Source organism: Colossoma macropomum, unplaced genomic scaffold, assembly GCF_904425465.1.
Source record: "Colossoma macropomum unplaced genomic scaffold, Colossoma_macropomum, whole genome shotgun sequence".
NCBI classification, from domain to species: domain Eukaryota; kingdom Metazoa; phylum Chordata; class Actinopteri; order Characiformes; family Serrasalmidae; genus Colossoma; species Colossoma macropomum.
In genome coordinates this window covers 13,295,308-13,367,396 of record NW_023494800.1, presented here as the reverse complement: position 1 = coordinate 13,367,396, position 72,089 = coordinate 13,295,308, and the positions used below count along the sequence as shown (strand labels likewise).

Genomic DNA, 72,089 nt, shown 5'->3' with positions numbered 1-72,089 from the left:
AGGGATGAGTGTATGCACCAAATTATATGAAACAATAAAAAGACATTAAAATATGACAGCCAAAAGTTTTTAAAAAACAATGGTAACAGGCCCCTAGACACATCTTTTATGAAACTTAACCATTATCTAATGAGTTGTTAATAATTGTTAATGATGATGTAACTGTTAATTGCACATTCATAAGTGCTACCATTTCAATTACTTACTATTTACTTAGTGACATACATACAACTAATTAAAGCACTGTAAATGTTTTTCAAAGTAGTATTATATTTAAGTGCAATCAGTAATCGAATATATCTTTCTAAATACATTACAAAGTCCCAACGTTTTAATAGGGGATCCAACAAATGATTATTAATGTTTACAAAAGTATATACACTGATGTGCCAAAAGTCATTGAATAGCAGTATGTAAATTGATTATGAATTGGTGTTACCACAGGGGACATCTTGGGAATGCCCACACCTGTATAAGTTGTGAGGTGTTATCTTGTGTGTGAGATTGAACACTGGCCAGCGGGTTCATGGCAAGGCGACATGAATCATCGGAGTTCAAACGAGGCATTATAGTGGGTGCCAGACGGATGGGACATTCCATTTCCGAAGCTGTGCGGGCAATTATTATTCCTCGATCCACAGTGTCACGTGTGTTCTGGGAATAGACAGAAGGCATTACCACCCAGTGGTAAAGATCGGGACTAGCTGTGTCTCACTAGAATTGTCAGTGCGAACAGACAAGTGACTCTGGCACAAATCACATACACATTCAATGCCAGAGGCTCCCACATGCATATCCCACAGGTCAGTGCAGCATTCATTAACTTCCATGGGATATGGGAGCAGAAGGCCCACCAGAGTGCCATGACACTGGACACAGAGCCTCACCTGGGCTTGTGCGGTTACTAACAGGACCCTAGAGCGCTGGCAACATGTGGCACAGTCCGATGAGTCATAGTACTAATTGTTTCGGGCTGATGGTAGGGTTTGTGTGTGGTGAAGACCACATGAAGCCATGGACCCCAGTTGTCAACAAGGCACTGTGCAGGCTGGTGGTGGTTCCATACTGGTGTGGGGTGTGTTCTCATGGCATGGTTGGGTCCACTGGTCCACCTAAACGAGACATTGACCGGTGACCGCTCTGTTTCACTGCTTGGTGACCATTTGCAGCCCCATGAACCCCCACAATGATGGGATACTCCAGCAGGATAAGGCACCATGCCATCGGGCCAAAGTTGTCCAGAATTGGTTTGAAGACCATTCTGGAGAGTTCCGACAAATGGTGTGGACTGCATGTTCGCCCGACATGAGCCCATTCGGGCATTTATGGGATGTGGTGGGGAGGTTCATTTACACCTAAGATCCTGCACCTACAAATACCACGCAGCTGCGGGTGGCTACCCAGACAGCATGGCTCAACATCCCTCCAGACATCTTCCGTCCACTTGTGGAATCAATGCCACGTCAAGTTGCTGCACTTTGCTGGGCTAAAAGGGGGTACAACATGATACTAATCCATGTCCCATGACTTTTGGCAAATCAATATATTAACTGCCTAATAATGTATAACTGAACATTAAGGAAGAGTTTGTGCATCACAGAGTAATAGTAAAAAAAAAATAAATAAAAATACTGTATCATTTAAAACTAGATCTGGACAGTTCAGCTATAATGATTATGAATTGTTGTAAATTGTTTTTTTTGCTTGTTTTACAACTAAGCAAATACTTAATATTTCAAGTTGTACAATTTATGATTTATGAGTATCAGATAGCCAAATCACTATTAGCAATCTATAATTAATGATTAGGTTTCTACAGTTCAAAATAATCTCCAAAATGGCAACTTTACAGGAAAAGGAAAAAACCTACTTTAGTTTTAATGTAAGTCAATGGAACCAGACTTTTTTTTCCAAGTAGTTCTGGGCTGTCTTTTGGTCCATTCATCATGAAATTTACGCACAATGTCAAGGCCAACAGGCATTTTCAAATAATGTAAAAAACTGAAAAATGACAAAAAAATGGTATATGAGGTTTTGTTCCGATATATATATATATATATATATATATATATATATATATATATATATATATATTAGAGTTTCCTCCATAAGACACAACCTAAAAAAGAAGTGAACATCTGTGGCATAAAAGTCCACTCCACCTGATGTTTTATTGAGGATGTTCATCTTGACCTTATACATTATATGTAATGTGACATTGTTATTATATTTTGAAAAATTACAACTTCCAACTTGACTCTTTGCCATCATGTGTTTCATTATGTAGGCAGAATGGTTGAGAAGAGGTGCGAGAAGCCCAGGTGAGATGACTGTTCGTGTAAAAGTTTAGTTTTGTGCTTAAAAATATTTCATTCTTCAACTCCGGAGTCAGTGATAGATATTTTGTTAAGTCTCAGTGCTCCGCTGTGATAGTTATTCCCGTTCTCCATACGCGCTGTTTCCAAATTTTATGAGGTGATGCATCTTGCGGCTCTCATATATTGCGTTACTCCTTTTCCCTCAACAGTTGAGCAATGCAAGCTTCCTTGTTAGACACTCTAAAGCCAAAATTCCAAAATAAACAAAATCCAAGTTCAATCCCCAGCAACCGACCATGAAGAGTCAGGACAGTATCATCAAATAAACGTAACATTCCGATAATTGTTTATATGTCGGGGTCTCCGTGATGAGTCAGGGGCTGAATGCGCAGCAGGGAAACACTGCTGTGTTTATACTTGTGGCCTCTTAGGATCCAGGGCTGGGTCTGCCTGCTACTGCTCAAGGTCCTGAGCAGATAAAAGATGCATTTGAGATGCATTAGAGGTACATTAAGACATCACTCCAGTGTTAAGAGGATTACCAGATGGCTGTCGTTGTTGACATTGACTGCTGGTCAGCGTATCTGACGGATTAGCTTTAGTTCTGTCTGACAGCCCACGTTTGCCAGCAGTGGAATCAGAGCAAGATGTATTTTTTTATGTGTATTGTATCGTTGCTGTCATGAGAAAACATTGTAGATGCAAATTATTAACTTTGTAGAAGAAGGAAAAATCATTCCTAACTTTAGTGGACATGTGCAAGCAGTTTTTCTCTTCTACTGGTCGATTCTTTCAGTGTGCATTTTCAAATGGTGTAGAATATAATCAAAACAATAGAATTACAAGGTTTTAAAATGAAAGCAATGATAAACACTTTATTGGATGGCATAAATGATGAGCAGACTTGGGTAGTAACAGAATACGCATAACACACACACACACACACACACACATCATCTAAACCGCTTATCCTTCTGGGTCGCGGTGGGGTGCTGGAGCCTATCCCAGCTGTCATTGGGCGGAAGGCAGGATACATCCTGGACAGGTCGCCAGTCCATCGCAGGGCAGAATACACATAACAGCATTACATAATTACAATACAAAAACAATTAACTGTATTCAGTTACAGAAAAAATACAGTCATCAAATTACAAATACATTAAACAGGTTGATTACCAGTATGATTACCTTAAAAACTGTTACATAGGTCTCCATGACCCACATTTTCACTTTGTAAGTATCCTTTTTTTATCTGTCTTTCACTGATGAAATTAGTGCTAATTTCTCCTCACACCTTTATGGGATCTGCCATATTATGTTAGCACTTACCTAACAATATTAGATGCTCTAGGTTTACAACTTAAGCAGCAATGGCTTAAATACAGACATTTGAAGCTTGTAAGACATTCAAGTAGCCTAATCTTTACTTTGTTTGTTGTGGCTTTACTGTGAATCCTTCAGTAAATATTAGAACTTAAAGCCTACCTTTATGGAGGAAGCCAGTTTCCTCTCTTTCAGTAATTCACACAAAATCTACTTTTGTTCAATATACTTCCAGTAGACCTACAGAACGATAACTTAATTATTATTAAGATTTACTTCTTTTATTATTCTAAATTACACATGCCTCATCGGAATGTCTGAATGACATTTTCAAATCAGGTGTCTGTCAAATTTCTTACAGACTAACTTTTTGACCTTGGTATGTTAGGCAATACATTTTTTAAAAAATAAGTCTAAATACATGGAAAGTAGTACAGTGACTTGTATTGGCATACTTGTTAAATTCAATGAACTGAATCGTTTTGTAGTAATTAGTTGTTTCTCTGTGATATATTCTTAATGTGCACCAGAATACCCTATTCATGTTAAAATTACTAAAAGTTTCTCCTGGCCCCCCCAAGCTTCCAAACTGCCCTGGTTGGTTTCTGAACTTGTCTTCCCTTTCACCTTTTTCACCATGTCTGCTATTCAGGCCCTGAACAGAAACAATGGCCACATTATGGCCTCACCTATACCGTTGATATGTAACCTATATCACTTTGTTTCATACAAAGTTACAGTTTTTTCTCCAAGTGTTGGCTAATCTTTACTAGGATACATTTTTCAAGTAACCCTCCCAACCTTGAACATGTGACGCAGTGGAATCTTTTAATACATAAAGTATTTCCCAATACCCAGTTGAGCGTGATCCAAAGTGAAACTGATGACGGAGGCCTTGAATGAGTCATGAGATCTGATGAGTTTGAAGTATTGAATGCACGTTTAGAGTTATGCACGCTCTTAAACAGGTTGCTCGAGACATTTCCAGTTTCCCCCGGTTTGAGGGTCTGTGGAAAAAATGTCCTACATGTTAACATTCTCAGATTTGTCCTGCGCTCGCTAGTTCTCAGAGCTCAGAGCCTATTATAAATATTTAAGGGAAACTGTTGACATGAAGATAACACTGACAAATTGATCTGTGTGCGGGAAGAAAGGACTTAAAACCCATAATAAGTCCACGATTGCAGCTAGGACCTACTCCGTTTATATTTTTCATCACTGGTGTTTGTTGTAGGATGATATCAATCATTTTTATAATCCGATATCAAAGTTTTTGGAAGACATTAAGTTTGGGATGATAGGGTCTGTATAAAAGTTCAGATCTGGCTGTTTTGAGAATTTTGAAGCCAAAGTGGTGGACATCAAGCTTGCTGCTCAATAGCACAGAACACATTCGGTCAGTGCAGCCAACCATGTTTACAGCACAAAGGCCTGGAAGCAGCAGCGAGAAACTCGAAGTACAGTGTCAGATTGATTTGAGAGATCAATAATCGGTCATTTAAATAGAGTATCAGCTTTCAGAACAGTCCTTCATATGGTCATCCCTCCACTTTTACTAAATGTAATGACTATTCATGTATGCGGACCTGACAAATAGTCCTGCCTTTAAATGACCAGCTGTGTTATTAATGCACGATGGGCTATTCCCCGAAGGGTTTGTTTGGAATCTTCAGCATATTTAATCACATTTGTGAACGCCTAAATGTTGGGGTTAGAGTTAGCTTAACACTTTGCTGTAAACCCTCGGGAGTTCTCTTGGACTCGCTTTTTAAGCAAGTTTAGTAACAAGACAGAGGAGAAATCCATCTAAGCTTCTCGCTGCTGAGCCAAACATTGCAGAATACACCTTTTTCCATCATGAACTCAATGAACTGTTCTGCTAAACTGCGTCAGCACTCCAACATTGCGCAGGTCCAGAGGTGCAGAGGATTGCTGGGCGTTATTCCTGTGATCAATAGCGCTGGTATACTAGAGAGAAAGGCCTCAGTGAGCTCATAGCTGTATTCATGTGTTGGCAGTGCAGTGCTGCTCTCAGCCAAAACAGTGATGAGTCTCATCTCACCGGGGCACTGGAAGTCTGACCATTGATCTGAGGTCAGCTGATCATACTGTAATTTAATCTACTCTTAGTCTGCAGCACTTTACATTGCCAAGTTATGCCTAAACTGGTCTGCGTTGATAGACACACACACACTATATGGACAACAGTATTGGGACACCTGCACATTACACCTACAGGAGCCTTTATGAAATAAAATAGTAAGATAAATCATAATAAAAGAAATCCATAGGCATTAAAATGGAGTTAGTCCCTCTTTGCAGCTTTAACAACTTCCCTCTTCTGGGAAGCTTTCTACAAGATTTTGGAGTGTGTTTGTGGGAATTTTTGCCCAGACGCTAATGTTGGCGAGAGGGCCTGGCTCGCAATCTCTGTTCTAGTTCATTCCGAAGGTGTTTGATGGTGTTGAGGTCAGGGCTCTGTGTGAGCCAGTCAAGTTCATCCACACCAAACTCACCCAGACAAACTCAATCCAAACTATTCCCACAAAGTTGGAAGCATACAATTGTCCAAAATGTCTTGGTCTGTTGAAACATTAAGATTTCCCTTCACTGGAATTAAGGGGCCTCGGCCAAGCCCTGAAAAACAACCCCATAGCATTATCCCTCCTCCACCAAACTCCACCAAACTACAGTTGGCACAATGCAGACAAGCAGGTAATGTTTTCCTGGTATTCGCCAAACCCAGACTCATCCATCAGACTGTCAGATAGAGACACTATATTATACTATGCTATACCAATAAGAGTCCTTGGGCAAGACTCCTAATACTACCTTCACCTGCCTGTGTAAAATGATCAAATTGCTCTGGATAAGCGCATCTACCAAATGCTGTAAAAATGTAAATGCAAAGCATCAGTACTATCACATGTGTAAAGCAAAGAGAAGGCAAAGCGGTAGAACAGAAAACAATAAAAAGACCAATAACGAAGCACAGCTTCAACAACAAGAAACCAAAGGAAAAAAACAGTGTGCATTATAACATTATTTGAAAATCAACTTTGCCTATTTATCTCTTGCTGTAATTCTCCTAAAGGAAATTAGCCATATATTTGATATTGTAAAATGAAGAACTGTTTCCTGATTGCCCTCTTCTAGGAGTTTACACAGAGGCGCTTCATTTGGGTTTTGAGCAGTAAGACTACACTGCCAATTCTAGCTCCCCTATCAGTTGCCCATTTGAATTTTTGCAATTAAATTCAAATGACCGAATCATTAAAGGGAATAAAGCAAAAGAAATGGCTTCAGTAGAAAGTTTCAGTTGAATTTTTATTGATTCTCCCCATCCTGTAAAACATCTGACACAGCAAGCTGGAAACACTGTTTCTGTAGTTCACAACTTGAGGAGCTGAAGAATAAACAGTACAGAATGCTCTCCCAAGAACGGTTACCTTGGAAGAAATCCTACATGAACTCATCTTTGGCTCTAAACCAGTTGACTTTTATTTTAAGAACCTTTCAAGCACTTACAGTAAGTCCAGCACATTCTTAAACCACTGCAGACACCTGCTTTCTTATCCATGACTTAATCACTAGAATAGATTTCTGCTTTGAGACGTCGACCCCCATCCCCTCAATCCCCCCTACATACTCACCTGCTGTGTGCGCTCTCTATCTATTCTCTTTAGTCTGTGCTTTTCTCTTTAATCATTCTGTCTAAAGTAGTTTGGCTTTTGGCCACATGTGAGGAGTCCTTTGCTTTGGTAGGTCATCTTCAACACAGTGTTAGATATGAACAACTCTTTCCTCTGAGGACTGGAAAAAATGTATATTATTGTTGTTTATTGTGACTGGATAATAGAATTAAAGTGTCATTTAAAGGGCCCATGTTATGAAAAAACATTTTTTTATAGTTAAGCCCTGCCTTTTCGCACTAAAGTTGTAAGGAGTGCTTCAGGCCTCGTGCGTTTCAGAGCTCATTTACTATACTGTGCATAAGTAAGAGCCCAGCTTACAGAACATGAGTCCCTTTAAAGTTATTAACCTGACAGATACAGGACTTCTGGTTCAATGAGATTCAAACTCAAGCTCATAAAAATGGTATGTACAGAAATGTTCACTGTCACAGATACGGAAGAGGCAGCTGTCACTTGTGGCTTATTCCTCGTGCAGGTCCAGCTTAAAGTGCATGTGTACAGTGTGTATGTGTGAGTTCATGCGTTAGTGTCTGATCTGGTCAAGGTATAGGCTAAGTGAGTCATAAACCCACAGCTGCTGGCCAGATGATTGCGGCCACCTGCTTCCTTCATCATTTACACGTTCCACGAATATACAAACAACAGCAAATTAAAGTCCAGCAGCCTTGATTCTCCCCGCCAGTTCTCCAGACCACTTTAGGAACCTGGCAATGGGAATTGATGTCAAGCACTAACTCTGTTTTTGTCTCTGTGTGTGCTTGTAGAGTGATGTGTGTACTGAAAACAGAATTTGCATGTGGGTTTTCAGTACACATAGTGCTGGGCAGTTCAAGGTAGAACCTTCAAGGGCAGTAATATTTTTTGCATGTGTTTGCAAGGGCAAAGCTTGATGGATGGAAAAGAGCATCTGGTGCAATCATATTCCTATGTGAAAAAGACCTGTAGTTAAACTACAGGAATTTCTACAGAATTCTTATAATAGCAGTACAGTAAATTCAGACAATTATTTTAATTTGCTGCCAGGGATGGATTACTGACCAGGCAACTGGGGCCAGTGTGTGGGGATCTATGACTGCCAGGGGGCTCAAAGTCACTCAATCACTAGGATAATCCACTGTAGATGCAAACATTAGATGAACAAGTAGTCCTTGAATATGTGACTAAATAAATGAAATAAATGAAATAAATAATGTTTCTGTTTCAGTTCTGTTTTCTGTTTTCAAATAGTGTTGACTCATGGGTTATCATTGCCATTCAAATTGGATGTTAGCATTTATCCTTCTTATAGGGCTTTTTACATTAAGACTTGATTTGGCTTGAAAGAAAGAGAGAAGAAACCTTGATGTAAATCTTACATAAAAATCTTGCGACACAAAAAGATTTTTCCCAAAGGCTAATTATATTTATTTTACCTAAGGTAAAGTTATTTTTTAATTATGCATTATTGTGAGAATGCACAGGGCCTTCAATGACTCCAAAGACTCTTGTGCCTCACAAGACTATGATCTTAATGAAGTATTATAGATTACAGTAAACAGTGGCCTGTCTAGAGAGGCCTGGGGTGACTTTGGCACCCTCAGTAATTTGATAGGCCACCATGGGTGCCACCTCCACTGAAGCTTATAGTTGACTGGTTATTAGGCTGTCAGTCCAAGATAAGGTTGAGTATTGTCCAGCGTTTAAGTAGTAAGTAGTTCTATTCTACTGGCGATTCCGCATTTCAGTTACTCAAAGCTGCTGCCCAGCTGCATGACTGCATGACTGCACAACTTTTAGTTAAGCGTTTAGTTTAGAGAAGCAGTGCAACATGGTCTGCAAGGTGCAACGTTACTGCAGCGTTGTGTTTCCATGAATAGAAGTCCTGGGAGCGTTTTAAGTGATTCTGTTTTTTGTCAAAATAAATATTAATTATATTGATTAAATGAAATATCTTACCTAAAGCTTACTTACAGCTGAAGACACTGTATCTAGTAAATGAAATATCTTACCTGTAGCTTTCCCATAGCACAAAGAGTGAGAAAGCCTCTTTAAGCCAAAGCTCTTTAATGCAGCCAGATTTCTGCAAGAGAGCAGAAATATTTGTAAATTTATCACATATAAAGGTTATTTAATAATACCATTTGCCATAAATATTTTCCTATTAAGTGCCATGAACACAGTTTTAGCTCTTTAAGTTTATAAAACAATTTTTAGTTAATTAAAACAATGCACTGCAGATGTAAACATCAGATGAATTAATAGCCTTTGGATATGCACAAATGACCAAATAAATGAAACAAATGAAAAAGTAATCTGTTCTGTTATCGACTCATGGGATTCCGTTTGTTGCCATTCATAATGGTAAAAACAAAACATTTCCAACATTGTACATTAATATGAAATATTTCTTAATTTCATGTCATGTTTTTTTTTTTTTCTCATGTGCCCAGGGGTCTTATAAGACCATGATCCGTTCCTGTACAAGACAGCACCACAGATATATTTCAGGAGATGAACGTATTATAGATTACTATAGAAAGATTAAACAGCACTGTAGAAATCTTATATTATCTTTTTTTAAGGGATTTTTACCTTTAGTAAGAATTTTGAGCCTTTCATTCAGTTATGAAATTCAGTCATGGAAATATGTGCAAAAATGATGGAGCTAAATGATTTTTGGGAGAGCTTAAAAGCTGAACTGAGGTGTAGTGGGTTTAAACTGGCATTTCCAAATGAGGTGTTTTTATTATGGCTGGTTGTGGGAGGGACAGGTTATGGCCCTGTTCAAGGTAGGAGGCAATGGCTTGGTTCAGAGGACCAAAGGAAACAGGGGGATAAATTAAGGCTAAGGATTTGGCTAATTTCTCCCCGCCTTATTGGAGACAGAAATCAAAACAAATTTAGGATATAATCTGAGCCCCTGGTTCCTTTTCTTTTGCTCCAGATAATTACCCAATGTGCCACGGTGCTTCCATTACCAAGCGCCCAGCTCTAAACCCCCCCCCCACACACCACCACACCCCCCTGCATTCCTGTTAAATTGCACCTCCCACGTGAGTAGGCAATCAACCGCCCCGAAACAGCCGCTCATGTTTGTAATAATATTCTAATTTACCAGTCACCCACTGGTTTGGAGTGTGCCCTACTCCTACAAGTCTCTCTAATTAAGCATCCTGAATGAGAGAAGCTGTACGGCCAAACCAAACCAAACCAAACCAGACCTGACCAGACCTGACCAGACCTGATCAAAGAACCCCTACTCACTGCCTAAGCCTATAAAACCCAGTCTCTGTTTTACTGTGTCCTGTACAACCGCTGGATATTGTGGTTGTAACTACACAGACTGCACTTCTGGCTCTTTTCTGGTTGTCTTCTTGGCTCTCCAAAGCCCCTGGTCTTCACCCTCCGTTAGCTAAGCTCCTGAGGTTTCTGGACTCCAGGCAGCATTGTGAGAATTCCATTGTGTGCGGTTTACTTTGGCTCTGTCTCTTGCAGTCAAGATCTTAACAGGATGATACGTATATTAAATAAGACATGAAGTGGAGAATAGCTATGAGTAAGTGAGGCTAATTATGTGGCTTAACATCTGGCAATGGGGACAAATCACTTGATACGTTAATGGAGACCTATATGTGCTGGAATGTAGGCATATTTATGTATTTATTTCATCAGAAAGATTGATTCAAATGTTTTAGCACTTGATCCATTTCAGCCTGATCTGTTATTTCACATTACGAATCGCACTGGCATGCTTGTACCTTTTTCCATGTTAGAACAATCCAGCAAAGCTTGCTGTTTTGGAGCACTTTTTGCATGTTGTAAAAACTCATTGTGTGAAAAAAAATACCTTCCAGTCAACATAATATCCTCCTGGAGTGTTTTTGCTGCTCATTTTTTGGAGAGAGATGATGTTTTTTCTCCTGTGTGTGAACATTTCCAGTCCTCTCTGAGGAGATGTTGAGCTTGCATTGCCTTCTTATTTCTGTTGGTCATGCCACTAATTTGTGGCGAAAAGGGTAAACTCGTCCATGTGGGAGGTCATTTTTCTCATTCCTCTCCTCATCAGCCACTCCACTGTGAAGCACAACTCTAAGTGTGGTGGACTATAGACAAACTCGTGCTCATATTAGGCTTTAGGATATGCAATTTTTGTTGCTGTGATAGTACAAATTATTTGCCTAATTTAAAAATAAGCCTAAAAAGAAACCTATGTGTAAAAAATCATTTTAGTTTTTTTTATGACAAAAAGTCTCCCACCATCCACACAGCAAATATTTAGTCATATTTCTATAAGCCAGGTCCTCCCCGAGTCCCTTGTGGTAGTACAGAGCAGGGTCAAATACAGGGCGGGGGTGGGTGGCCACGGATGTTGGTGGTGGGGGGCAGGTGGGGTTGTTGGGTATTTGGGAGGTCTGTATGCTGAATCTAAATACACAGGTGGGGTTAAGCAGCCAGACAGAGGCCTGAGGAGGTTAATCCATTTTCAAGCTATTCAAAATTGCACAAAAAATCTCAGCATGAAAATTAATTTACAGTATGAAGATGTTTTCTCATGCATTTCTTAAACTCAACAGGAACCAAATGCTGGCTCAGACAGTCCTTTAGACATAAGTGTAAGTGCTATTTTATGGAATAGAATGTTCTGATAGGTGATTAAGGTTATGAATCAGTACCGCTAAAGATGAAAATCAACACTATTGTGTTTTTACCAGTACAGATGATATATTATCCAGCACTAGGCCCAAGAAACACTATGCTCAGTTCACCCTTTTGTAAATAAAAGTGTCTAAAAAAGGTTCTATACAGCGACACCATAGAATAACTACTTGTGGTTCTCCAAATGAGATGTCGGAGAGTGAAGAACCTTTTTTAAGATTTAATGTACCTCCATGTAAGTGTACATGCATGATTTCTGAGGGTTTTGTGAAGATTAATTGTGTATTTTGTATCTGGATAAAGACTGAAACGATGAAAATAACAAATAAATCACATCATTCTGTCTTACAATTAAAGTCTCTTGAAAGCAGTGCATTTTGTTATAAGTTTGTGAGTAGACAAAAAAAGATCAGAAATGAATGAAAAATGCATGATTTCCATAGAGTGCATGCAGTTTCCAATTTTCATCACTGATGACCAGTGAGAGTAACAGCGGTTACACATTTCAACCAATGAGTGTACATCACAAGTTACATGTTTTACAGTAACATATCCTCTACAGAGAACACTGGAGGGAACAAAAGTAATTACTGACTTTTGTCAGTTTGTTGCTTGTTGTTATGTCCATAGTTATCTTGGATGCTTTGTCCATCTGTTCAGATGCCTTCTGAGTCTGCTGAAGACATCCTCCAGTGCTACCATGCCTGATGTCGCCAGTATTATCTGTGTTTTGCTTGTGTGTGATAATCAGCCTCTATGAACGTTGAACTGTTCTTATAAAGAAATCCTTCTTAAACCCCCATGCAGTTTTCATGAAGATTCTGACATTCACCAATGTGCTCTTATTTGGAATTTATTCCTTGGTAAGAACAGAATCTACACACACTCGAGCACGAAGATGCGAACAATTCTGAATTTAAAAAGTTTAAAAGTTTCGAAGTTTATTTATTAAATAAACAGGTGTTGTCACAAAGCAGCTTTACAGAAAAATCCGGGTCCAAGCCCCCATGAGCAAGCCAATGGTGACAGTGCCGAGGAAAAACTCCCTAAGAGCTAGAGGAAGAAACTTGAGAGGAACCAAGACTCGAAAGGGGAACCCATCCTCTTCTTGTGAACACCGGATAGCAAAACAATAACACAAGAGCAATATGAACAGAGAATAAGGTTTTACCGTTAGCATAAAATATCATAATACGGAAGAGGTATATCTCCAAGTTGGCCTAGGAGTGATTTGGAAACACAGAAAAGAGGAAAAGGAGGTGAAGCAATGGCCATGATTAAATAGTCTGCGTCTGTGCATGCAGCAGTATCATCAGGAAGCCGGAGGTAGATGAGGAAGACTTTTTCTTAAGGCCTTTCTCAAGAACAAATTTCAGAAAAACTCTAGCTAGAACAAAGGGTCAAGCAAGAAAAATGAGCAGTCTATCATGAAAAGCTATATTTCAGTACAGTCTAGTACAAAACTAACTTCTAACAGCCCTTTGTTTTATCTTACCTAGATTTATTCATTATGTGATATTTTAAAGCAAACAGCTTTATTTTGAATTTTGAATTATTATAACTCTCTGTACTCTAATCTGACATCTGTCTACAGATGTTAAGTATTATTTGTAGGCATGTAACCTGAACAGCCAGTAAGGATGCCATTGTGTTCCTTTGCTAACCTGAATGCTTGGATTCCAGTAATTGTACTTGCTGTTAAATTGACAGCATTCTGTTTATTTTAATGTGTCTTTGCAGCTAAAACCAACAGGTGTCTCACACACTTTGGCATGGCGATGCAACTATTAAGTTTCATCCCTTAAGGCCGGTTGTAAACTTTTTTTTTTTGTCAGCATGTTAACTATTTGGGCATTGTTATCTCAGCAACCTGTTACTAAGAAAGAAAACAAGCGGACTACAACTGAGCCTCACTGAACTTAGCACTTTTTTATGCTCTGTCCACCACCTTCACAGTCTCTCACCACGAACTGATGATTTCATTAACAATCAAAATCCACACATTCCATAGAAAAGCACATCTGTCAGCACAATAATGGTCTTGTTTATGCATTACTTTGTGTGCGTCTGAGGCACCTGGCACTGGAGCAAAAAGCACACGTGTAAAATCACTCATCATCCAGAACCAGTCATCCTGTGGCACGAACCGGCCCCCCACAGCCTGATTTTGCCTGCCTCACGGGACCCCCACATTTAGGGCCCGGTTATTTCTGAGCGGTATTCAAAAGTGTTAACAATATTTTCCAAATATATCACGTTCAAGTTTGCTTTAAGATAATGAAACCATGCTTCCTGAGGATCAGTACTCTACGCTAAAGGTTTTGCAAACCTGACATCTCTGTCTACAGATGTAAAGTAATGTTTGTAGGCATGTAAGACTGCTAATGTTTTTATTGGACTGTTTTGTTCTGTTTTCTTCTTTTAAAATGACACCAAAGGGAGCCTTGCACAGTACTGTAAATGTCAACCAGACAGAAACCAGATTTCCTGAAAGGAAACTCAGTATTTATTTAGTTTTTATGCATTTTGAACTGTTATTTCAAAACAATCTGAAGCACCCAGCAAATGACATACATTGCATTTAACTGTCAGGCCTTGGATACCATGTATAAAGTGCACATAATAGAATTTAAAAACCTAAAAACAGACTGCTTGGCAACAAGAACAGTGGTATTTTATAGGGTAGAAACAGCACATCATAGATATACAGTATTGAGCAAAAGTTCTGTAGCCAGTCTAAATCTAAAACTATTCATCTTGGCAGTTAATGTGTTTTTGCCAGGAAAGGCACATTATGACATTAGAATAAATACAAATAAACTAGTGGTGTCAAAGTTAAGTTGTTAATGAGGTAAATTTTTAACGCCACTCATTTTCCAGTTACTGCAATGTGCTGAACTTGTTTAGCACTGGAGCACATAGAGTCTAAGGTATCATTTACATGCAAAACACAGTGCTGATGTGACAATATCAGTAATTCATCTGACTACACTGGACAGAGCTTGTGGGAGAGCTGTGGATAAACCAACAAGCATCAAACTAACAAAAGCAAAGTGGAAAATTCTACTTCTCTAAGACTCTAAGGTGTGATGTTGTGGTATAAGAGTGAGAGGCTACAATCGCAAAGGAGTTGAAACGTGCAGAGACTGTTGCTCTCACTGGATGCTGGTAAGGAAAACTGGAAACTGTGATTATGTGATTTTCATGTTCAGGTTCAGGTAAACCCTGCAAACACTTGAGTGTAATAAGTGTAATAATAATTCAAGTGAAATAATGTTATTGAATTGTTGGAAGTAATAAATACATTGTGACAAAACATATTTTGTCCACTTCTATAGCTGTAAGAAGAACTTCCATATAAGTAAGCATACATGATTTCTAAATGGAAAAAATCTGAAAGGACAAAATTGCAATTGCAGCCTGACTGTTTTGGTCTGTTATTTGCTTTTAAAATGACACTTAAGGGAGCCTTACCTAGTATTGTAACTCAGAGAACCTGGAGATAAAAGGTTATTAAAGTATGTCTTTCTTATAATTTCTCATAACTCACAAATACCACTTATCACTCATCATAATTAGGTTATATTGTCATATTTCTATTCCATTCCAGATTATAATTTATTAAAATAAAGCCATGGCTAAGCACATGTTTATGACAGGGCAGGCAATAATGCACAATATAAGCTGGTAGCTTCATTGGCACTGACACTATAGCATGTTATGAACCCTACTTATAATGCATTGTAAATATGGCTATAAAGTGTAATGAATTTTCATAAATGTTTAGAACCATCTTTATAATACCTTACAAATGCATTATAATGTGTTATGAATGTGTTCATAGATTATTATAGACATGGTATTCATAGAAAGTGTTACCAACCCTCTTTTGTAAATGAGAAGTCTAATTTTGAAGAACCTTTTTAAAATTTAAAGACCCTGTATGTAAAGTAAAGGTTCTTTACCCATTAAAGGTTCTCTCTAGAACCCTATGTCAAAACCAAGAACCACATAGGAACCATTTAAGAGTGCGTGTGGGCAGCATACACCAAACATAGAACGTGTGCCTTACTGACCCCCAGGGTTTATCCCAGGAAAAGGCAGTTCTGTGTATGTACTGGATCCAATAGTATTGTGGTTTAGCTCCTGTGTGGCACATTGCTGGTAGCTGTGCGAGCCGGGGTGTGGGGGGGTCAGCATAAGCGAACACGGACATTGTAGGAAGCCCCTGAGAGTGTGTTCCAAACAAAGATGTCCGGCCTTCCACAGGGTACCCCTCCCACTGTAATGTGAAGCAGCTGCGGCTCACTTTGCGTGATACACCGAGACTCCAATTAATGGGGAGGAGGACATGTTGACCTACAAAACAGAGGAGCACAACAAACCCTGTAACTACAAACAGGCTTTGCTTTTAGAAAAAGTGCCTCTCCAGGGAAGCAGAGCGAGAGACAGAATGAAAGAAGAGAGGAGCCGTGACCTCTTCCCCTCTGTCACCGCACACCAGCTTCCATGTGCACACAATCCACTTACCTTTTAAAGAGGTGTTGTTGTTGTTTTCGCTTCATTCCGCTCTCTGTGGGAAGACTCGAATTCCATCTCGTACAGTTGCTGATTTTTTCGTCTCCCTGCATATTTATGTCTCTCCAATTTAACATTTTTTCCCTGCCGGAGAATCGAATTTCACCCTCATGAAAATGTCAGGAAAGTATGCATAAGTATGCAGGTATTAAGTAATATCTGTAGACATGTAAGACCTGGAGTCAAGCAAAAAGAAAAGAAGTTAAAAAAAAAAAAAAAGTTTTGATTCAATACCTGATCTGCCAGGTATTTATGTAGGAAAAAAAATTTAATGGAATCCAGGCCCAAAGCCAGAATTATGGTTGAAAATAACAGCATGTGGAACATACCAAAACATTTAATGTGCTCATGGAACAATGAGCCAAATTCCTCATTTGCTTTTGACATGAAATATGCAATCCTTATCTCCAGTTTATAGTGTGAGCTTTCCAATGTGACTTACACTAGACTGAGTGTAAAAGCTGATTTCTTTAGTTTACTCATTTGGTGTTATGGGATACAGTTGTCTTGACACATTTTGGTTGCAAATGAGACTATGAATTTATCTTATCATTCTCAACACAAATGCAGAAAACTATTGCTACACAAAATAAGTCAAATGTGGCCTTTGGTTTATGTCATACATGCTAAGCAAAGCTTATGCTCTGTCAGAGTGTGTCAGAGTAGCCTAAACCAGTGAAGTAACAGTTTCGTTGAAAAAATGACTTTAGTAAAATAAAAGTATCTGTAAGAAAAGCAGCTTGAGAAGAAGTATACAATAATTAGAAGAGACAACTGTTAGTGCTAATTTGTATATCATAGATAACTAATGGGAACAGTCAGGGCCATAGCTCTAATGATTTCTGTGAAATAAAACAACATGTCTGTAAAATGTAGTTAAGTTTTATGTAGGCATCACTCCTGTTGTATTTATTCTCTAAGTAGTGTAGTAATTCTCTCATTTCTTTGTTAAATTTTGGTTGGAAAAATGCTTACATTCTTGAAACACACAATGGAATTTTATCCAATCAGGATTTTTTTCTTTGTGTTAGAAACAGTTAAGCTAGCTCTCCCATTGCTCAGAACTTCAGGAGCTAAACTGAAGGCCTAATGTGTCAGATTAACCGTTAACATGCATAGGAACTGACAGTAGAATTACCCAATCATGTTTTGATTTACAATAGATGGGACCAACTTTGTGAGAAAAAATGTTACACTAGACTTTCTAGAAGGCCCAGATATGTCACTCACTGCAAGTACGAGAGACAGGCTAACCAAAGTATTTCAGTCAGTTTTTAAACATGGGAAACAGTAGCAGGTCTATGCTAGGATTTTATGCTAGAGCCCCTGTAAAACTCCTACAAGGTCAAATATGTGTTGTTGTTTGTTGCAAGCTTCAATTAAAACATAGAATGTCTTTTACAAGCTGCAAATGTCTGTGTTTAATATAGAACAGCCAGCTAACTTACCACTAGAGTCCCATAGGAGTGCTACAAGAAATTAACATTATTATAGAGGTGTTTTTTCCCACATTTTTTTTCTGAGTTTTGACATTTCTGAAGGCCTAACTCTAATAGTCACAGTTCCCCGCTGTAGATAACTTATACTGAATAACTTATAGAACTGCAGCAGAACTTATTCTATTCTATTCTATTCTATTCTATTCTATTCTATTCAGAATCTATTAGAATAGGAACTGAAGTTTGTTAGACACTATTCTTCTTTTAGCACTTTTGGTCTAAAAAACTCAATACTTAGAGATGTGACGAATTACAAAGCAGAACAGATGCTGTCACCAACATAACATAATGACATTAAATATGTAAAAGTAGTTATTGACTAAATGTGAATGGATAAAGTAGTACCGAGTGATAAGTAGACAAGTTTCCTCACAAACCCTTCAAAACTTTACCTGATGGCCTGAAAAATCAGTACATGTAACTAGTCAACCTCTGGTCTGCAAAAAAGGTCACAAAGTTCAAACAAACTTGTAAACTTGGCATAATCATGCTCTTGAATTGAACTTTCCTTCGTAAGTGATGATTGAAACATGTAATATATTTGAATCCCCAGCAGAAACCCCTTGCCCTCACTCCCCCTTCAGCTCAGTTCAGTCCAGCGCAGTTCCTCTCAGCCTTGCCATTACTCTGTCAGGTCATTGTTAAACTCTTCCAGCCTCTTGGATTCTTGTGGCATTGTGAGTATGCCTGGGGAACGGATGGGGACCAGAAGCACCATGTTGCTGGCATTTATGATATGGCACTAGAGGAGCATCTTGGTTTTATCTCCTACCAGATTGTGGGACTGCAGGATGTATCAGAAGATAAGCCTGTGGGTGCTGATTAAACATCAGATAAAGTTGGCCATGTCATTCTTGTGGTCAAAGCAGACACACAGCAGTGGGGGTCCTTGGCTAGACTACCGCTGGCTGCCACAATCGTTGAGAGAAGCGTTCCTTTGTGCTGCATTTGATGTGCTTTTTTAAGCTCAGGTACTGCCAGATTGCAAAGCTGTGCTCAGTAGTACAGTATTCTAATTGAAACTTTGGCTTTTACTCTGAAGCCATTTTATGCTTGCTTTTATGGATTTTTCTGCTTGAAACCATGTGTCATCCCATAAATCATAATTTTATGAAATAAAAATGTTGATGAAGGGGAAAAAACCCTGGAACAACAAAGTAAAATAGATTTGCAACTATAAATTTCTCCTTTTTATAGCAGGTCTATGCACACAACATTGGGAATTTGGCACCAAAAGTTGAATAATGGATAAAGGATGAACTAGACAGAGCACTGCTGGATATTTTCTCTGTTTAATAGAGGATCTCCTGCTTTCTGGATAGTTATTATAGCCCTAACAATCTGCCATGCTGTAATTTTTTCATCACACTGTAAAGTGTCAGAGTTCCACTGGTGAAGTTCAGAGAGATCAGGGTTGCGTTAGACCTGCAGTGTGGTTTAGATAGCCTGTGTAAGGGTCTGTGGGGGGACCGCTGTCAGTGCCGCAGTAAATGGGGTCTGACAGCAGGCTCAGTGTGCCATAACCAGCCTCCCCCCCACAGGTTACAGCCAGGGCATATGGGAACAGCAGTGGAAACTAACCCCATTAACCACATGCCAGTCTTTATATAGCCAGGATATGTGCTGCAGGATATATGTGATGTGTGCAGGCACTTCCATTCATACCTTCATCATCCATCACGGCCCAAATTAGTGCCATTAACCCTTTTACTGAGGCAGGAATTAAAGTGACTCTTGAACTACTGAGAATTACGATTATTAGAATCATTTAGTTGTGCGGAGGTGCTGATAGATCAGCACAGCACTGCAAAAATATATCTTAGCAAGTGAAAGCATCATAAATATATCTCATCATGAGATTGTTGTAAGAATATTATATAATCATTTTACCCTTTTCTGGACATTTTTACTAATTATAAGTGACCCAGTCTTACTCCACCAGCAGATAATCCTTCTTACTTCATAATTTAATGACTGAAGCAAGTAAAATAATTTGCCAGTGCAGTAAGTTCATTCTGTTTCTTATGGTGACTAAAAATAAATACTGTAAAAATGTCAGAAAATAAGTTGAATTATCTTATGATAAGAAATCTTAGATATTTAGTGCTGTGTAAAAGTCATTTATTTAATTACCAGTCAAAACATTCATTAAATACAAATTCTTTATTTGAAAATATGTTTAACAGACAATTACAAAGCCACCAACATTAAGTATAAAATCATTTTTTCAGTGCTTTTTAAGTGTTTAGTTTATCCACACTTTGCCTTTATTACAGCTTCTATTCTTTTCAGCAGACTTGCTTTCAAATTTTTCAAAGATATCTTCAGAAGTATTGGTCCACACTTCCGAAGTTCTGTCTTGGAAGTTGGTTGCATCCAAGTAATCCCAAACACATTCAGTGATGTTGAGGTCTGGACTCTGGGGAGGTCAGTCCATTGTTCTGAACACCAGCAGCTTTTTGTTTGATTTGCAATTTTCTTCTTTTTTGTCCTTTTCCTTTTCATTTTTTCATATTGTCCTTTTCCTTTTCATTTCCTTTTCTCAATAGCAGCTTCTTGACAGCTACACATCCTTCCAGACCCATAGTGTGGAGTTGTCTTCTCACAGTGGAAGGATGGAAAAAAACACCTGTGGATTTTTCCAGATCTGAAGCAGCTTGATTTTCTCCTCTCTCTTAAAGATGAAGTCTACCAGGTCTTGCACAGTTGTTAGAAGTTCACTTATTTTCCTTTGACTTTCCTCCTCCTTATGCATTTGGATTATTTTGCTTCTAATCTCCTCACAAATATCTCCATTAGCTATGTTAGATGAACAAGGCAGCTTAGGTGAGTTTGGGTAGTTGCTTGTGTGAATGTTAGTGTCTCTTTGAAGGGGAATAAATGTCAGTGACTCCTTTGGGAACAGCTTTTTGTTGGGAGGACACAGCTGTAACTGTCTTAAGATTGGAAGGATGGAAGTGTTAAAGTGACAGTAGGGTGCACAAAAGTAAAGAGTGGACCAGTTAAATAGATTTGTTGGAGGCTCTTGTGTAATTTTATGTCAAACATGTGTTTCCTGATTGTTTTATGACACTGAAAAATGAATAACTTAATACTTAATGGCTGTTTTGACAGGAGCTTGAATAAACAAAAAGATGGTCTCTAACTTTTGCAGTACATACATTCTTATACTTGCAAGATTTTTTTGCTGCAAACATGTAGGCACTCACATATTTGAATAGGGACAGCTGTAAAAATCCTGAAAAGTTTACATACTAAAATCAACATCATCTCAAATAGCATAGAAACGTAACTCTGTGTGACTGAAACATACAGCTACAAGCACAGCAGACACTTTCAGTAATTACACGACATGGCGCCCGGCCTTCTTTCCCCCTATATTGAGCCTTCCAAGTCTGGTAAGACTTCTCAGCCCCCCCCCAGCAGCCCCCCACCCCTTCCCCCCTGGTTTCCTCTCTCTTTTGATGTCAGACCCTCCTCAGTTATTTAGCTCTTTTAAAAGAGGGTTGAGGACATTGGCTTTTAAGCCTCGCTGGCCAAGGTAAACTTAATTTGTATTGTGTACATATGGTTAAAAGTGCCTTTCTTGTAAAATGAGGGGTGATGCTGTGGGCCAATCGGAGTGTGTGGAAATGAGCGTGGCGCGCTGAAGCATTGCGAGTTGAAGCGTCGCAGCCCCGCTGAGCCCCAGCTGGAGGGCCCTTATCAAGGCCTAAATGAGTGGAGGTGAGAAAAGACAGACCCTCAGAGTGAGCAGGTCCACATTTCAGCAGGGGAAGGAGAGGCAGGGGAGGGCAGCTGCTGCTATAGGAGGCAGCTTTTAAGGCTGTGATAGAGAAGGAGCTCTTTGATGAGGAAAAGGAAAAAAAAAAACTCACTTTGTACATCAAGGGTGTCAACTAACCTGGGCCTTGGCTGGCAGGCTAGTTCAGGCCTACTTAAATGATTGGACTTTAAAATGGCCAATCTGATTTGAAGTTTTGATATACAGTATCCTGTATCTTAGTAAAAAGACACCAAGTATTTCAAGCATATTTGAGCCCTTAAACTGTGACAGTTTATATAGGAACACAATGATAACCTGTCAGGAAAAATAAATCAAATATGCTTTGTTTCAAGTCATTTTGCATCATATCTATTGGTCCATTTGACTTTAAATGTTCACACAAAGTAAAGGGCAGTTAACATATTCAAATAGTGTAAAAATGATAAAAAGCAAAAAAAAAGAAGATTTGATGTTTTCAAATTTAACGATAAAGAAAATTGGAACAGGGGAGGTGGAAATGAATTCTGATTGTTTTAGATACATAAAACCACAAAAAGTCATAAGTGGACCTCATGGTAAAAGTAAAATGCAAGAAAAATGTAAGATGTGGGTCAATCAAGATTAATAACTAAATATTAAGTTTGTACTATAAAGGAATAAATGCTAATTGAATTTAAGTTGGTGAAGATTTACCCCAGAAAGTAGTCTAAAACCTGGTTTAGTTGTGGTCAAAGGCAATTTGCTACATTATAGCAAGTGAGCCAAATTTTCTGCGTCTGTACAAGAATGATGGAATGATGGTGGGTGAGCTGTAAACCGTAAGTGTTGTAACCAACTGACGCATCATTCTGATCAGTTTCACAGAAGAAAGCCTCCACATTTTAAAAACATATGGGATTTGTTACCAAGAGCAGACACTGAAAATAAGTTTGCTGGTTTCAAGTGCATGTTGCAATGACTTGGAGTCCTGCACAAGAAAAAAAGAGGGGGAAAATATGGAACAAGGATATTGGAAAGAAAACAGAGCAGGGAAGAGATAAGGAAATTGAAGCCAATGAGAGAGACCTGCGTGAGCTTAGCAGTCCTTTCCTCTGTCTCATTCTCTTATTTTCTCTTAAAACAAGCCCTTGTCTTTAGGAGGTCTTTATGAAAAATGTTTCTATCCTGCTCTTGACTTCTTCCTTGTCCAAGACTCACCCCCCCCCCTCCCCTCCCACCTTTCACTAACATGTACAACATAAAGTCTGCACCATAATTCTTTCATGGTTACTACAGCGGTTAATTTTTTCAAAGTCACTGCAGCAGAAGGAATCCCTTTCCCCTCAGCATCTCCTGAGTCAACGCTAAAAACTTACAGTTGCTCATAGGAGAACAACACACGCCACATGAAACATTCTTCTGCTAGAATGACCACACAAAAAGCATGCCACTGTTTCTGGAAAGTCAATAACTGATCCAGCGGTTAGGAGACCGAATTTTGGTTGACGAATAAAATAGTGTGAAGGCTGTTATGAAGAAATGATTAGCTTTTTAACTGCTGTTGGTCTAATTACAAAAAGAAAGGAACAATGAGAAAAAGTACTCTCCTAAAACTTTGGTCAGACAGATACTCTTAAAAAATAGAAGTACCACAAAGGGTTCTTTTGAGCAGTGCCATAAAAAAGCCCTTTTGGGTCCCTAAAGAACCTTTCAGAGGATGTTTTTTTTTTAAAAAAAGCACAGTTGAAACCATTCAATTGAAAGGTTCTTTAGGGAAGTGGTTCTCAAACTGGTCCTCAGGGCTCCCAGATGGCACATTTTTGTTCTATCCCAATGTTTTCGGAGTTAGGATAGGGCAAAAATGCGGACTGTTCGGGGGGGACCTGAGGACTGGTATGAGAACCAACGGTGGACTGGGACAGTTAGAGCTAGGCCTTCAGTTTGCAGAGTACACTGAGGAAATAAACACCTTTCTGATAATGCTGGTTTTTTGGTAATTTTGTTTAGCATCCTTATGGGATTCTAGTAGTCTGTTAGCACTAAGCTAACAGTGATTCACATAAACGTATTATAGCCATTCTAGATTAAACACAAGAATACCTATACATATGAAGGTCTGATGATATACGCTATAAAAACTATTATATACACAATATTGCAGAATATGATACGAATATTTGCAGAAATGTAACCTCTGTACAAATAGCATTATGTTACCGAGGAGTTGCTGTAAAACAGTAAAAAGGTTTGGTGGTTCAGTTTTACCCTTGTGTGGTGTTAATGTTTTTATTACTCAGCGTTCTGGTGGATCCACCGCATTATTGTTTTTTTTTTTGTTTTTTTTTAATCAATACAGCCATAACAATTTATATAAAAATACCAGCTGTTTAAAATATCACAAGTGTCTTGCGTAGGGTTCTCCTTTAGCAGCTGTAGCCTGTCAGCAGCCTGTCCATGTTGTCCACCCACAGTCTATGTTGTACACACACAGACACACACACTAACAGCAGGCCATGTAGGAGGAGAACAGAGTGAAGGGACACAGCACCTCCACACCGCAGGTTCACCCCAACACCACATGTAATATAAATGTGTAGGGGGTTTACGGTGTGAAGTCATTGAAAAATGAAAGAGTGATATTTTTCTCACAAAACTTGTTATACTCACTGGAAATCAAGATATGATGGATTAATTCCTCTGTCACTTCCTAAACATGTTAGGGAGTTCTTGTTTTTCACTTCAGCTCCTGAAGAAAAGCAATCCTGTCTTGCTTTGGGCATTTAAAAACCCAACACTTTTTTGTATCCAAAACTTAATGATGACATAATGATGAAAGAAGTTTCCTGAATATACTTACATTTACATCAATTATTTTTAGCTGTACTGTACATACTGTGTGTATGCACTTCAATTATGTGGTATAATTTTTTCTATATTTATTTTTCTGGAAGCTGACAATTGTGTTAAATTAAAATGAACTAAAAATGACAAACTTTTCTTTTTATTTTACAGAAATCTATAAGGCCCTGAGAGTCCCCCCCATAAAAAAAACACTAGTTTAGGGAACCAAAAGTAGCTCCAAAAACTTTTATTTTAAGGACTGTATGTAATTTAACCTTTACTAATGTCTAATAATAAGCCATGGTACATTAAAAAAGTAAAAACAATGTTTATGTCATGATTTAGCAGACTGGCTTTTGGGCATGACAGATAATTTGCCATGAAAAACCACAACTGAGTTCAATTCTCTAACATTACCTTAAAATTGTGTGTAACATGCCAGTTAAGTTCTTAGTTATTGAGCTTCAACATGTTGATTCTTTCTCACTGGACCTTATGCAAACATGCCCAGCTAAATAATTAAATGCAATAAACGTGTTTTGGGCAGTCATCATTGTTATTATCTACACTTGTGTTGTGTGACGACTGAAATTGGGGACATGGGGCCAGAAAATGTTTATTACTTACATATGTGGCAAGCATGTGTTTTGCATTTGCTGAAAGAGACTTTTAAAATGTGTACACTTGGCATGCTTTTACCAGTAAAGTACCATAAGATAAAGATTGAAGGCAGTGAGAACACATCTTAATCACTGGTATACATAGATATTTATCAGTTCTTGAAGGAGATGTGGTAAACAAAATTCAAACTGCCAGTTCAAATATATGTTACTTTTCATTGCAGTATCTAACATCTGAGAAACTGTAAAAAAGTTAAGTCTCTACTGTTTTAGTGTATTTCCCCTTTACAGTGCTGTATCACATTCAGCAAATGTTGCGTCCCACTCAAATAAACCTGTCCACTAACTCTGCCTTCCTACTTTCATTTTCATAGCTGACATTTCACGCATGTACGTCTCTGACTGACAGGACAGTGAAAAAAAAACAGACTTTCTGTGAGAAAATTAGACTATATTATGTCCTCATTATAGTAAGTTGGACATTTGGCTAAGCTAACAGCCTTTAATAATATTTTGAGACAGAGTTTCAACATCCAATCTCTAACATCTTCTAAAGTAAAAAAATATGTAACCTCAATGTCCGATACAAGCATCACATGCTGATGTTTAAGCTAGAGATCTGCTAGAAAATGTAAATATATATCATGCCAGCTAAAACATCTCCTTTAATGTTAAAGAGTTAAAGGCAACTTTCTTAAATTGTCATACCTGATCATATCATCACTGTCCAAAAAAAACAAAACAAAAAAAAACCCTCCAAAATAGCAACTTTAGAGCAGAAAGCAAAATGCTTTACTTTTAATGTAAGATAATAGAAAGAGATTATATTCCAAGCAGTTTGCAGCATTTCTGATGATCCATTCATTATTAATTTTCAAGCAATACAAAATTCAATTTGCTGTACTCAAATGATGTAGAAAAATAAAAATACAACCCCATTTCCAAAAAAGTTAGGATGCTGTGCAGAATGTAGATAAAATTAGAATGCGATGATGTGCAAATCAAGTAAACCATATTTTTAAATGAAAATACTACAAAGACAACATCAAATGTTGAAACTGAGAAATTTTATTTTATTTTTTTTAAATATATGCCCATTTTGAATTTGATGCGAACAACACGTTCCATCACCTCTTCTTTTAACAACACTCTGTAAGCGTTTGGGAACTGAGGAGACCAACTGCTGTAGTTTTGAAAATGAAATGTTTTCCTGTTCTTGTTTGGTATTGGATTTCAGCTGTTCAACAGTTCGGGGTCTTCTTTGCAGTATTTTTCATTTCAAAATGTGCAAAATGTTCACAGTGGTGACAGGTCTGGACTGCAGGCAGGCCAGTTTAGTGCCCAGACTCTTTTAATACCGAGTAATGCTGTTGTAGTACATGCAGAATGGGGTTTAACATTGTCTTGCTGAAATAATCAAGGCCTTCCTTGAAAAAAGACGTCGTCCGGATGGCAGCATATGTTGCCAAAACATAAATCTATTGTTCAGCTTTAATGGTGCCTTCACGGATGTGCGCATCACCCATGCCATGTGCACTAATGCCCCCCCCGTAACATCAGGAATACTGGCTTTTGAACTATGCACTGTTAACAAGCTGAGTGGTCTTTAGCCTGCAGGACAGTGTCCATGATTTCCAAAAACAATTTCAAATTTTGATTTGTTGGACCATAAGACACTTTTTCACTTCCACTCAGTCCATTTTAAATGAGCTCAGGCCTGGAGAAGGCGTCAGTGTTTCTGGATCCTGTTTATATATGGTTTCTTCTTTGCATTTTAGAGTTTTAACTTGCATTTGTTGATGCAGTGACAAACTATTTTCATAGACAGTGTTTTTCAGAAGTGTTCCTGAGCCCATGCAGTGATTTCCACTGCAGAATCATGTCTATTTTTAATGCAGTGCCACCTGAGGGCCCAAAGATCAGGCCAGCAAGTACTGGTTTTTGGCCTTGCCCCTTGCATACAGAGATTTCTCAGATTCACTGAATATTTTAATTACATTATGTACCATAGATGATGAAATCCCCAAGTTCTTTGCTGTGTTACATTGAGAAATGTTATTCTTGAATTGTTGCACTGTTAGATCATACAGTCTTTCACGGGGTGGTGAACCTCTCCTCATCTTTAATTCTGAAAGACTCAGCATCTCTGAGATGCTCTTTTTGTACTCAATCACGTTACTGACCTGTTGCCAATTTACCACCAGGTGTTTTTTTTAGCATTACACAATTTTACCAGCCTTTTGTTGCCCTGTCCCAACTTTTGTGTTGTTGGCATCAAATTCAAAATTATTTTCAAATATTTTTCAAAAAACAATAAAATTTCTCAGTTTCAAGGTTTGATATGTTGTCTTTGTACAATTTTCAATGAAATATAGGGTTTAAATTATTTGCATATTATTGCATTTTGTTGTTATTTACATTTTTCATAGTGTCCCAACTTTTTTGGAAATGGGGTTGTAATAAAAGGGCAATACTTGTTTTTATTTGTGGACAGCAACAGTATGGAAATATATGAAGTCATTAGACTTGCTTTACTGTTGCATTTGCTTTTTCTTGGACATTAGTGGCTGAGCATTATAGCATTACAATAAATCCATAAGCAGACGGGCCACATTATTGTTTTTAAATCGCTTGTAGTAGTCAGAGTTGCAATCACATATTGATAAACCCAGCTGAGGAGCTGGATACCACCCACTCCTCGGAATTAGTAACGTGGCTGTGTTTTGAGATTTTTCTCTCTCTCTTTAGCACCAGAGATAAAGTAGAAATTCTGCTAGTTTTCCAGCACCATTAAAAAACCTCATTTTTTTACACATTTTAACAACATGTTCCAATTTCCAGCATAAGTGTAGCTTTATCAGTCTTTCTTAATTCTCTAACTTACAGCACTGCATATAAGTGAAAGTTGTCAGTGTCAGAATGAAGCTGAATTCTTAGCACTGATATTGATAGTTATGCCCCCCCCACCTCCCACCCAAAGGCCAAGGACCCCACAGCACTACATATTATTTACCGAGCATCAAGTTCTCTTTTCATTTTCCCAATTATTAAACCAAAAGTATTGCCAACTATAATCATCGACACAATCTTTCATTTTTCTGTGCGGCGATATTGCGCTGTCGCTCGCATGTTAGACGGCAGCTCTGAGTGCTGTTGTTGAAATGTCCAGCGCAGTGCCCCAAAATTGATTCTGACATTTCAAAACCCTGATTATTAGCATTTGGCTTGTAGGCTGTGGGTGGTTAGACTTTATTTCATGCAGCTTTGGATAGAATCCAGAAATCACTCTAAATTCCATAAAGTTTTGCTCAATATCTGACCCAGTAGACTGATGTATCAGGACTTTTTAATAAAGATCACAGTGACAAAGTTTTTATGAAATACGAAGACTTTGAGTTTTACTTTGCCTCGTGAAAGACGAGCTTAAACACATGTTACTGCTGGAAGACTGAAATTTGTCAAATAATTTCATACACAACATATCACATTCTGTGGTTCAAATTTGTTCACCCCAAAAACTCAGTGGTTACCCAAATATCCAAAACGAGTAATTGATCCAAATACTAATGAAAAAATCCTATTCAGCTCATTTTTTTGGATCCTGGGGTTTCGCTCTAGAGATCAGTGCCCATCTAATCGCATTAGTAGATTAGAGGGACTGAACAATTGAATAAGAAATACCACATACAGCAATTTAGGGTTTGGTCATTATTAGAAAAATATGTGTATTATTATAAAAATATTTTTGCGTACTTTGATCTGTTCATGATTACAGATCAGCTTTTCCTCATTTGTTGTTTTCTTGAATGAAGAGAAAGACAGCAAAGTTCTTGCAACTCTTCAGTGCCTGCTGTCTTCACTTTTAGGACCCATCTCCTCTTCCACAGAGTAAGTAATTAGCAGAGGGTAGAGTGTACATCTCTCTGAGAGGAACCAGACTTATTTTGCTGGGCTGTGAGCAGGTGATAAAAGGGAAACATCATGTCAAGGCCAGATGTCTATGCTGGTGTTTAGTACTGACGCAATGTGGCCTTGAAGAAGAGCGCTAGCAGACCAGCAGTGCTTCAGGGCCTGCGGACCACCGCTCATACTTTACTGCGTATATACACACACACGCACGCAAACGACCACGCTACCTACACATATGCATTTCATATATATATATATATATATGAAATGCATATGTGTAGGTAGGGTGGTTGTTTGCGTGCGTGTGTGTATATATACCTACATAACAAAACCTCATATCTTCAAAATGGTAACTTTACAGGAGAAGCCAAAAACATGCTGTACTTTTAATGTAAATTGTGTTCAAATGACGTATGTATATATATATATATATATATACGTGTGTGTGTGTATCAACAACAAAACAATAACAAGAGTTATTATAGAGTTATGGAGCACCATTCTTTAATAAGATATTCCCTCAGTTGGTGTTCTGATGATGATAATGGTGGAGAGTGCTATACAACACATTGGTCAACAATCTCCCATAGGTTTTAACATGTATTGAGATCTAGTAACAGTGAAAGCCATCACTTATGATATACATTATATCCATCTTTATCAAACTCTCGTGTCCTGTGGATAGGGACACTGTCATCCTAGAAGAGACCACTTCCATCAGATAGAGATGTTTCATCGGAGGATTAAGGTGATCAGTCAAAATAACTTTATGTTGATTTGCAGGGACCCTTTCCTCAAAGGGCACAAACGGACCTGAACCATACCAGCACAATGCCCCCACAGCATAACCACCCCACCCCCTCACTGTAGGGATCAAGCATTCAGGCCTGTACCTTTCACTTGGTGTATGCTGCATGTGCACTCGCCTACTTGTGGAGAATATGGTGATGGATGACTCGTCTGATCATATCACTTTTTCCACTTCTCTGTAGACCAGTGCTGATGGCAAATTCATCCATTTGTCTTTGTAATGAGGAGTTTATGCAATGCAACCCTATGCAACTCATAATGTAATTATGAGTAATAATCTATTAAATGAAGAGTGGGCCTACATAACAGATATCTCACCAATTTCTACTCATTTTATTGCATTGCCAGAAGCAAAGACACACTTGTACAAACTAACCTATATTTGCATGTTTTCACAAAAACAGCTCTGATATCATAACCCTCAAGTCTAACTTATTAAATAATAGCATAACTTGAAGCAGCAATATAAACTTAGTAAAGAAAACCTTTGGCCTGCAGCTTTAGGAGAGCATATGTCTTCATCACCTTTATCCTCTGGTAAGGTATAATGAAACATTCTTTGCTGCTTCTCTGAAACTCACTAGACCTACATATCATTAGATAGCTCTGCAATAAGGAAGAACAAGAACAATCAGAAGTCAATGAAGCCTCCTGTTACAAAACATTGAAGGTTTTTATTGTATATTTTTAGAAATACATTTAAAATACTCCTTACTTTATTTGTTCCAATAAATTTATTTTGTTCCATCTCTGTATGTGACCTGAACAAATTGGTTATGAATATGGAGCCATGGCATACATAATGGTGGTATAATTTTGAGTAACTGTGCTTTGTTACTATAACTAAGTGTTATAATTGTTACTATAATTAAGTGTTATAATTAAGTGTTAATGTTTTTTTTTTCTTTTTTTTCTTCCCAATCAGGTGAGTTCCTGTGGATCTGAATGTATTATTTTTTTATTAAAACATACAACCAAATTCATATCAGTGCAAAATGAAACTGTGTGTGGAAACTAATTGGTAGTACAAAGATAAGCTAGAATAGTTTTCAGCAGTATCATTTTGCCACTATATGAATTTGGTTGGATGTTTTAATACAAGCAACAAATTCAAATGCAATCTTTTGTGATTAAAAGTGGAAGTATGAAGATAAAGTTATACTTGAGTATATTTAAATGTGGATAGGTTTTGTTACATTTAAGGCTCCATACTTCCACTTTTAATTGAGTGTGATTTTGATACAGCACTCATACTTTTACTGAAGTACAGATAATATATAAGCGTAACTTTGATTGTAGTGTTATATCGTAGGTGTCATTTGTAAGCTTTTCACTCCAAATCAGCACAATAACGTATAAAGTCAGAGCTGTCCGTGGTTCTGAAGCAGTTGTTCATCATCCTAATATTTCTGTATGACCATGTTGAGTTCACACATCACAGAAGGACATTTCGGAATAAACCATTTATCAAAACTTTGAAAACCAAATGTGTTGGGGAGCCATACATAGCGTACGGGACAGTGCAGCTTTTTCTGCAGCTTTCTTTTCTCTAAGAAACACATTGTTTTTTCAAAAAACGCCTCATAAATGATAATTCATATGGTAATAAGGGGACATGGCCAGATTTTTGCAAAATGACCTATTTAGTATTGAGACAATTAAATTATATTAAGCATTTTTTACAAACATCAAGCCACATCCTTTCAAGATGTGCTGAAAAAAGTGATGCACTGAATTTACTTGATTCAAATGTGTACATAGTTTCCATAATCATGTAAATTCAGTGCATTATTTTTTTTCAGACTGCAAGTTTGAAGAATGGACAAACAAAGAACTGCCATCCAGCCCTTTTCCTGCCATTAGAGGTTCCTGCAATCAGTCAGACCCCAAAGTGAGACCAAGTTGTTACCAGACTCGGTTTATATTCACTTAATTACCTGGAGAGAAGATAATTATTGAATTACCTTAAAAAATGTTAAATCGTTGTGTTTATTAACACCCAAAGCAAGTCAAATTCAATTTATATAGTCTTTAATCAAGCTCATTAGTTGTTCTGTAAACAAAGTTATTAGTGAAATGTTACTTATGTGGTTTGCAGACACAATAAACACCGACTTTATTAGCAGCCAAAGCGACAGATGTTGGCCAAACTCCTGGATTAACTTTGTCTAATCATCACAAACAGCCAGCAAATGAGCTCGAAGGGGGAGCCCAGGAGTTTGAGAGCAAAAAAGGGATGAATGTTCTTAACCTCTGCACTATTATGACAAGAGTTTAGTTTTAAACAGACGCTGAAAGGCTAACATTACTAACAAACACTAGAAGTCAATAGTCACCCAAATCTTTTCTATAAATACTGTATATCCCCAAAACTTCTCTCAACCAACACAAAGCAAGTCCAGGTCTTCGTTTAAGGTTGTGCAGACTTGTTGATGTTTTGTAGGACACAGTATGACCTGAACTTTAGCTCAATTCAAGATTAAACAGTTACTTATCAAAATAAAAAAACAACAAATAGTAAATGTAATCTGCAGCAGGCAAATGCATGCATAACGTGCCCACACACAAATGTGTGGCGGGTTTATAAAATAGCTGTTGGCTACATGGTAAAATTTTGCTTACTTTTATTTTGTTCACTTTTCTTTTGTTTATTTTTATAGCTCATTGTTGCTCTAAGCAACAATAATAAGTCTATATGACTTTAAAGAAGACCTGTATGTGGTTTGAATGGGTCAAAAGGAGTTTTGGGGGTTTATTTCCACAAATGATTTGGGTGACTATTGACTTCTAGTGTTTTTTTAGCAACATTAGCCTTGTAGCCCCAGTTTAAAACTAAGGAAGCAAACTTGGATACCAAACATGTCTTGGCTGATCGAATACATCTGGGGAAAGTGGAAAATTGAGTAAATTAGATTTGTCGCTGGACTGTTTCTTTAAGCAAGGCTAAGCCAACTTGCTTTTGAGCATCTTCATGCTCTGATGAAATAAAAGTTCTGGAATTTCTAATAAAATTGATGGTTAATTTCTGTATCTAAACAGAAGAACCTACTATGTTTTTCCCCCACCATGTTTGACACTTAACCAATTTAGTCCAAAAACACTTTCAAGCTGTGGGCATATTGAGTTACATACAGACTCAAAATATGGCCTCATATTAGTTTGTAAATTCAGCGCTCTGTTCTCCTGAAAGGTTGACGTTGCCTGGTGTTGGCAGCCTCTCCGTCTCTGCAGTTCTCTCACTCACCCGAGCTGAATTGATAAACACATGCCTCATCTCGGCCAAAGCCAAGGCAAATGTTTGACACACCTGCTGAACAGAAATTGGAAACCTCTAGAGATCGTCGCAGATCCAAACCTCAGTCTGAACTGGCTCTGCGTTCGCAGCGAGCGCGCTCCGAAAATCAAACTATATTTAGCCGTGTTGCTCTTTGATTTTTGCTGACACCGGGCTTCGATGCTCTGCAGAGACCTGTTGAGCTCCTCTAATGTTGAGGAGCACACCTCTGTTACTGGAACTCCTTGGGCCTGGCTCAACGTCACCACGTCCATGTCCAAAAATACTGCAGAGCCGCTCTCCACAAGGGCTATTAAAATCTGCCCTGTCTACTGGTGCTCTCCAAGCAACCTCTCTGGAATGAAATATTCACAGCTGCTCCTGTGGTTTGGTCAACAAGCCACAGATTCCTCTGGGGAACGAGTCAAGTTGTGAAGCTGTGAAGGCTGTAATATATATTTCAGCTTAGGTAAACATATGGGAATTCCTTCAGGCCTGAACGCTGAATATGTATGATGCATCCTGAATGTGTTGCTCTTAGCAAGTTTATATACAAAAAAGGTTAAAAAACTGAATTCAAGGCTTCGCCCCAAGAAAGCTGCAGTGGTTGACCAGACGGCATGCTAATAGACTTTTAAATGATTGGCACTGTTAAATGTCATGTTTAGATGTACTTCATGCATATACTCCGTGAGAGCAGGCCTGTTTTGCAATATTTACAGACATCTATGGTGTGCGCTAGTGAGGCTAGAGGCTAACAAATGCTGCTGAGCTGTGCGCTAATCTCTGTGCTTTAATGAGTGGAGACTTCAATCACATTAGTGTCTTGAATCCATTTTGGTCTAATCGTAGATGAACGCTGGTTTACGGAAAACCCAACGGGACATATAAACAAAAACACACTTGAAAGGAGGGAAAGCATAGAAACCCTTTGAATCAAATCTGGCTCAAGTGAATCATAATTTCTCAAACTGACACACAGGCCATGCACACAAGCATGAAGCAGTTCGGGATATTGCTTATGATAATGTAGAGAACATGGCATTTTACTGTGATTTTGGGGAGGGAGGTGACATGCAACCTGTGATTGACACTGATTGATCCATTGTGAAACACACCCACACCCCCATCCCTCCACTCTGACCCCCCATTCGCTCTCTGTTATCTTGGTAACTGCAGGACCTGATCTGGTGCTTACGGGAAAAGCATTACCTCAAGGATAATTAGAATCAGCTCATGAACGGGTAACTAATATTTACATTATCCCACACGTCCTCTCTTGTCACTGGGCGGCTGGAGAGCATAATTAGTAGATGAGAGTGGAGAGTAACACATGGGTACGATCGCCAGAGGTGTGCAGTACAGTAATAGCCTTACTCGTGAGCTGAGCTTGTACATTTTGAAATGCGAAAAGTAGTAAGTGTATACGCATGTCGCTGCTGTCGGAACAAAACCATGTGTCTCAAAAATGGTAATTTTACAGGAGAAGGAAAAAACATACTTTACTTTTAATGTAAGTCAATGGAACCAGACTTTTTGTCCAAGTAATTTTGGGCCATTTCTTTTGCTCCATTCATCATGAAATTTGCACACAACATAAAAGGCAACAGGTACTTTCAAATTATGTCAAAAACTGAAAAAAATGGAGATACAAGGTTTTGTTCCGACAGCAGTGATATGCAATACATGTAATAATATTAACTTTAATATAAGTTAATGCAGTGAGATTTTATTCCAAGCAATAGAGGATCGTTTATGTTAGTTCATTTCTCAAGAAATATTCACACAACATGTGAGTTAAACGATATACTGCATGGGCAAAAGTCAGGTAGTGTGCTTTCATTTATTTAATTTCCAGTCAAATGGCTATTAAGTACAAGTTATTCATTTTTCAGTGTTGGGGAAAAAAAACAGAAACATATATTTTACAGAAAGTTAAACACAAGCCTCAACATCCATCAGATTCCATTTGTTTCAATGGACTTGCTTTCAGTTTTTCAAAGAAATCTGCAGGAATATTTTTCCACACCTCCAAAAGTTCAGTCTTAGAAGTTGGTTACACTTTCTGATTCTTACAACTCAAGTAATCCCAAACACATTCAATAATGTTGAGGTTCTGGGTCTGTCTACTTTAAAAGCTTTAAGTGCTGTTTATCTAATAGTGACAGTTTTGGTGGTCTACCAGGTCTTGCATGGTTGCCCATTTACTTCATATCGTTTAGTCATTTTTTTAACTCCAGTTTTGGAAACTTTCCCTTATTTTCCTTCAAATTTTTTCCTTTCTTATGCAAGTGGATTTTCTTTTATCTAAAATCCCCAGAAATATCCCCTTTAGCCATTTTAGGCACATGAGAGAGAAATTTGTAAGGCAGCTAAGGTGAGTTTGGGTAGCAGCTTGAGTGAATGTTAGTGTCTCTTTGAAGAAGAACATAATGTCAGGAATAGCTTTTGTTGGGAGGACACAGCTGTAAATCATTGGTTTCAGAATTGGGAGATGGAATAGTTAAAGGGGGAGAAGAGACCTTTGTGTAGTTTTCTGTTAAACATATGTTTCTTGCTTTTTCCTGATTCTGAAAAATAATACAAATAGCCATTTTGATTGGAAACTGAATGAAAAAGTGGTCTCTGACTTTTGCACAGCACTGTACCTAATAATAACAATAATAATAATAATAATAATAATAACTAGGAATTGGATGGTAACTGTTAATACTGGTTCAATAAACTGACATACATCAACTCACAATGTATTGAGTATTTGTTCATTTGTGTTTATTGTAATGTTAGTGTTTTTTTCAAACAAAGAAACACTTACCACCTAGATTGAAACCTTAAAGACCTTAGACTACTGTGCTGTACAGTACTGTATATCCTTATTATTTGTTACATTACATGTGGTAAAGTAATTACAGTTTGAAACACCTCTGATGATCAGGTGAAGAGGTGACATCTAAGGCTAAGAGCTTTCCCTATATATGATGTATTCAGATATCTGTCTAGGGAACTAGACAAAAAAGGCTATAAATACAGATATGTTCAAATAAATATGTAACTATTGATGTGTACTGTATTCAGGAAACAGCTGAAAGTGTGTTCTTTGGTAAATTAGATGATCATTATTTGGCATTACACAAATTCAACAGATACCTAAATGGTATTTAAGTGTTTGAAGTGTCTCTGTTGTGACTGACACTCAGTTATGTGCTAGACATGCTTGTGGTTGTAAGTGGAGACTATCCTGGGCATGTTTTGCTTTATTTTTTGTGTGTTTTGAAAGATTAGCTCTCATAAAGCCTTGTGGAATGAAACATAGCTTTCTGACACAATGTCATGCATAACTATACTCTAAGAGGTACATTTAGATTTATTTGCTTTATTGTAAGGGTGTTCTGCCCTAGTCTACATCAGCCTGCATGTAGAAATATGAACAGTGGCAATCCATGATCCAAACAGTATTGGAGATTTGTGGACCAGACATTTATTAGAAGGCCATTATTTTTTGTTCCTGTTTTTTTAATGCATATATGCATTTTTGTAGCTTAATGGTTTATTAAACATTTACTTTCAAACCATTTGGATCCACAGTGTGTTCAAGTCATGCGAAAAGCAATATACAATGGACACAAATTCTGCAGTAAAGAGAAATATATTTATTTATTCATGTTTACCGATAGAATAGCTTTAAAAAGAGGAGCATAAGTGATAAAAAATGTCCATTCAATGTTTTTTTGCCTTTGTTTTCCTTTAAATATTACATAAAATAAATAATTTATTCAAAAGCAGTCAGGTAAAGAATGGAGCTATCAAATACAGTGGCTTTGCATGTAAATAAGGATTTGTTAGAGTCGTTTATGCTATGGTGCTACCTTGGCTAAGTTCTCCTTGTAGTATGCCGTTCATCTGTCTTGGCCCCTCACTCTCGCACCTTCGAGCAAGTGCTTCCGATAAGTGTTTGCGTTACTAGCAGTCCACTGAGTCACAGAGCACAAACGTCCATTAGAAAAGTCTTGCATGAGTTAGTACAGCATAAATAACTGCATTCAAAGGTCACACACACAAATACACACAAGTTATACACTCTGTGAAATGTCTCTTTAGTTTGTCCGGGGAGGGGGCGGCCATTCCTCCTCTGTCCTTTTGGTCCATTTCCTCCACTGGAAAGGATTTGGCGTCGAAAAACAACTCATATTTTCTCTGGTGCCAATAACTTAAAACAAATATATGACATCAACCAGACTCATTGAAAATGAGTTCATATAGTTCCTTTACATAGTGCCTTCCTTTCAAAAAAAAAAAGTCTTTTTATATTGTAGAAAATTCCAAGTCTTTCCTCAGTGCAGTAAGCTGTTCCCAGGGCGGGGCATGTACAGGGCTGTGGTTATGGAATGGGAATGGGAAGAAAGTGTGTGGCAGTGTTTTTTCTTCGTGTCTTTTTGGCCCTCATGGGCTTGCCGTTGGCGCTCAGGCCCACAAACATGGGTTTCTTCTTGTTCCTCCACTCTGCAGAGGCATAGGTGTTGTACCTGTTCTCCTCTATCCTCTCTATCAACTTGCAGTCAATGCCAAACTCCCTCTGGAGAAAAAAAAAACAGAACATGAGCTGTTAGAAGATTAAGTTCAGCCTGTGAGATAATTGAGATTTAACAAAAGTAAAGGAGAATGGGTCAGTTAGTTTACAATATAGATACCCCAAAAACAGTCAGTATACAGAATAAAGTATCACAGTTAAATATAGTGTTTTTTGTGGACAGCAATGGTAGGTAAGTAGGTAAATTTTAATATCAATGGCTGCTGGAACAACAGCAGCAGTGAGCATTTGACCCACCACTTTTCAGTACTGGGGCGACACCCCACCAACGTTTGAGTCTGCTTATTTAGGGGAAAAAAAACTCCACTCCGCCTAACTCAGGGGTGGGGAACTCTGGTCCTGGAGAGCTGGATTCCTGCACAGTTCCTCCTCAAGAACACCTGATCAACTCATTAGTTAATTATCAGGTTTAGCTGCCGTGCTGGTGGAGAGAAATCACCAAACTGTGCTGGACTCAGTTCCCCACCCTTTGCCTACCTGCACATACTGCAGAACTCTAGGCATGAACAGACAATCAAACTCAGCAGCAGAACCAATCAAAATCTCAATTTCAGCTGGGGGGGGGGGACATTTTCCAAAAACTGAAACTTGTATGATTTCATGTTCAGTAAGAGGACTCCCACCACTCACTAACAGCATTTTTTCTAAGGACCAAATTCAAGAACCAAAGCATTTTGCCCCACCACTTTTGGTGGTGTTGTGCCACACCTATTCAGTCCCCAAGGATTACCATGAGATAACTGTATTATAAATTTCCTTTGTGTGGCATAGATAAATACTCCCCTAAGTCCATGAGACGCCTTTGTTTATGTGCTTTCACAATGCGAAAGTTTGAGCTACTGCGTCACTGCTGTGTCGTTACTGTTTTATTTCTATTCTTATTTCGGTCCTTTCCCATTTGATTTCACTTCTCTGAGACATAAGCTACCATTTTTCCTGTTTCAGGTAACATTTGCAATTCATGAGAGCAGATGAATGGAGCCGGTGGAGCTGGAGGGGGTGAGGAACAAAGGCCGAGCTGTGGATTGTGTTGCTAGACGGTGAATGGAGCGGTGCTACATGCATGGAGCAGTATTTGAGGAGAGACTAGTGTGTAAGGAAGAGGGGCATCTCGGCTTACTTTCTCGAAGATGACAGAACTCTTTTGCTGAAGCCGACTTTTGCTAGGGGATTATTTACAGGCAATGGAGTGGAACTGTCCTTTAAAAGGACCCGAGGCTTTTTAAGAGCCTAAAGACATGAGAAATAGAGCAGGGGCTCAGGCGACATCAAAGGCCCTGAGCCTTCACTGATCTTTCAGAGACCTGCTAAAAATGAACTACCTAATGTTTCTGTTACTAAACACAGAAGTAATGAAAACATTGTTTGAGTAATATAAGTGGAATCTGAATTAGTTGGTGTCTCATGAATGTATGAGATGCGTAAACTCTTAAGATTTTTTAATATTTATATTTTCTCTTTCTCATAAAAGTGGTGGGAGGGCCAACTTTGGACATCTTTGATGCTTGGCAGTCTTTCTGGTGTAAACAATTCATAGAACATTTAGAAAATGATCTTAAGCTGAATATATATTCATTGCTTTCAAACACCATGTGGTTGCAGCTGCCAGTAGATGAACTTACCGCTCCATACACCACCCCTTTCTTGTTGATTGCAAGGTAGTAGTTGCTGTCAAGCCCTTTGATAGCCACGATACCAACATCCACAGACTTGATTTCGAGTATACCTACAAAACAAAGACAAACACAATGTTAATATGCATCTGCAAGAAGCTCCATTAAGTCCAAAAGTCAAACAATACATGACAAATTATTTGTATGATGAATGGAAGTAATGCTGATAGTCCGCAATTTACGTCCAAGCCTTTTATCTGATGAAGGTCAAAAATAACTGAGAGGTCTTAAAAAGTCACAAAGCGAGCTTCGCTCCAGCTGATTACACTCATGAGGATGAATTCATTGTTGATGTGCATCTCAATCATGTCTGATATTTGTGTAATCACTGCATTCCTCTATAATCCCCATCAGTTTCCCAGCAGAGGTTGCACAGGCTGCCTCTGCCTCTCACTGCCAGTCAAGTAGAACACACAGCCGTTTGAGCTGATCCATTTGATCTCTCTGCTAACTGGCCAGAAAGCCTTAGTGAGAGCTCTCTCAGAAACAAAAAACATGCAAACACAAAACAAATGAAAAGTTTACTGTCGCTGCTTGCTTTCAGAGTCGAGCAAAACACAGACCCAGAAAATGAAAATGAAAGAATACAGACATATCTATATTGAACATTGAATATGTATATCTATTTTTAATTTATAACTATGTCTATATTACGATACATTCTACATAAAATACAGCACTGTGCAAAGGTCAGAGACCACACTTCATTTATTTAAAGTTGCATCAAGTGCAAGTTATACATTCTCAGCATGAGGGAAAAAAAGCGGAAAATATATATTTAACAGAAAATTACACAGGCACACCAACAACTATGTATAATATAATTTTTTCAGTATTTAGTGTGTTCATCCTTTGACTTTATTATAGCTTTCATTCTTTTTGGGAGACTTGCTTTTAGTTTTTCAAAGAAATCTACAGGGATATTTTTACACACTTCTAAAGTTCAGTCTTAGAAGTTGGTTGCATTTTCTGCTTCTCATGATCCAAATAATCCCATTTACAACTTTAGACTCATCAGTCCATTTGGTCTAATGCTAATTTTCCTCTTTTTTCTATTTTCGTTTCTCACTGAAAATAAGAACATGTACTTAATTGCAATTTTGACTGGAAATTAAATAAATAACAGTTGGTCTCCAAATTTTGCATAGTATTATAATATGTTCCTTTTTGCATGGGCAGAATTCTGTATCAGTTTGCAGTCTGAGGATTTCTGAGCCATTACTGATTCAAGTCTCAGTAAGCGTAGCTGTTTTTCCTCTTAAAGGCAATTACATAAACTCACAAAGCTATCACGCTTTAGAGAGGCTTAGCCTTGAACCAAAGCAGGTTCTGCTGGCACATGGGGCAGCCTGATCCTGTATTATTTGCGTATGGGATTAGGGGGGCTTTGCCCCTAAAGGTGGCTTTGGACAAAGTCAAGCTGTTAATAATAGCTACAGCTGCATCAGAACAGCTGCATCCTGGAACATAAGTCATTGCTTCGGTCCACTTTGATACAGCTGAGGCCCAATTACTGAAGATTAGCGCTACTACATGAAGGGCATTAGGACTGTCACTCTGCCCAATTTGAAAATATACACAAATGCTCTATATGTAATGCTAACAGAGCACATATCTCATGCGAAGCACTCTGTGGGGTTGAAGCCACACCTGCGCAGCGAGGCGTGAGCACGGCAGCTCGGCCACAACAGAAGGATTAGGCAGGATCTGAGAGTTTCCCCCTTCCGCATGGACTCAGGTTGCAGCTATTGAAGGGAGATGTAAGAGAATCTAGTCAGCTTTCCCCTCTCCTCCCTCGCCTCAGGTTTGTGAACAAGAGAGACAGAATGAAAAGAGGAAGAACAGAGCGCAGATGACAGACTTGGTGGGATTAGAGGAGAATAATCCACGATCAAAGAGAGATAGCGCGGACAAGTGCAATGGTCCAAATAAGACAAGTGAGCATGAAGTTGGCTGGTGCAACACCACCAATCATGTACACTCTTCAGAATTAAAGGGCCAAAAAGGGTTCTCTGGAACAATGCCATAGAAGAACCACTTTTATAGTGGATGGTTCTTTGAAGAACCATTTTGGTTTTACATTTGTAGTCCAGTTCTCTTGGTCTGGAACAAAGGAAAAAATTATAAATTGTTGCATTTTAGTTCTGGTTTGCTTAGCATTCACACTGACATACTTGACATGCATATAAATAATTCATGACTGATTTACTAGATTTATTGACATAGATTTGGTGACAACTGGGGATAATATCTAATGAGCTTTCAGAACCATGCTGTACTGTGTCTTAACTGAGCTCTTGGTTTTATGTATATGTTGTTTTATGAATGTCTTCTGGATGTCTCCTGTTTTTCTAAAGCATTAAGCTACAAGAAGTCATGCATTACAGTAGTTTTTTTAACGACGTGAAGCGCAGTGAAAGCGCAGCACAGGTCCTTGAGTGGTTTACTGCTTTTATAAAATGGTGAAAAACTTGAATTAGTACATAATAGAATTAACATGTCCAGTCATATTTATGTATATCAAGTATTTTTTCAGCCTCTATTTAAAACTGAAACATTATGATTACCAATTCAGAGCTTATAAAGAGATGATAAAATGCATCTCCATATCAAAACAGCATCAGAAATAAGGTCTGTAGTGAAGAAACAATGGTTCATTCTGTGTTTGGTTGATAAGATGTCTTGTGTTCATACTTCAAACAAACTGCACTACAGTTTGTTTGGAAGTGGACCATGACTGAGCTCCTTAGGGGGTCTCAAACTGATATTTTGTGTGCACCAGAGTTCATTTTAATTGAACTAAACCTGCCAAGTATGAACACACCCTGAGATATGCAAATATGAAGCACCTTTATAAAATTGAAGAACCCACACATAATGTAAAGCTTCTTTACCAGTTTTTTTTTCCCTAAAACTATTTCTGAGCCTTCATTTTTAACAGTGTAGGCTATATGATAGAAGCAGGTGCTCGCAAACACAGCTGGAATGAGGGTGTCCAATGTCAAAATAACATCTACTGTAGATCTTTTGACAAAGCACCTGTTTAAGATGTTCCCTTTTGACTGTTTGATGTGGTTCTGCTGAATCAAAACACACAGATTTTTTACAGCCCCCTTGCTAATCGCCAGAATGCTTTCTTAGCCTGTACCCACAAGCTGAAAAGCAGCTATGCAAGAAGAATTTAAAAGACAAAAACATCTCTATTAACAGCTAACATATCGTTTCTGCCTTGAACTCTTAATGCCTGTGTCTCTTTCATTTACCTTACTGTAAAGCGTGACTTTGTGCAGCCTCCAAGAAAACAGGCTCTATTACCTAATCAACATTTTTTGGACATTAGCTAGAAAAACACCTGTGCGTGTAACAAGTCTGTTACGTTTTTATGTGGCAGATTCATAAAAGCAGGACCCACCACGATTTTGCGGTTTCAAAGCAGACACTTCTACACATGGGGACGTGTTAATGCACGAGTGCGAATAACTTTAAAACTGTTCTCCTTGCAGAGTGAGTGATTTATTATATTCATATCATCTGCCGGTCCAGTTTTCTGACCAGGCTTCTTCCACCATGTGCATAATTTAAATCATCTGCTTAGGCACTTGCGAAAAATGTGAGAGAAGCCGCCTGGGCTGCAACTCAATCCTCCATGTATCCTTGGTTTATACTCTCGTAGAGCTCAAATTACAATGGCTTAAAAGCAGCTCAGCTTTAACAAGCTTAGTCTACAGGCTGTGTAAAGCTTGGCCGACTGGTCGTGTGTCTGGAGTGCTACTCCAGTTATTTCTGCTGGTTTGGTCCAGTTCTGGTCCACTGGTGGTCCACTGTGGCCTGACTGTGGTCTGCTGTGTGCTGCACTCAATAGACCTGGCTTCTGCCCCAGGCTCTGTTGGTGGCCACCCCCATTGCTCAACGGCGGTCTATGTTTTCTTGGCAGGGTGACAAAGCGTACGTTATCGCATCTTGTGATAATTACAAAAAACGCCTGCAGCTTCATAGTTGTAGCCCTGCATCGAGCCCTGCAATAGAGTGAATGAGACCCACATCCACTTCAGCTCCCCAGTCCCCTTATGTGTTCATTTGTTTGTGAAAACTGCAGCGTTATCATATAGAGAGGCTTGCGCCAAGCTCAGCTGAAAGGAAAACACAAGCCCCTTGTAGTTAGCTTACAAGCCTTTGAATCATCTCCAGACATCAAAACAGCAATATCCATGAGTTACTTGCACTCAGCCACCCTCACCTAGCTGGCAGCACTTCTTTCCCCTTTCTTCTCAATACTCTAACAAGCTGAGCAATATATCCATGTCAGTGAGTGTAATTGTCCTGGGAACCCTGAGCTGCTGCTCCTGGGACAGAACATGTCTTATCAATTAGCCCCCTGGTTCCCAGACCATAAAGGAAACAGGGTCCCCATTAAAAGCCATCATTGCTGCTGACCCTATGTTGGCTCCTGATGACACTGCCTTGCACCTTTGATCTAGGCATTGCAGGCCCCTGGCTCCTGGACTCTGTGAGATGAGTGGACTGACCGCTCCATGTTCTCATTACTTTCCCCGACCAGATCTCTGCTCCTGCTGCCTTTCGCTATGCACTGCCTTTATACGAACTTGGTTTTAGAGAACCGTGAAAGTGCTTTTGCTGTTGATCCATTGTCCATCCTTTCAAAGGTTTTTGCATATAACTAGTTTTTGAAAAGAATGACAGCTGAAGGAAAACGCACCAGTATTTCTCTAATAAAGATGTTATTAATCAAAATATAGCATTAATATTTCTTTTTATATTGTGATATCAGAATCATATTAGTATTGGCAGATATTTGCTTAAAAAAAGCAACATTAGAGAGACCTTTAGATTTTCCAGCATTTAAAACTGATGTTTAGTGATGTTTGTATTGTACTCTGAATAAGCAGAACGTTTAGGAGACACCGGGTTGCTGTGCAAAAATTATAACCCTCTAAAAATAAACAATTTATTTCTTTGTAATGTTAATCCTTGCATATCTAGTCCAAAATTATACTTTTTCTAAATATTTATGTATTGGCATCAAGAGATAAGTACATAAAAAATATCAGATATTGGCATCTTCCAACAACTCCCGTATCAGTGCATCCCTAGATATAAACAACGAAAACTTCAGTCTTTGCATATTTTCTGAAAACTTCCAAAACTACTAAATGTATTAATAATTAAGTGCATGCATCAGAATTCAAGTCCCACTGTTCATCACCACAAGCAGAATGTTTGTCGTATAGTTCTAAACTGGAATGCTCTTGATTTAATGCAGGAGCTCTCTATATTAAAAGCATAGGTCAATATTAGAAACGCATGTTTTGTACATTTAAGCTTCAAACCGGAAAATGTTCCACAAAAGAAATATGTGAACTTTGCTGAGAGGTTTAGAATAACACTCTTACTTCTTGAGAGCAGTGGAAGAGCAGAGCTGCTTTTATAAAGACTATTCTTCAGGTGAACATTCTCTAAGACTTATCCGGCGCTGTAAATACTGCAAGTATAAATCATCTTAAGTAGTGTTTTTCACTGATATTTTTAAACATCTTACTCTTCTGTCCTAAAAGGAGGATCGCCCGTGGTTCATCACTTTCGTCTGTTCCAAATTTACTATCTGTATGGATTCTGCACTCCACTTTCTCTGACATCTAACAATTTGTCATGGGAGGAGTGGGAATCTGGTGAAAGGCTAAATGTCTAGTTCACATCTGCCTTCATATATCTTTTTTTATTGCCTTGTTCTCAACATCTCTACCTTTGCCAGGACATTGTGATCATAACAGTGTTCTTTTTTAAAAAATATGCTGAAACCACACTCGCACTATTTCAAAACTAACAGGAAAACATGGCTCAAAGCAACTCCATAAATTCATGCTGGAATAGTTTGTGTATAAAAGTGATACTAGTGATACTAAAGATGTGTTGAGTTTTTAGATATCATTTGAGAGGGAGAGGAAATCTGAATTTTCATGGCAATGTATTAACTAACTAGGCCAGTCTGCATTATGTAATGACTCACCTAAAGCAATTGAAAATAACATTAAATTACTCTTGATGTTTATGTCGCTCGGCACAGTGAGAGAGGCTCAGGGATACAAGCCGATACTGCAGCTCTAGAATGTCTTACAAAAACCTCAAACCTAAAGCAGCATCTTATAGTACACAATGATCTTACAGCCTGTGAGCTCACATAGTGCGCATGTACCAAATTTCAATCTGTGGTGCATCACATACTAACTTACTTTTGAAGTTCAAGCTTAAAAATGCTTAACTACTGTTTCCAATTATTCCAACGTTCTTGTTGGTGCTATTTAAGCATGCCTTTCTTTCAGAACAAGCAGAATACCATGTTCTTTGGCCAAACCAATGACACAACTCCTGTCATCTACTCAGTACACTGTGTAAGTGTAACGAAAAAGCTTGGATGGAGGGCTACGGCTTCTTCTAAGGGCCAAAAACTGAATGAAGCATGGACACCTTGGGGGACCATAAAACCACTTAAACATATTGTACTGTGAATGGACTTTCACAAACATTTCGTAGGTCTAAAATTTGCAATATGGTAATGGAGAAGGAAAGCAGCTCTTAATTTTAATAGATATTAATGAGATCATTTATGATTTTGGACCATCTCTATTGGTCCATCCATTATGAAAGGCTAACATAATATAAAGGACAGTTGGTACTTTCAAATGAAAAGCCCCTCTGTCTCTTTGGGGTCTCTCATCTTTTGTGGAAACCATTGTGAATGATCCAACCATTGGCATCTGGATGCATAATCTTAGGGCTTGGCATTAGTCAAAGTTGTTCAATGTCAATGCAGATACTGAAAATTTGCCTTCAAATTCCTGAAAGATAATTTTATCAGGGTCTTCGTTTAATTAACAAAATAAAAGTGGGTGTGGCTTAAAGCAGAAATAAGTGTAAGTTGCTGTTATTTAATGACCGCAATGGGCCGCAGACTAATCAGAAGTGCTGATGTTAATAACATGCATACAGAATGTAATTTAAACAACCAATGCGGAAGCTAGATTTGGGAACAAGCATGCTTATTGGCTCACGAATGCTTAAAACGGGTTACTTACCTACTGAAATTTGACAAATATCATAAGTAATAATATTCTGTAGTATTGAAGTAATTTGTTTGATATCATAAAACTATTAAATTTCGATACCCTGCCCTAATCCTATCAGAGTAAAGTGGGAGGGGAAGGGGGAGGGGTTTATGCTATACACACTCTAGAATAAGAACAAGTTTGGCACATGAAATGTTGAAAATGAAATCGAATCTTGACCTTTGTGTATCATTACATCTCTAGCAGCCATGCAACCTGCATATGCACCCACACAACCCCCCCCCACCCCACCCCCCCAAAAAAATATATATATGCGGCAAACAGACTCCAGCCTCCTCTTAAATGTCAAAGCAGGCACCCAGGTCGATGGGGACCGGAGCAATAGTGTGTGGGAACGTGTTGCATTAGTAGCTAGTAAAGCCATGGGGGAGAGAGTAAGGAGGAGGGGGGATCTGTGAGGGATAAAATGCAGGGCTCTAGCTGCAGCCACCAGTTGCCTTAGGATAAGCTCCCTCCCTCTCGCCTGGACCCCCTGCCTCTTGTGCACGCAATATATAATTAGCCAGCATTCCTGCCTGCTTCTTTAAAAACCGGGCCGGCCAGATGCATCCCCGGTCACATCGCCGCTCTCACTTCACTACCTTTGATGCTTCCATTAGGCTCCCCCAACCACCATCTGTTCAACCACACTCCGCACAAGAATTCGCCCTGGTGATGATGTGAAGACGTGTCCAGGGAAAAGTGCATTCTCAGCTATGTGTTTTGTTCCCTGTGCTAGAAAAGTGCTTTAAGATTGTAAAAATGGTTTTGTTGCTTCAATCTGAATCAATTATGTTGATTTTCGAATGCTACAATCGATTATAACTGATTTAATACCTCTATGATTACATACTTATGTAGTATTATAAAGTAGGTACAAATTTTTTGCCAACAAAAAATGATTAGTATATTGTTTTTTTCTGTTAAATAAATATGTCTATAATCATATTTGTTCTGCTTTTTAACAGCACTAAAGCTGGAAGGCAGGTAAAGTGCTGGAGTGAGTTACTGATTGTTTATAAACTTTGGTGTTCACACAATGCAGTTCAATTAGATGGCATAATTAATAGAATGTCCATTCCCAACAATGAATTGTCACATTTCCACGACTCAGTTTACACCTCTATTTTTTTTTTGTATGGTGCAAAAGGCTAAAGAAACAAATACTTTTCATAAGCTTTAGGATTGTCCTCAGAAGACCCATGTCCTCTGCCACACTAAAAGGACAAACAGTATCCATTAATAACTCAGCAGGATGTAGAGACACTTCTCTGTTGTGCTGAATAACACCAAGTTGATGACATGGAAAAAGATTATTTATGATAGTACATCAGCCCTTTTCACTTTGAGCTCAGTTTCTGCTGAAAGATAGAAAAATGGAGTGGCCCAATGGTCTGATGGAGTAAGAGTGTGTGGTTCTTTCAATAAATCTGTGTCTTATTCCAAAGCTCTAGGGACAGTCCTATAGTGGGCATAACAGTGAACTGATGGGCAAATATCAGAGCTTGTTGAAAGCAACTCTAAAGTAAGTTTTCAGCGAGTAAAGCGGGACGGAGATAAATAAAAGTAGGAAAGAATGGTGGTGACTTTGAACATGACGCCTCCGCTTCCTGTGTCCCAGGCGACTTTGGTCAAACTAAAAAACCACAGGGAAAAACACATCCAGCTCTGCATTTGAATATTCAACAAAAACAATTTTTGACCAAAAACTATACACAAAGTGGTGCATTTTATTGGAATCTATTCTCGGTTGTATAAATAAGAAGTTCAGAAAAGTTCATTCTGGTGGTTCAAAGCCCTTCAACCAACTGTTGGTCAGGACTCTGAGACGTAAATGCTTATTCTTTCAACAGCCAATGGAGGATCACACTTTTAGTGATTTGGCCTGTTGGCTGGCAGGCAAGCTACAGCACCAGAAGATAGACAGTGCTATTTCTCTCCAGCACGAGCCTTGGCACAAATGACCCTGTGCTTTAAGTTATGGGGTCAAAGGTTAGGCATACATCTGGTCTTCTGTAGCTCTGTGATAAGCTTTCAACAGGGCAAAAACAAGACTTTAACTAAAGAAAGATGTAGAAAGTCACCACTAAATGTGCAGAAAGTGTATATATGTGGGATAGTTTTACTACAAAAGACAATTTTTTTAAGGCATGTCACCAGTTAGGTAGTCTACCAACTGATATGACAATGTTAAGCGCTCTTGTGAGACTCATTTGCATTGAAGATTGAAATATATCAATCTTACAAGTAATTAGCATGCAATAACAATGTAATAAGCAACATTAATGAGAGCTCTTAGGATGTACAGTGGATATAATCATAAGGCTGCTTGAATCTCTCTACCTAGAGAACAAAGAAAGGTATGCAATTGTTTTATCTCTACACATTGCCTTTATACTGTGTAACATCATTTAACACCTTCTGCAGGCCTAACACAATGGGAAAGTTAGAGTAAACATGTCAGAGTTGTAGATATCTTACATTTTTGTGGGTCATGGGCCTTGTTTGCATCCTCAAGCTGTCTAGTAAAAGTGGGCTCTGTTATTTATGAATCGCAGGAGAGAAACTCTTATGAGGACGTTCAGGTCAAATGGAATGAAAAGAAACATTGATGTTAACCTTTTGTACATCAGCCCACTCCTCATAAGTCACTTTTATGGCTTGTGTGGTTGAGATTTCCCATGAGAGCTATAAATGGGCACCACAATCACAGAGTGAGAGTGCAGGCTCGTATGTAGCGAATGCCATCCATGTGTTTCGAAATATAAATTCTCACATTCATTGAGCAATCTTTCATCCCATCTCTCAGAGCCTGTTAGGAAAGTCATCCACCATTGTCTCTTCTGAACAGGCTGCATGGCAGACGCAATAGGAAACAGAGGAAAAACATACTAATCCAACAGCAGCACTACAGTAAGTCATAGTTCTGGCAGGAACATCATACTGTGGACCTGCAATTACACTCACTACAGTGAGCCATGTCTTAATTTCATTATGCTTATGATATCTCATTATGCAAGAGGGCTGTATTGATGTGACTATAATGTCACACACAAACACACATAATGAGGAGCAGCTGATTCTCCTGCTGAGAGAGCTGGTTGTTGTCAAATCATTAGCTACTGATGAGGCATTTAACATCACACCAGCTTCCCATCTGAGCCCAGTGGAGCGTCTCACTGAGACTGTCCAACCGCCTGACTGACAATGACAAGCCTTTCAGCTCGAGGTCATTCTCTCAGTGAAAAGAAATCATAGACAAGCAACAGGTAATAATGCTTTTGCTTTTTACTAGGCCTGTTATTATAATACAAATTTAACTGATGATTAATTGCCATAGTTATAACTGTGACAGCAGTTTAACTATTTAATTGTTTTGTTTTTTTTTTATATTCATTTTATGGATTTAGCAAAATAAAAGTCTAAAGTGGCTGAATTGGCTCATTAGCCAATTATGCTTCCGAGCTGTCTACAGTCATCTTAAGGTTAAATAAACAAACATTACTCACTGCTGCCCACTAAACATATTAATAATCAACATTAAATAAACAAACATTACTCGCCACTGCCCTCTAAACGTGTTACAGCAGCAGTCAGTGTGTTCAGCTTTCTTTTATTTGCATGCAGTTTATTTGGAACCAGCTCATTTGAAATGTTTGAATCTCAGCCGCAACAGTTGCAGTTGTGTGAAACAACTTTCATGAAACAGCCAATCATAATGCATGTTTCAACTGACATATCATAGACCGGGACATTACACAGAATATGGAATAATGTTGGTAATTTGCTGGTAACCAGCTAGTTTGACTAGAAATGTTAACTAGTGAGCTAAAGCTAATGTGACTGATTGAATGGCTGCTTGTGTCAGTGTTTGTTAGCCTGTTAATTGAGCTACATAGCTAGGTTATGAATTTGTAGCCTATTATAGTACATTGCATAACACAAATAACACATTGCAGATCAATTTTTATAACTAGAATTGTATAATCTATGAAAAATATTAGCTAATCTTGCTAACTACTAGAGTCATTGTGTTGCATGCAAGTTTTACTTTTTTTTAATCGCTTGACAGCTGCAATGTGCAACTTGCAACTGGTTGCAAATAACTGACATTAGTTTTATAGAAATTAATTTATAGCAGTTACTGAAGATCAATAACTGAACAAAAAGTCTAGAGTTTAAATTAGAAATTAACATACATCATTAATAGAACTATTACAATAATTATAGTAATGATACTCTGACCTTCTAACAAAGGATGGGTGATGCAGTAAAAAAAAACAACAACAATGTTCTTTAGCACTAATGATATAAATGACATGCTCAGAAAAATCTATTGTTACATAAATGATCACAATGTCGATAAACATCATCATATTGCCCACCCCTACTTGCAAATGTAACATTCCAATTTAGCAACCAAAGTTGTTCATAGAAAGCACTGTTATGTCAGAAACGAGTAAGAACTCCACTGCTCACCCCCCACTCCACACACTCTGAAACCTCTGAGGAGAAAAAAACAAGCAGTGACAGATGAAGTGTTACCCCTCTTAATGTTCTGAGCATGCTCTCATCCAGCAGGCTGCACATCAGCAGCACTCTGAGCAGAGCAGCACCAGGGCAATTGATTTTGGCTTAGAAACACCTCATTGCCTCAAGCATCATCTGTATCCCTAATTGAGCACTATTAGATTCAACTGGCTCTAAATGGACTGAGTAGGGGGAAAATGACCAGTGCGCCGACCTCTGTTTGATGTACTGCCCACCAGTTGACATGATGATTGGATAGACCCCTGCACTTTGGACCTCACAACCAGTAGTTGAACCCTAAACTGCTAAATACCCTCAGTCAAAGCTGTCAAAGCCTAATGATCCTCATTAAGAATTTCCTCCTGCCGGGCCGGCCGGATTGAACTTCTTTAAAGGCAAATTTTTCTGCTGCTTAAGCCCAGAAGAGAGCTGGAAGCATCTGCATTCATAAAAAGGAAGGTGCAAAAAGGTTTTTTGGAACAATGGCATAGAAGAACCACTTTCAGTTCCTTAAAGAACCTTTTGATGGGTGGTTTATTTAAAAGAAAAATTAGATGAAATGTAGGTAAGACCCTCACATGATGTAAAGGCTCTATACAACTGATGGCTCAATGGATAGTTGAATTGACGTTTCTTTAAAGAACCATTTTTGTAAATGGGATGCAAGTGCAAAGAACATAATAGGAACCCTCATAATAATGTAAAGACTCTACATCAGATGTTCTCAAGCAAGTCCTCATGGCCCTCCTGACGGCCCACAATTTTACTAAATCTGAAAACTCAACACTTAAGGATGGAGGAAAATTATGGACCATCTGGGGCCCTGAGATCCGATTTCAGAAACAACTGCTTAATGCACCTGAAGGTTGAATGAATGGTTCAATGGATGCTTTATCAAAGACCTCTGTTTGCAAATAAAGACTATTTTCAATGTTTTAAGGACTTAATGCAAAGATTTTATACCAACCTTTATCTGTAAGAGTGTATGGTTTACCTTCTGGCCTGTGTTATTCTTTGGTTGGATACTAATTTAAGGAACAAACAATGACCACCTTAAGCAGAAACAGATAAAGCGAGTCTGAACTAGGGAAAGAAAGTCTAAACTGTAGGCCTGCGCTGAGGCGGACGGATTTTGCCTTCTCAGCTGAACGGGCCGTTCATGTGTACGTTTCAGCATCACAGTGAGGTTGTTGTTTGGTAAGCTCAATGGACTGAGGACAGCTCGGACTTCCAGCACGGGGGCTATGTCCAAAAATGTCTTGTGGGAGATGAGAGTCACAAACACAATGTGACAAAGTGATACTGAGCAGATGGATTCTGAAAGGGAAATCAAACAATATGGGTGGGATTGGATTACAAGCTGCACATAGACAGGTCTTTTGTGGAGAGCAGGGAGAAAGAGAAGGCGACTCGGCTGGAGAGCGCTCGGTGCTCCACTGCTGACGTACAAACTCTGCAGCTAGTAAAGAGCTACACTCGGTCATGCTTCTCTGAATGTTTTTGCATATGGTAAAAAATATTTGCTATCTTAAAATAATAACAAAATGTGAAAGTTGTGCATGCATAAATTTTTCATCCTTTATTAAGAAAACACCAGCAATATATTTCTATGGCTGTGTTTCTCTTGTTAAACGATCTCATGACTGTATTAAACAAGCACTATAAAGTAAAAGCATGAGGATCTGGACAAAACATTGGCCAACAGAAGCTTAATACTAGAGAATAAAACACAACATTTCTAAATGGAGCTAATAGGCACATATATCAAGAGAATTTATAGCTTAGGAGGGAAACAGATGGTGATGGACACTCTTTCAATGTTCCTCTAAAGACTTTTCTCCAAATCTCCCAGCTCTATAAAAAAGATACTGGATTGTATTCAAACACAAGTCTATGGCCCTGAGATGATCATTAATGTTATAACATCACTTCATACAGAACAACCTACTGTGCTGTATATCACAATATGCTGTGAGAAATATTATTCCACATGCATAGGAATTTTTTCACAACAGCTCCAACTGGGCTAAAAAAAAATATTTTGCAATGATATCTTGCCATAGCATTCCAGTCTCCTCATCTCTGCCCATTTTACTGGCAAGTATGGCGGCAACAATGGTTTCTGATTACAGAATAAATAAACCAAACACGGCTGTCGCGAAAGCCGCACACTTAAAGGCCCGGCCACTCTGGTTTGGTTTGAAGTGCAGAGCACTACTGCTACCTTGTGGGCACAGCCGCTCTCCAGAGCGTCCTCACAAAAGCAGGGGAAAGCTCGGAGATGGCTCAGCGCCAACCTGTTTTGGAGAAATGATTCATTCACCACCAAGTGGTTCCCCTCTCTGCCTCCCGCAGACATTCCAGGCCATATCCACACTTTCTGATGGGATGGCACTGAGAGGATATGTGTATTCTCTCTGAAATGTTCCTGCATGTGGCTGGAACATAATGACCAGCATGGCTTGTGCCTTAAGGTCATTGTGGGCCCGAACGACAACCGCATTATGTTCACATGTGGTAAGCAGTTGGCGGGAGTCAACTTTGAACATGCCTGTCGTGTTTACTGGCATCCCTACAGGTGGATATACAGCCATATGAAGTCTATCCAGTGAAAACTACCAACGTGACCTGTCTGTAACTGTCTCAACTCAAATTGCTCAAACACTTGAAATCTCTGTTACTTCTTCATTCAGAGGCTTTTTAAGAGGCAGCTCGGCTAATTGAACTACCCACAGAGATCCAGCGCTTTGGGTCTGTAACAAAACCCCACGCACATGGGCCCCATATGTCAAAGGCTTTTTTTATTAGGGCCAATGTGCGCGCAATGCAGTAACGGAAAAGTGTATAGGCAGTTTTGCAGTGTGCTGGCCAGGTGTTCTGGCCTTATGCTTTGAATCTGCCGTTAAGTGGGGTAAACTTGTAGACTTTTAACTAAAAGACATGACGAGGCGATTAGATGTCAGGCCTAGAAGGGGCTCAAACCGAAACAAGATGACATTATGAAAGCTCTACTTTAAGTACTTTACAGTAGTGGAGCTATAGTGAACTACAGTTCAGTGCTACAGATGTACTGATGATAACAATAACAGAAATAAACTATGATAATATGAATGTAATGTGGTGGAGATGTTCAGTGATTGAAATGTTTCTCTGAAAAGAGATCTCCCTGGGTCACGTCTAATTGGATCCAGGAAATCTGCTGTGAATAAATGTACACTCAGAGAAGTGGAGGAAAACATGCTGGGCTAACTAGTCAGAAAACTTTTGCTGCACACGCGAAGATTCTAAAAGCTGGTGCCACCACGAGCTCAGGTAAGGTTCTTATTATGAGTGGATGTTTGGGCCGAACGAATCAAAGGAGGCAGGAAATAAGCTGTGCCATATCCTGGGAAACATTTCGCCTCTATAGGACCCACATGTGAGAGAGAGAGACTGTGTGTGTGTGTGTGTGTGTGAGAGAGAGAGAGAGAGAGAGAGAGAGAGAGAGAGAGAGAGAGAGATGTGCTACTTACTGAACGGATCGTCTTTGCTCTTGGTGCCGTTGACGGTGCCGTTTTTATCAATCCTGAGAAAAAACTTCTGGTAGGAGAAAAGCTTGCGCTTGCGCACGTCTCCCGTGAGGTGGCTGTAGCTGCGGACATGGCGCCCCACCACCACCGCCGCCGCCGCCACCGCGGACGAGGACGAGTTGGTGGCCACCCTGGAAGGAGGAGGAGGAGGAGGCGGAGGAGAGCGCGCGGGCCTGCTGCTGCGCGCGCCATGGCAGGCCACGGGCAGAGAGGAGCAGAGGAGCGCGAGCAGCAACAGCAGCGCGCACACGCGGGGCGGACGGAACCAGGCTGCGGCACCCTTCGTCACTGTCCATTTGCACATGGTACTGGCGCGTGGAGGACTGCGAAGAGCCTCACAGAAAGGAACATGCTGGAGCGCGCGCCGGCAGAAGGCGAGAGGGCAGGGGGCTAAGCCCCGCGAGAACGCGCACAAGAACGCTGCTGCTGCTGCTGTTGCTGCTGTTACTGCTGCTGCTGTGGCTGCCTAATAGTCTGGATCTGCTTCCCCTCGTGTCCGAAAGGAATGCGTCAACATCCATAACTCAGAGAAAAAACTCTCCTTTGGCGCGCGCGTCCCCCCCTGAAGAGCTGAAGAGCCCCCAGCGCGCGCACACACGCCCCTCAGAAAACGGAGGAGAAGTCCAGGAGCGCACACAGCAACAGGAAAATGTCCTCTAGAAAAAGAAAAAAGGGGGAAAATAAGAACGTCAAAACAACCCAACTGAGTCAGAACTGTTGAGTCTGTTGTTGATGAAGAGAGAAGAATCCACAGTAGAAAGTCAAACTCATGTAATTCCTGCTGTGATCAAGTCTCTCTCTCTCTCTCTCTCTCTCTCTCTCTCTCTCTCTCTGGAAGTCAGTCCGCGAGGGAGAGCGCGCCTCTCTGTCCCACTCTCTCTCTCTCTGAATGTCCCTCTGAGTGCGCGTGGTGGCCTCTTTGCCTTCTTTCCCCCCCTCTGCGTCCTGCTCTCACCGCTCGCGCTCTCTCTGAGGATCCTGAAAGGTGGAGCACTCTGAAGTGACCGAGCTCTGCCACTCTTCTCACCTTATTTATTTAGTGCAGGGTCCCAGATGTAATCTCTGGCGCTAATAGGCAGTCTATGAAAAGCAGTTGGCTTTGAAGATCCGTGCGGGTGCGCGCGGGCGCGCGTGCGCCTGTGGGTGTGTGTCAGAATGAGAGGGGGAAAGAGAGGGGCATTTTTTTTTAGCTCGTCTCCTATCTGTCTCCCTCTCGCTCATTCTTTCTTCCAGCTCTCTCTCTCTCTCTCTCTCTCTCTCTCTCTCTCTCTCTCTCTCTCTCAGCCCCTCCCACCCTGCTCCCTCCCTTTCGGGTTGTGAGCCCCAAGAGTTGCCCGGTCTGTGTCTCAGTCTCTCTCTTTCTCTTTCTCCCTCTCTCTCTCTCCCTTTAGCTCACTTCAGCGGACACCCCTGGCATGTGAACCTTATCAGAGACACCTGGAACTTTCCCCCTCGTTCGCTCGCGCTCTTTCCTTTCCCATCGCCTTCATCAGACTTCAGTTCTTCTCCTAGAACGGCACCTTCAGCTGTGTTGGCATGACTGAACGTAAGAGGCTTTAAAGTACCTGTAACAGCAAACACATGTTAAATAGACGAAAAAGAAAGTAAAAAAAAAACTGAAGTAGCCCTTAAAATGGCTCTGGGGAGTTTTGAGTCAATTACACGCAGCAAGGCTGTCATATCACCGAGAATACATCCAGAAAAGAATCGGAGACTCATGTCTGGATTATTTGTCGTTTAATTTCCTTTTCACATTGCCAGACAAAATCCATATCCCGGTTGCTCGCTGCCGAGCCATGGCATCAAACATCCTCCTCCGTTCTGGTAGTTAAGCCAAGCCAAATTCGTTCACTCTCAAGGAAATGTCATTCATATCATATTTGCTGAATTTCCTCCCTTCTTCCAGTTGCAGCCACAAACTGAAATGCAGTACTGTAACATAAGTTCTCCACAAGTTCTCCACTAAAAAGGGGTTCTACAATAAAGCCAGTGAATATGCTGTGTATAGAGCCATAACAAAAATGCTTGAATGGTTCTTGCACTTGGCATGAAACAGTTGCCATTCTAAGTTTAATCAGATGTTATACTGTCTACTATATCCATCTCTCTCTCTCTCTCTCTCTCATATATATGTATATATATGCATATGTATGTATCTATCTATCTACCTATCTATATATATATATATATATATATATATATATATATATATATATATATATATATATATATATATTCTCTATATATACAATACACATACATGCACATACATACGCATAAAGTTTTAGGTACTTTTAAAAGCTATTTAAAAGGTTAAAGGACAGTTAGTGTTTAGTTGTTTAGAAAGCCATTAACCTTAGAATAAATACAAATTACATTTACACAATAAGTTGTGATTTTTAGATATGTCAGTGTGCTTGTTTAAACATTTCCAAACCTCTCTTCGAGGAAGCCCAGCATTAATTGTAATTATCATCGTGGTTTGGCTTTTTAAGTTAAATCAGATGTGCTGGTGGTGGATTCTGACACATCTATGTAATAGCTGGTTACATAGAAAAGTCAGAAACCAAACTTTCTTCTGTTAACCAGCGCACAGCATAAAAACAAGCTGTTGTTACTTTCTCCTGCATTAATATTTGTATATTTGTTCGTATTTATTCTAAATTTATAAGTTTTTTTTGCAGGCAAAAACATAGTAACTGCACAATTGAGTTTGCTTAGGTAACATTTGCCTTTTATATAGAATTTCTTCGTAACATTTTACTATTATTTGGTTCTGCTAAGTTGTGGAACCTTATTTTATAGTATTTAGAATTTTCTTACTAAAAGTGTAAGACTTGCGACTCACAAATGCCATTCTAATTCACAGTGCTGTGGGTTCATGAGTGTGAGTCTGATTGCGTGATTGAAATCAGGTGTGTCTTGAGTGCTACACACTTTGTTTACTCTTTGAAGTCTCTGCCTGGCACTAGTCGCGTGACAGTGGTACCTACATGATAGACCGGACAGTCTGAGTCTTGCGTCATACTGTCTTGATCATCCTCACAGGCACGAGGACCTCACTCTCTATGAGAGAAAGCAAAAAAAAAAAAACCTGGTGGGGGGAGGGGCCAGCAGAGGGTTGAGAAAAGGAACATCTGTTATCTACCGAAGTGGCCACTGCTTTTGAGTGCAATGACAAAACAATGTGGTTTACTGTCACTGAACTGTCTGTATATTGATTTAATGTAGTCTGGGGTTTGCTTCTGTACATACCTCACTCTTTGCTTCCAGTGTCTTTAGAATCAGTAGCGAGGATTCTTCTTACATTTAGAAACTATTTACTGCATTAGACTTTATTGCATTTTCTACATTGTACTTACTGCTGGACAAGATGTTCTTGACAGGATAAACCTAAGAAGCTTTGGTCTGACGAAGTAAACACAAAACGTCAGTGGGTCCCCCTAGTGAGGTAAATTTTAATGACATGAGGAAAAGATGAAACTCAAACCTAATCCCTTCAAAAGCCCGTGGTTGAAGATGAATGGCTGTTTTCAATCCAAGGTGTCTTTTGCCATTCCAGTGAAATCTCTCCCATCCCCCTTAACCCCCTGCTACCTATCTCTGGTCTAACCCACTGGCCAAGTTTTGGCTCAGCGCCTAATCTGACGTGCCTGAAAACACTTCAATCTTATCACATACTTCCTCTGTTGGACATTTCCTGCCAACACTGGGCAGCAGCAGCCAACCAGAGAAATAAGAACTCTGGCCAAAAGGTATAAATGTGATTTTTAACCAGGATTTCAAGATGTCAACCTATAAAAGTATAACATTGGCTATTTGTAGAGAAGAAGGCATGTTGCTTCCTTCTATAAACTGGTGGGATTATTTGAAGGGGACTTTTCTGCATAATTAAATGGTTAAAATGTAAAAATTCAGAGTAGATTTATGTGAAATGCTCCATTAGAGTCAGAATTGTTCACACACAATGGTGGTGATAGGAACCAGACGTCTGATGTGTTTAATGCCTCCTTCAACAGAATGCTAATATGAAAAATGAATACTCTGCATCATGCCTGAGACATTGTTTTCCGATAGTTTTGAGATAAAAATTTTGTCTGCTAATGCATTTTTTAAAATACATTCACAGGGGAGAGGTATATGCAGGGCATTGTATGGCAAAATAGTACCCAAAGAAAACTTATTTTTTCAGATTTACCCCTATTTTACCATCATCAACATTACATTAAAACCCTTGGTTCACTGTTCATTTTGGATAATAAATAAAATAAAATATATTAGTGTAGTTGACCCCTGGTTCCTATCCCCACCACTGTAAAGCAATCTGAGTTTCTCTACAGTGAACCACTTTACATCAGACTGCTCTGAATGACTTTGTTTACATCTCAACCATTAAATTATGCTAAAAATGTTAAATATTTGAGGCAAACCCAAATAGATTTACCGATGATATAATACAGTTCTAGAGCGTTTGCTTGTTTCCAGTGAACATGGAAAGGTGAAAGAGGTTAAAAAAGTATTCGACTCCCTGCAGCACACTCTGTTTAGATCTGTTCATTTGCGCATGTGGAACTGCTATGCCTTGTGCAACATAAAAAGAGTGAGCTACACTGAGTAACATTTGTCATCCTGTGTGGTATGTCCTCTTTCGCCTGTGATCTGAACCAATTCAATCTGTTCCTAAAGCCAGCCCCATTAATATTTGACAATATTTGATCTGCAGGACACCAGACTAATCAGACTGTCAATATCAAATCTGTTCAGCGTATTTTTTGTCTTTTCCTCTTAAATGCTCTTGATCATTTAAAAGAGAGGGAGAGCAGGAGACCAGAGAGTGCCATTCAGAGAGATAACCTATCTATAGAGGGATTTGTGAAAGGGGAGAATATGAGAAAGCCAAAGGATTTTTCCCAGCCAGACTCTGCCACTGAATGTCCTGCAGTGTTTCTCATTGTTTGCTGCCTCATAGGAGATAGCCGAGAGAGCCTGAGAAAACTACAAAACAGCACTATTTAACGGAATTCAATCTGTCCCAATAGATTCGAATCGCTAACTTACATGTCTGAGTGTAGATTCTATCTAGCTAATGAGGGGCCTGAATCCTTCTCTGTTACTTCAAAGGGGATGAAATTCTACCTTTCTTGCAGTGAGGACCTTTGCCTGCTCTCTCTCTCTCTCTCTCTCTCTCTCTCTCTCTCTCTCTCTCAGGTGTTTCACTGTGCTGTGCAAAGCTAAAAGAGAGGTAGTTTCAGGCAGAAAAACCTCCAAAGGGCTATTTGTTCCTAAGTTCAATGTTGAAAGCTAAATATGGGTAAATATACTGCCCCGTTTCAAAGCCCACATTTATCTAACTCTAATTTGATCCAAGATTTCCTTAATGATTAATTTAGATGCCAACTAAAATATTTAAGAGGAAGCTATTTCTATGCAGGAATGACATTAGGCCTCGGCGTGTTGTACCAACAATAAATTAATAGTCTCTTAAGCCCCAAATAGCACAATTAATCAAAAGCAACAGCCAAGTGACTCAGGCCTACTTGGACTAGCATGTTAATATATTTGAGCAACATGTGACGCATAACTCCAACTTTTACCATCGATCGCCTCTTAATAGGGTACTTGTCCACTATAGATCATTTGTCCACTAGAGGCCTGATCCAAAAACATATTAAGTTGGCTCTTAGGATTCAGTTAAATGGATATATTTCAGGATAGCAGGGCGGTTGACAGACAGAAAGCATTCTTTAACTATTCATGGTTTATTGACATAGATTCCAAAGCATTAGAGCAGCAAATCTGACAGCATATGAACATGATGACCAACTTCAAAGGTACTCATTTGCTAATGAACAGTAACAGTCACATTTAAAGCAGCATTTACCTTTTACACTGGCATTGACCTTTGCACATTTGAACCTGGCTTTAGCCTCCAGACCCATTCAATACAACTAAGTGATCTGCACCCTGGCAACAAAAACACTGGCTGCCCAATGCTGAAAAATTCATAGACCATGTGTTCACAAAAGATGAATAATGCATAGGTGGGATTAGCTTTGGTTTCAGGGAAAGCGAGGGGCAGATGAATAAATGATCATTGGATCTACCTGCATCTCACTATCAGCAAGTGTAATGTCTTCATCACTTGGCACAAATTCATGTATTTCAATAGAGGTTACATAACCTGCAGGTATCTGGGCAGGGAGATCCTGCAGTTGGGCAAGTGTGAATGACCACCAAGCCTCAATCAAGCAAGTTGTGATTAAGTAAATTTGATACAGTTTATTTTCTAAAGCCTTCAGGTACGTATATAATTGACCAGTGATCTGCCCACAAGTGCATTCCTCCTAGCAACTGTTGCGAGGTTAGACAAGCTTCACAGGATGATTGCAAAAATCTGTGCATGATGTCATGTGATGTCAGCACTTTAGAGAAACATAAGAACTGGACCTGTTCATGTTCCACCCACTAATGCATTCATAGCCACTGTTGCAAGGCTGTACAAGCGTTATAGAATGTTTAAAAAAAATTCTAATGACAAAAACATGACAGAATAACTACACCAGACTGTCCAAACACTGTAGGATTGTAGTCCAATCCTCAATGTTGCTTAGTTGCATACTTAGCTCACTAGCATAGCATTTTAAATTAGAAACTCAACATTATGTAACAACTTTACGGAAACTTTGTAGTGATCCAATTTGAATGATTCACATCCACTTGCATGTTTGAACACCCCTGGTCAAATAACATGTTTTTTGATTTTCTAAGTAAAAATAAGTTAACACATCTTCTACAGGGAACACACATTTTAATGAACAATTACTGTTTAACTGTGAATTTAACACACTGGGGGGAAGAAATGAATTTTTTTCGCTGTATGTTAAACTTGGCAAATAACTAGAAATTATGTACTAAAATTAGTGGAAAATGCCACATTACATGTGCACTCTGTAGAAGATGTGCACTGTTTTCACTTAGAAAATAAGCAAAACGTCATTTGACCACAAGTGTTCAAACTTTTGCAGATGGCAGTATTCTGAGAAAAGAATGAGTACAATTTCTCATTAGGTTGAGTGGGAATGTTGCCAGCATTGTCAAACTACCAACAGTTGCTTTGACAGAACACATTTCAAGGTTGAAGATTCAAATAGTTGCAATTGCATGACATAAATAAAACTGTGCCAGAATTTTTTTGTGTCAACACAAAATAAACGGCCCATACTTTATAGCCAAATCAACCATGTCTAAACTAGCTCATATCATTTATAGAACAGGAGGAACACTATATATTACAGAATAAAAAAAGGAAAAGTAATATATTTAATTGCCTCCCACCCTCAAGATTATGTCTGTTACCTTATTTTTACCTGCATGTGCTTAGGAACGAATATTTCAAGTTCCAGCCTTGTTGAGACATAGTGGACACACTCTTACCCCCTTTGGATTTGATTAAGTAGTTAATCTTTTGTAGGCTTCATATGTGTGTAACTTCACAAGGCCAGTAGGTTTTATCAGGTGCTGTGGTGTTCAGAGAGAGATATGAAGTGGAAGAGAGGAAAGAGAGGAAATGAGGCCCAGGTGCCTCTAAGTGGGAAGAGACTACAGGCGATTAAGACAAAAATACTCCCAGGCTCTTAAGAACAAGACGTTCGCCTTTCTGTCCAACTCAACAAAGCCTGACACATTTACTGGCTGAACGGTGGTGCTGATAACATATGGAGAGGGGTGTAGATGGCAATATGAAGTTTTGAGGGGTAAATTGTGTTGAGAGCTTTTCTACAATACATAAGAATTATGGTGAAGTGATCTACGTGTCACTGGAACAAAATGGAAAGGAAAGCTGTTCTTAAATTTTTAATGTATCAAGTTTTGATTCCAGGTCATTTTTGACGATTTCTATTTGTACATTCATCAAGAATTAAAAAAAAATATGTGAAGCTTTTGATCTGACAATAATGAATGTATTAATAAATGCTTAGTTACTTTAAAAAAGTCTGCCTTTTCTACCTTCTACTGAGTTAATTTCATGTTGTAGCATGAGAACTGAAGATCACTCCAATTTCCTTGTCTTTCCTGAACACATGGCATCAGCACAAGCAATTCAGAGAGAGAGATCCGGCCTGAGGTAATGACACTACCAATTAATTAACACAGTGACACTAGAATTACCTTTGCCCTCACGCTGTAGGAGATGAAACCTCAGCTGAACCGGTGTCAGTACATCCGTGATCACTCCATCAGTCAGTGACTTAGATTACTGAGGGCATCCACCCACATTCTTCACATCTACACAAACAAAATACAACACAATTGTAGAGGTTTTAAAACATACACTAAAATTCTAAATTGGAAATCAATGTTATTAATAACATAAACCAATATGCTTGCAGATAAATGTATAAAGTAATTTTATATGCTGTTCTGTACTACTTTACAGATTTCAGCTCTTTTGTAGGAAGCTGTAAATAAATGTGAAATTTGTGTACTGAATGATGAACAATTTTAAAATGACTGAGCGAACTTAAGAGCATCAATAAAATTTATACCCAGAATACTTTATATTTCAAAAGTGATGACTGAATCTTGTAGCAGATAACTTGACAAAAAATGATTAGTAAATCAGTGGGGAACCCTCAGCGTCTTCTAGGGCTTCAAAGAAGGCCTGATGATCTCTGTGAAATAAAAATATGTTTGTAATTTCTACTTTCATCATATTTGCTGCATTTAAACTCTACAAATGTTGTAGTAGTAAATGTAGTCCAATGGTAACTTCAATCAAGGTTTTTTATTCTCCATAGATACAGCCAAGTAATCTCTCCTATTGGTTAAGGCTTCAGAAGCCGAACAGAAGCCGAACAGAAGCCGAAGGCCTAACATGTCAGATGAACCAAAATAACATAATAACCTGATTAGAAACCGACAGTGGAATCAACCAATCACATTTTATTTTACAATTGGTTGGGCTTTTGAGAAAAAAAAAAACATCCCTTTAAGCTTTCTCAACTTCAAACATATGTCAGTGACTGCAAATAAGAGTTTCAGTCAGCTCTTCAATGTCAGGGCTCTTTACTGAAAGAGTCACTGTAAAATCAGGGTAAGGTATATATGTTAATATGTCTGTTACAAGCTTCAAATAAAACATGGAATGTGTTTTACAAGCTTCAAGTGTCTACATTTAATCTAGTACATACAGAAATGTGTAATACTAGAATACCATAGGGAGAATTTCACCCTGTTTTGGCCTGAACTGATGGCTTAACTCTAATAATCATAATGTAAATGGATACATTAATGCAATACGTTAAATAGTAGTTTTCATTTAATAATGTTTCATGATAACAAAAAACACTTTTTGGTGTCTATATTCAAACAATGTATGAATCATGTTTGTATATAAAAGAAAATTATTAATAGAGATTCCATTTTTTGAATGGTGGTATGTGTATTACACATTTTGTAAAAACAGATACAAAAATCTGTAATCTAAATCTAATTTTGAAATCTTAATCTAACCTAAGTTGGACAGATGTTTGTATTTTATTTTTTATTGTTGGATTACAGAAGTAAATATGCAGTACATTTATGTCCAATGCAAAGTTTGTTTGTTTCCCTTAAAGCCCGATCATGGAGTTTGAATGAAAACATGACAGTGTAATGCAATTTGATCATTCATGGTCCATAACTCAAAACATGTAGTCAGCCATATGTGCTTCATGATGTATAGCTATAATCTAATTCACAATCATAACTGCATTTTTAAATTCAAATATTGACCTGTGCTTGGCACTGAGCTGTTTTCTCTGAAAATATTCTCTAATAGGATCCTTACACTGTCAACATCAGAGGCTCTCTGAATGTGAACCATTTGACTCTTGCTGTAATTGTAAGCTGTAATGGCCTGAGGTCTAGTGTATGCCGTCACCTCTATTGCTGTGGCTAACTTCTGCCTCTGTGCATACCAACCAGCACCAGGTGAGGTGTCAGGTTCCCATTGACTTCAAAATGTTCAACAAAACATGGCCGAGGGGTCAGAAAAGGTCTTTGTAATCCAAATTCTCAGACAGCTATTCAGGTTTGTATCCATATTCCTCTTTTTACACATCATTTGCTGCTCTAAATGTGTTTTTTCATGACAGGGCTGAAATGCTACAGGCTTGTTTCACTGCTGGCAAAGGTTGGGATTTGAAGGACGAATATGCTCTTTTCATCAGGTTAACCTGTTCAGCTCACCTCCCCGAATGCTCTCCACCCTTTCCCTGCTGATAGAGGCGAGACAGAGAAGTTGAAAGGTCTGTCTGGAGATCAGAGCGTATAATGCTAACAAAAGCACTTCTGGGCTCTGATGTGGTTAAAACATCTCAGCGCTAGACAATGAATCCTCAATTCACAACCAAGCCCTTGTCTGTCTGTCTCCTCTTGTCCAGTAGGGATTTGAATGAGAGACAGTTCCACAATAACAGAGAACATTTTAGATGACAGCATGTTTCTATCTCAGCAAACTGTTCTAGCATGGAATACTTTGGTGTTCATGGAAAAAATAAAGGTTATGAAATTGTTCTCACCCTGGACATACGTTACTTGGACAAGGCTACAGAAACTTTACATGGAGGTTCTATAAATTTTAAAAGGGTTCTTTACACTTTATGTTTACAACAGTGGTTGTAGTTTCAAAGGGACCATACAGTGAAAAGTGGTGGTTCTTTCATCATTTCAAAGAACCCTGTTTGTTTTTGAGTGTATGCAAAGTTTGTGCAGTATATGTCAATATTCTTGTCAAATAATGTGATTTCCACCAATGACCCAAGAAGAAAAGACCTTGAAGATTGAACTACTATGCAAAAGTTAGAGGCCATTCTTCAATTTTTTAATTTCCTGTCAAAACGGCCATTAAATTATTACACTTTCATTACATAAGTGAGTGGTCCTTTGTAGATGATTAATAAACTCTTAACAGAGTATCAGTAACACATCAACAACATATCAGTGAAGTGGCAGTAGTGCAGCATCTGAATACATTGAAGTAAATATCTTGTAGATATTCTGTTGATACATTACTTACATTAAGTAGATGTATTGTTAATATGTTACTTCCATTACGCAAAACCTAACCTTACTCAACCTCACCCACAACCTTAACCTCAACCCAAAACCTAATTCTAACCCTCATATGTTTTTGACATGTTACTGAGAGTCCATTGAGTGTTTGTTCCATCTAAAAGGACCACTTTAAATAAAGTGTCACCAAAAAAACTTTCACAGTTTCCAAACTGAAGTTCAAAATATGACTAAAAGACATAAAGACATTGGCACTCCAAACAACAAGACCTGGTAGACCACCAAAACTGTGACCATCAGATAAACAGTACTTTCATCAAATGGGAGAAAATGAAATCACAAGTGTTTCAGTCCATTCTTCCTCTGTGAGAAGACAATAAGACAAAAAGAAAAGGAAATAGACAAAAAAGAATCAAACATAGAAGCTGCTGATGTTCTCAGAACAATAAACTGACCACCCCAGACCTCAACATCACTGAATGTGTTTGGGATTATTTGGATTGTGAGAAGCAGAAAATGCAACCAACATCTAAGACTGAACTTTGGAATTGTGGAAAAATATCCCTGTAGATTTCTTTGAAAAACTGAAAGCACGTCTCCTGAAAAGAATAGGAGCTGTAATAAAGGCAAAGAGTGGTCACACAATATTAAAAAAAAAATCATACATAGTTCTTGAGATTTTTGTGCATAACATTAGAATCAATGTAACTAATTTGCCATTTAATTACTGAGTTTATTAGAAAACACGTTCCACATAGAGCTGATGGTAATTCTCAATATGTAAGGTAATGCATAACATTCAGCTGATCAATGCACACTCTGAAATCCATCTGTACAGTCATATAAATGGTTGAAAATTTACATGACTGATAAATTGACTCATAAACATTTCTGCTAAATATTTGTTCCTATTTTTTTCTAGCACTGAAAAAATGGACAATTTGTGTTCAATAGCCATTTTGACTACACATTAATTAAATGCATGGTGGACTTCTGCACGGTATTGGACATCAAGTCATGGTTTAGTCTCATCAACATCTGAGCTCATTCATTCATCCTCCCTTTCGTTTGAAGTGATATCAGAAGCACATTGTCTCTGAATATCCTTTTTTTTTTTTTGAAGTCAACAGTAGAGAACGTACATCCCATTTAACTGTATCACCACAGTGAAACACAATACACAATGCTGTTATAGTGTAATCATCAAACCCCTTTGAATTACTGCCATTGCCCCAGGTTGTCATATGTGTAGGTTGACCCATGTAGTCTTATTCAAGAGAAGTGAAGGAAATGTTCCCTTTCATTTTTTGCTAAGTCACATTCATGGCATCAAATTCCAGTTGGTTTCCAAGTAAATTAAACAAGGCCAATAGCTTCTAGGGTTAGTTTTATATTTATATGTGTTATATCCCTCTTATATCATATCTCTATCTATTTTTTCTAGAATATGATGAGCAAATAAAGAACAAATTCTCCATATGGTCAGAAATAGCCTTTGATGGTCATACGCATGCCACATGTCACATTTCAGTGGTATGCACAAACAGAAGCAAGGCCAGAACAGCTGGGACAGACAAAATGAGCTTGTGTACACTACAATGGATTTGAAGGACATGTATATGCCTTATAGTAAGGAGTACAGGTTATTTAAGTGTTCAGTTCAGTGATTGTGTGGAAAGAAGGCCCCAAGCAGTTTACTGTCGGACAAACCAATGAAACGTATCCAGCTGGAAAAAACTCTAATGAAGACTAGAAGCATATAAAGGTTAAAAAGAAAGTATAAGTCACATTTTATTTTATAATTCCATTATAATGCTCTTGTGATTCACTTTTTAAGATGTATCAAGCCAATAGGTAGTTATTAACTGTTTATTACTATTTTATTAAGTGTTAACTAACATGAATCAGGCATTTTTCAGAGTACTTTTATTTATGTATTACACATCATGATCTTTTGTTTCCTGTCAACTTAATGTTAGCTAAAATATAAGTCTTTGCTCTAGAATAGGTGGTCAATTTGATCAAAAAATAATAAAAATACAATTCTGATTAGATTCATTGTAACTACTTGCAACTAATAACTCAATGAGCAAGCTAATGTATAATATTCAGCTGATCAATGCACACTGAAATCCATCTCTACAGTCATGTAAGTGGTTGAAAATTTACATGACTGATAAATTACAAAGGCCCTGACTCATATAAACATGAGCTCTTTCTTGGTAACTAGACCCAAAAAAGAATCACGCTTTATCTATATTTATGACCAACAATGACAAAGCTGATAAAAGGCTGAATCACTTCTTTGATCTTCTTTGGTCAAGCATTAATTAAATTAGTACTGTTGGTCAATCCTGTGCCTGTGACTAAGCATTAGCTTTAAAGCCTTTTTGATTGTTTATCAAGCTTTGCTTTTTGCCTGCAATTGTTGACTTATCACCAGAATCAAAGGATATTTTACCTATGAGAGCATGTATCCAAACATAAAAGCAGTTGTAAAATTTTATGATTGTCTTGAAAGTGCCTATATATTGTCTACAGTCCCACTCATAGTTTTCACAGTCCCCCAGCAAGCTGGATGAAGAACAGAGCACTGGTGAAGGTCTCTGAAGGGCTCATTCCATCTTCTCTAGGGATTTTTGTTTCGCACTGCAGTCTAGAGTCAGTTGGAAAACTGAAAGTACAATACATAAAAAATTGTTGAATGTGGTCTTCATGGCCAAGTTTAACCTGCTGGATCCAGCTGAACATAAAAGACACGAGAACAATTGGCTTCTTTGAGTTGACTACAAGCACTGAGACATCATAACTCCTTAAGGTCTTCTCAAAATGAGCTGCTAATCATTTTCTTTGTCATTGTACTTATTGCACTGCATTATAAAGGTTTTACACCATCAGAGAAAAGGGTGCTACAAAGGTACATGTTGATCCCTTACATGTAAATGTATTCGTAAAAGTATAAAATGGTCCTTTAGGTCTAGTTGTGTACCTTTAGTGCTACACTACGTTCACTTTCTCAGGGGAAAATGCATGTTGTACCTTTTCATAACTTGAAAAATAACTGCAACAGAATACAGTCCCAGCTAACTGAACATTCTCGGAACGTCTAGAAAATGTACTTGTAATCTACAAATAAGACTCTCATAATGTGGCTGCAATATTGTAGAAGTGTTTATAATGTTACATATAAACCAACACAGAATGTCCAGAAAATGTTTTGCTAACTTACAAATGAGGTTCTCATGATGATGCAACAACATTGGAGGGAACGTTATAAATGTTAAGTAAAGAGGTTCTCAGAACATCCAGAAAACTTGACAGATTGAACATCAACTCTGAAACTGGCTTTCTCTGTTGCTTATTCACTCTTGGATTGAAAAAAAAAAACATTAATTGAACGTCTTTTATGGATGTTCTTAATTTTCAAAAGGTTATTTTTATCCTCACTCATGTTCTTTACAACAGTTATTCTTTAAAAAAGCATCCAACATCCACTGAAAGATTATTTAGGCAACCAAACGTAGTTCTTCTATGGCATCACTCCAAAGCATTCTCTTTGGCACCTTTTTTTTAAGAGTGTAGCTAATGATTTTGCTGTTTCACAAGCTTTTGTGGGGATAGACAGCAGCCTGTCAGGAGTTCTCCGTCATCTCAGAGACCTCTTCCCTTCAGCATGGGAAGCCTATGAAATAGACTCCCTCACCCAGAGACTTCCCATGCTGAAGGGAGGATGATGTAGTGATTTATTGGGTTCTTGATAAGACAGTACTGCTATTGAGGCCTACTGGAGTCTAATCTATGTCTACATTGTCATATCAGTCAAAGTATCTCTTTTAGGAATTTTGAATAGGTAAATTGATACTAACATGCCAGCGATTTTGTCAACGGTTCTCCTTCAGTCACTTGCTGTGGCTCTCTGATGATGAAAACATCAACCCCATATAAATTGTACTGCACTGTTCACAACAAAATGCTGTTTGTCTAGCACCAGGAAAAGTTGTTTATTATTGCAGATCTAAAGAACACATGTTTTGTTAATAGCATTGTTAGTATTTGTTTTGTGCGAAAGGAGATACCGAACACATGTGGCACCCAAGAATAGAGGAAATAAGTTTCAGTCATGACTCCAGGCCTGGTCAAACAGGGCAGTCCAGGCTATTTCTTGGATTCCTCTCATACCATTCATGCAGCATTTCTAACTTGTTTCGTGTGAAAACAGAAAACTGAAAATAAATACATAATCAAAAAGAGCCTTCTTTTCTTTAAGGGTCTCTCATTTTACCTTGTAACAATGCACTTTCATCACTGTCTAAAGAGAAAGGTTGAAATTGCAGATGGAGAAACTGTTTGAATCTAATGCACCATTGATTTCATCAGTTCCTCGAACAGTTCCTCTGATTTGCAGTTGTGAAAATATTTCAGAGGCCATGTGGAAGATGGATTGTCACAGTGCTCAGGCTACCCGGAGACCCAGAAAAGCAGATACATGCTAAAAGAAATTCCTGATGGTGCGCAGTAGCCAAAACTAGCCATCCAAATGTCTAAAGTTTCACGTGCCACGCATTTGAAAGCATTAGTGACCTGGCCTGCCTGAGGAAAACCCTAACATTTCCATGCATAATAAAATGCTTAAACACTCCCCACGGATCATGTGTAAGGCCTTGAATGGATGTCCCGGAGCCAAAGGGGCCTGCGCTTTTCACTCGTGCCCATATCCTAACCCAATTGTACGAGGTCTAAGAGTGGCTAGAAGCTATTGCTTTTCCATGAAGAACTTTCTTGGAGAAAAACAGCATTTTGGCTGGTGATATCGGGGTGGTGCTGGCTTGTCTCAGATCGACAGGGCCGTTACTCATTCTGACAGGTTTGCACTCCTTGAGCACACTAAACATTTCTCTGGGGACCCTCCCTCAGTCCTCATTCACTCCCCAGTGCCGTTCTTCTCTGCCTGGTACTGTCAGAGAGGACCTGTCATAAACAGCCGTGGAAGTGAAATAAAGCACTGACTATGACTTATTCATGACAGCATTACCTGCTTGGTAGAGCTGTGGACAGGCCGAGGTGGCAGAATGACAGGTTCTTCAGACCAAGGAGAAGCTGACCGTGTCCAAGTCTTCTCCACACGTGCGTCCAGTCACTTTTAAAATGCTCCAACTTTTATGAGTCTTCTGACCTCTACCCATCCCGCATATAAATCTAACAGATCCTCTGGTGGCTGACCACACATGAACACATGAGTAAGTAAGACCGCAGCCTGCAAAGTCATTCACCTTCCATACCCCTTCATTTAAAGCATGGTGTTATGTGCTTACCATAAAGGAGATCACGGTGAATAAGGTTCCTGTTTACTGCCTTCGCAGTAATCATGTGATTGCTGCAGCACAACCAAAGCACTGTTGCATAATAAAACACATACGTTCTTCTGAATCATGCCTGTAGTTATTTGTACCCACTGAAAATTACACACAACAGTAAAGGCAAAGCACTATTACATAATAAAAGTTCTCAAAAATGATGTCTGTAGTTGTTTAGACCTACTGGATGTTACACGCACACATTGCAAATGTGAAATAAATAAAAATAAAAAACAATAAAAATTAAGTAGGACTGTGCTTGAGAACAAGATCCCGCTGTATTTAAAACAAACAAGAACAGTGGTGACCTCAAAACCTCTAAATGAAGCATGAAACAGGATTACTGTCAGTTCTGAGTGGGCATTCAGGTAAATATCTTCAGACTGTGACCCCTTGCTGAGATTGCTGACCGGCAGACAACACAAAGCAACGTGGTTAATATGATTTCCGACCGCCTGGGAGGGGCTGCAGGTAAAAACTAGCACTGATGTTGAACAGAGCCACGAGAAGTAGGATTATGTAAAGCAAATTATGGCACCATTAGCACACATGGCAAACTCATAGGCTTGCAAGAGATCTAGCGTAACTGTTAATTATTTAAACCTACCAGTTTGAATTTCACCAGTCTGAATGCGTCATCAGAGCAGCTAAACATTTCTTTCAAAAATAAAACTACAATAAGCCGATCATTATGCACATCATAACACAGCATAGCACAACACTGTCATATCAGTTTTAACTTTATGTACCCCAAAAGCTATTTAGCTGTGGTCCTTAAACCTGATTGGCTGAGCCATGTTCAAAGCTGTTGAAAAAATTTTCATTGTACATGCACACCTATGACCACCTCTAAACAAATGAACTCACAAATGAATGTATTAATGCACCAACTCACTAAAAACCAATGTGCTGTGAGGAGACTGTTATGTTGCTTGCATTGGCCACTGAGTGT

At 38.7% G+C, this 72,089-nt stretch overlaps 1 protein-coding gene and 1 long non-coding RNA gene across 2 annotated transcripts; both read right to left on the bottom strand.

Moving 5' to 3' along the window:
- Positions 1-36,887: 36,887 nt before the first annotated feature.
- fgf10a (fibroblast growth factor 10a) lies at positions 36,888-55,032 on the bottom strand. Its single transcript, XM_036588183.1, has 3 exons — positions 54,672-55,032; positions 39,458-39,561; positions 36,888-37,820 (listed from the first exon to the last, which is right to left on the bottom strand). The coding sequence occupies exons 1-3, from the start codon at positions 55,030-55,032 to the stop codon at positions 37,626-37,628; spliced, it is 660 nt and encodes a 219-aa protein (XP_036444076.1). The 3' UTR covers positions 36,888-37,625.
- Positions 55,033-57,748: 2,716 nt separating this feature from the next.
- Positions 57,749-71,047, bottom strand: LOC118820372. The gene is made up of 3 exons (XR_005008253.1): positions 70,816-71,047; positions 62,898-63,014; positions 57,749-57,794 (listed from the first exon to the last, which is right to left on the bottom strand). It is a non-coding gene; the product is annotated as an uncharacterized LOC118820372 (long non-coding RNA).
- Between the last annotated feature and the right edge of the window lie 1,042 nt (positions 71,048-72,089).

What these genes read in the sequence shown, in the direction of transcription:
- fgf10a (XM_036588183.1), bottom strand. Translation starts at nt 55,032, where the DNA reads ATGTGCAAATGGACAGTGACGAAGGGTGCCGCAGCCTGGTTCCGTCCG. An exon ending in GAGCAAAGACGATCCGTTCA is followed by an intron (nt 39,562 to 54,671) that starts GTAAGTAGCACA and finishes TTTGTTTTGTAG; the next exon opens with GTATACTCGAAATCAAGTCT. An exon ending in AAGGGGTGGTGTATGGAGCG is followed by an intron (nt 37,821 to 39,457) that starts GTAAGTTCATCT and finishes TTTTTTCTCCAG; the next exon opens with AGGGAGTTTGGCATTGACTG.